This window comes from Mercenaria mercenaria, chromosome 8 (genome assembly GCF_021730395.1).
Source record: "Mercenaria mercenaria strain notata chromosome 8, MADL_Memer_1, whole genome shotgun sequence".
Classification (NCBI taxonomy): Eukaryota; Metazoa; Mollusca; class Bivalvia; order Venerida; family Veneridae; genus Mercenaria; species Mercenaria mercenaria.
In genome coordinates, this window is record NC_069368.1 from 78,767,679 (window position 1) to 78,839,767 (window position 72,089).

The following is a 72,089-nucleotide window of genomic DNA, read 5'->3' on the forward strand; positions in this document are numbered from 1 at the left end:
AAGGATAAATGTCAATCTGGTGGTTGGTAGAATATCAAGTTCGCTATTTTTAAGAGATAAGCAACCGAATCCCTTACTTGGCCATGGAGTTATTCTTTTAAATAGTCAGGTACAGGTTGTAATGTATCTTATAGAAAGAATAAAGTGTACGCCTTTCTGGTCTAAAAGAAAGGGACTTTAAGCCCGATTTAAATGTAGTGTAGTACAAAATATTGGCAAATCACAAGAAATTTCAGCCAGTTCTAACTGAACTGACTCAAGCAAGTTACTACTTTCGAGATAGAAACCATCTCATACCAAGTGTTTTCCTGTTCAACATGCAATTTTAGCTTTCATAAAACACCCATTTTCTCATACAAGATGTACAGTATAGATATTTTCAACGTGACAAGTCCACAGACGAGATGAGTGCATCAGATGAGATTGTGACACCATTTTTGTGATTTCATCATTGCAAAAGATGAGGGAAATATTTTGTCTTTGCATTGAATCAGTTATAAACAACATGTCTGTTTTATTAAGAATACAATTTGTCAACCAGCTATCTGTTCATATTTTTTTTATGTTTCTGCAAATCTGCATTAATTTTGTTTTGAATATCAAGTGATGATACGAAAGAGTAAGACAAGGAATTACCGTCAGCAAGCAGCCTAGGTAGACTTTGGATATCATCAGCAATATCATTCACGAAACAGGTCCGAGCTCTGACCCTTGAGGGACTCCAGCATTTATTTTACCTACGAATAATGTCATGTTATTTAGTAAAACCCACTGTTCCTTATTAGAAATATAATCACGTAACCAGTTAAAAAAATTCCACTCAGTCCAACTCAGTCCAAATGCTTTCAGTTTGGTTAGTAAGCGAGCATTGAATATGTAGGAATATGTAACAAAATATTTAACATGTATGTTCTCTCTTTTCAAGAGACTTACATATATTATCAAAAATCTCGATTGACTGAAAAAAAGTGCTGTGAGAGGACATAACTCCGGACTGGTATAAATCGTCACTTACAGAATAATTATGTAAATGTTTGAGTATTATTCTTTCAGAAATCCCTCCCACCCCACCCCCATCACACACACACACACGCACGCACGCACACACTAACCCACACATACACAAAATACAAGATAATCTGACCAATAATTCGAAACATTGGGCACTGCTCAGGAAGGGCCTGTGGCAACACACTCGAACACACTCGAACGATATATCTATTCATATCTTTCTTCTTTCTAAATCATTTACCCAAGATCTGACGGCCTCAACAAATACTGAAAAAACGGATATTCTAAGTTATCATTTCTGTAGCCAGTCAAATATAGATGATACTAACAAAAATTTGCCGAATATTGAACAACCTTTAAACTCTCTTTTACCTATTTTGCAGATATCAAGGCAACATGTTATAGACGCCATTAATCAAATGGTCTCATCGGAAGCTTCTGGTCCTGATCAGATAAGCCCAAAACTGTTAAAAGAGGCGTCCACGGAACTTTCAAAACCTCTGTCGCAATATTTTAACATTCTTTTAGCGAAATCTTTCTTCCCAGATGAATTGAAAAAGGCAATTGTTACGCCAATTTTTAAAAAATCGAATCCCACTTATCCTGGAAATCATCAAGCTGTGTTGGTAAATTAATGGAACGTTGTGTACACAAGCATGTTTAAAATCATTAGACAAATCAGAATTTACTTAGTCCATTTCCGACCGGATTTATTCGTGGAAACTCTACAACAAATCAGTTAGTTTATATCAATTATAATAATATTTATACGTAAATTATCGTCCTTTGGAATAATGAATACCCTCTTACAGTGGTTTATATCATATTTAGAAACAAGAAAAAAACGCGTAATCTTACATAAGTCAAATTCAAAATGGAGGAACGTAATGGCCGGGGTGCCGCAGGGCTCGATCCTCGGGCCTCTTTTTTTCTTTTTCTTATTTACATAAACGACATTGTGAAAGATATTAAATCAAACAATCGATTATTCGCCGATGAAACATGTTTATATCTGGTAGTAGACCATCCAAAAGACGCCGCATCTCAACTGACCTCAGCAAAGTACATCATTGGGCTAAATCATTGCTGGTTGATTTTAATCCTAATAAAACTGAAACTTTTCTTATTTTTAGAAAGTATAAAAACCGCACCATCCTAACTTATTAATGAACAATATTCTTATAATAGCAGTAGAAGAACATAAACGTTTAGGAGTTATATTTCCAAGTGATGGTAAAAGGCGCCCGCGCATATCATCCGTAATTTCTGGTGCGTGGCAGATAATAGGAATATTAAGGTCAATGAAATTTGTCATCAACAGACAATCGCTCGAACGCTTTATATATCTTTTACAAGACCACTTCTTGAGTACAGTAATGTACTGTGGGATAACTACTGAGGAACTTTTAAACGCGAACTAGAAGCGATACAAACTGAATCAGCGAGAATTATTACCGGCGCAACAAAGCTTTGTAACATAAACAACCTTTATACCGACTTAAAATGGGAAACACTATCTAGCAGAAGAAAGAAACATAACCTTGTACTATTCTATAAAATGAAAAATGACATTTCCACATAATACTTATGTAACCTTATCCCTCCTTCTACATAAAATAGATACCAATTAAGAAATAACACGAATACTCTTATCATGTTGTCATACACAGTTATACAAAGATTCATTTATTCCATCCGTGATTCGTGAATGGAACGCGTTGTCCGAAGATATCAAAGCAAGTCCTTCCTTAGCAATATTTAAGATTGAAACGCTTACATAGCAACGCATCCAAAGCCCCGCCGCATTACCTATCAGGAAGTAGGATTGGTCAAATACTACATATTCGTCTCCGTCTTGGCTGTAGTTCCCTAAATTATGATCTTTTTTTGTAAATCAGTTTCAAATAGTCCTTACTGTACATGCGGTGAAGTAGAAACAGCAAATCACTACCTTTTATCATGTCCGATTTATATACCAGAAAGACAATTGCTCATAAATGAATTACCTTGTGTACCCATCATTGATAACTTACTGTTTGGTAATGAACATCTTACTACAACTCACAACTCGGAATATATCTTTCTTCGACACATAAGTGCAGCAATACATCGTTGCCTCGAAGCGATTCTCAACGTGACCGGTGCACCAACGCGCGCTGGTGACCACTGACGCGAACTGGCCACATGCAGGACATTAGTGGTACTCAATAACATTTCTCAACTAATTCCAAAATTTTCATTTTTATCTAGCTAAAAAATATAAAACGGATTTAAACTAACACTTAACTAGACACTTACCATACTTTTGTTTCACCCAATCCTTATGTTAACATGTTTACTGTCAAGGAAATGAATTAGTATAAGTTGTCGATGAAAGCTTGTTTTCAGCTCATTTACATTATTTTGATTGTAATGTTTTTCTTTTTTCTATGTATGTGATTTACGTGCATGTTATGTTAATAAATAATACCGTTTAAACTAAACATATACCGCTTACAAACAAGCAATTTTACAGATGAAAGCTGGTCTTACTGACATTTTTTCTGCATATCGTATTTGCAGTTTGCAGTTCTCATTATCATCAATGTAACCAATGGCGCAAAAATGAACAAATCGAATAGTGAGTACGGACATAACAACTGGTGTCGATAATATTATTTAATTATATTTTTAATTGAACTTGTAATGGTTTTCACAACCATGTCATATGATTACACATGTTTTTATTTAGCATCACTTTGTTAAAGTTTTCTACAGAAGGAATGTCGCGTAGATATGTCTTACAAGAACCACAATGCCCAAGTGGTAAACTTAAGTAGAAACATTCGAACAACGTAAGAAAAGCAAGTGTATTAATGCCATGGAAAATATACAGGTAAACCCTGAAACGTTAAGTATAAGAGGATCAATTAAAGTAAGCTTTCAATATTTTACAAGTCCGTATTTGTGTCTCAAAAGAACTATTCAGCTTTTAACACTGTTTAATGTTGGGAGGAAGATCCCGGCTGCCTCCTTTGGACGTAACTTTAGTCATGAACTGGTACCTGGATAAAGCCATGAATCGTTCACAAAGCCAGCATGATGGCTTACTCTTATTAAAAATAGACACCTTGTGCGGGGTTTCGAACATACAAAGATACGAGCGGATTCAACCTACAGACCATATCTCAAAGGTTTACTAGAACTTAATTTTACATTTGAAAATATGAACATGTTTATGTAAACATACAATTAAAGAACTATGCAATAGGTTTAAAACAAGACAATATTGCTGAAAAATAGTTTATTCCTGTTGATTATGAATCCCTAAATTATCAGTTATAATGAGCATTAGTTAAAGTATCTCATTTTATTTTGAGCAATGCAGTTGTGAATGTGCAAAGATTTACATTTTTTTCTCCTGCAGTGGCAATTTATTATAATACAGACTCGAATTGATCGGATAAATTGAAATCTGATAAAACTTTTAATTGATTTATAGTGTGCGGTCATGTCTTTTGGCCCTACATAGAGAGCGCATGCACGACATTTCACTGTCGTTGCTAAGGATTGCGCAAAGTGTAAATCCATCTAGAGTTTATGTAAACATACAATTAACAGTACCCTGCAATAGGTTTAAACTAAGACAAAATCCATGTATAGCTAAACACATTTTAAAGATTTATTACTATTATAAAAAGTCTAGCCAATGATTTATATATTTAATATACATGAATACTAATTGGATGTTTTAGATTTAAGATACCACTTCAGGGGAGTCCTTTTAGCACAAACTCCAAACAACAGATCTATTGTGCATGCAAGTATCTACGGCAACGACCAAGCGTCGTTTTTTACAAACATACTAACATAACACTATTTTTTGTTGGGTTTAACGTCACACCGAAACAATTATGGCTCGATGGCTTCATCACATGAAAAATTCAACGTACCGAGTGGAGCTCGAACCTGCATCGAGGGGCAAGTGATTTGAAGTCAGCGATTTTAACCACTCGGCCACGGAGGCCCCCATAACACTATATACGTCCATTAAACCTCGATGTACTCAATTTTGGCATGTCGGAAAATTTGTTAAGAAAAAGGTTACGCTAAACAGAACACTCTTGGCGTGATATTGAAGATTTTTTAATGGTTGCAATTAAATCTATCAATCTATAACCAAATCTGGATACCAAAATACCATTAAACAATTTACGCAGTTTGAATTTGCGTTTGCCAATATTAGATGTTGTTAACGTTAACTAGAAAAAAGTTGATGTTTCGCGTGAGAAAACTTGAAATATTTACAATGTGTTGATAGATACATTTATCAAAAAGCCTTTTAAAATGCGGATGCCAGAAGTCATTGACGAAGATTTAAAAAATGATACCAACAAAAAATAGTATTTCCTTAATGTGTAAGTATTGCTTATGCAATCTTTACATTGTAGAGGTTTTTAAATAAACAAATAAATAAATAATTATAATAACGGCTTTGCACACGGTTCGAATATGTGATTTGTTCACATGTGTATCAGTTGGGATTATGTAAGAGTTTAGATGCAGTTATCCTAACAGACTCATTGTTTGGTCCCTTTGGCGATACACAATATGCCTGCGCGGGTCTTGGCAATTGCACACTAAAATATATGATAGAAAGACACAATGATTCGGTGAGGCAAATATTTTGAAACGTAACTATATTATCTAATGTCTAAAATCTAACTTGATTTAAAGTTGTTGTGACCTGGAGTGTATTGTATGGAGCAATTCACAAAACTCTGGATTTTCGTTGTATCGAAGTAATTCAAGGAAACATTTGCGAAACAGATATTAAACATTTTAAAATCTTAGATATAATTATTGATTAATGAATACTAGTACGGGCCAAATATATTGCCAGAGTGATCAAGCTATTTAAACACCAGGGTAATGTTACATAGGATTCTATACGAAAAATGGTTATATTCCTCAAAATATCCTGTGCTGCTCCAGTTGCAATCGATCTCTGCCAGTAAGCATAAACGGTGTGATAAAGGGATTTTGAAATAACTTGGCATAAATGTTCCCCTTAATGAGTCGGTGTGTCATGCTCAAGACTCAGACCCCTAGTTTCAAGGTCAAGGTCACACTTAGAGGTCAAAAGTTAACAAACTGAAACTGAATAATTTAAATGATTAAACGCCTATTTTTATACAATGATATATTCAATGGCGTTGTACATAACAATAATAATAATTATTATAACAATATTAATAATGACAATAATAATAATATCAGCCTTATTGTAACAAACAGTCATGATCGCACCCCTCCCATTGAGGTCATTTTACCTCTATTGCAAATACCAGTGCTCAAAGCATCACATGGTACGCCCAGACGAGCTGAATATAGAGGTTCACCTCCCCCCCCCCCCCCCTCGCGGTTAATGGTGCCATCATATACTATTTAAGAAAGAAATACTACACACTACCCTACCCATAGAGCCTTACCAACAAGTACGCTTAATTATACAAACCTTGGAAATATAAATGTTGAAATGTAAAACCTTTTTACAAAAATTTAAGAACTATCGCCTGCTATTTTCGCATAATAAACAGTTATCAAAAAAATTAAAACAATGTCGAGAAATCTCTGAAATACAGTGTCTTAAGATTGTTTTTGAATGTGTCAAGTGATTTACTATTGCGCAGGTCTAACGGCAGTTCACTCCAAAGTTTTGGACCAATAGTACAGACACTTCTATCATTGAATGTTTTGCACTTGTATGGAACAACATAACGACATTCAGAATTTTCAGACGATCTCAAACTTTGTCTACTAGGAATATATTCTGTAAGCAATTCTGTTAAATACAGAGGTGCTCGGCCAGTGTGACAGTTATACATGAAAGAAAGTATTTTGAACTCAATTCTTGCTTTCACCGGCAACCAATGTAAGTGATACAATGCTTATTTAGAACTGTCAAATCTGTCAAATTTCCTCAAATTTTGCGCACATGTTTTGAATACATTGCATCTTACGCACCTCACAGTTAGCTTCACCATACAGTATGATATTGCAATAATCCAGATGTGAAATAACTAGTGACAAAACTAAAATTTCAGTGGCTGCTTTTGTCAAGTATTTTCGGATGTTCTTAATTCGTAGGTAATTCAACATGGCTGTACGACATTTGCGACTTACATGATCTTTAAAGTTCAAGGTTTCGTCAAAAATGCACTGAGATATCTTATTGTGCTTTCACGTTTGACATCATCACCAGCAATGTTAATGGAATTTGTACAGCATTTGTTCAGTTGAGGTCTGCTATCAAACATAATAAATTTAGTTTTGGAAGTGTTCATTTTCAGTTTGTTTCTATTTATCCAGTCATTGATTATAACTGCGCACCTTTCAAGGGCTCCGATCGCTTGTGATTCTACGGAAACAGATGTAGGACGAAAGCTTTTATTTGCTATATGATCATCAGCAAAACCATAGACTGATATGGACTTTTGGAATGGCATCAAAAAGAGTTCAAGTATAGGTGAGATAAAGCAACTGCCCTGGGGCACACTGCATTCAAGATGGCGGTCTGATGAATATATATTGTTGATATTAATCTTACAAGTACGAGACCATAAATAGGAGTCTAACCATTGAAGAGCTGTATCACAGACGCCATATTGTGCTTTCAGGACATCTAGAAGAATGTCGTGGTCGACAGTGTCAAGTGCCGCACTTAAGTCAATCGCAATAAGGGCCGTGACTTCCTTTTTCTCCATACCACTTAGAAGATCATTGACCAACCGAGGTAGCGCAGATTCACAGGAGTGGTATTTCCTATATGCAGACTGTTTCTGAGGCCAAAGACTGTTTTGATTTACATGTTTGTTTAATCTATAAAGAACAGCTTTCTCAATAAGTTTTGATAGAAATGATAAATTACTCACAGGAGGATAACTGGAAAGCTCTAGTTCAAGTCATGTTTTTAGAAGAGGTCTAACAACTGCTTGTTTGTATTTCACAGGGAAAACACCTAGTTATACTAGAGAGAAGTTCATCTACATGTGATTTCAGAATACATGTTGGCAAAATATCTAACTCCGAAGACGTAGTATTCAATTCATTGATGAGATTTTTCACTTCATCTTGAGTCAATTCAGTAAATTTGTTTAAATTTTGTATATCCTTTACTTGAGGTTCAAAGTTTTGGTATTTATTTAGGGATTGACGTATTTTTGAGATTTTTGCCATGAAAAAGTCAGCAAAGTTTTCGGCCAAAGAATTATTAGACTCTCCTTGAGGCAGTGGGTTTTCAGATTTGGTGCCAGTTAGTTCAGATACCAGTCCATACAGAGTCTTGGAATCACCTTAGGCAGACTATTTACCGTTCTCTATCTTTTCACTGAGTGTGTTTCTCTTTTGACGTTTGATTTCAAAATTGTATTCATTTCTTACTTGTTTATATGACTCAAACTGATCTGTTTTACCATAACGCCTCCATGTACGCTCGGACTTTCTAACTTGTTGCTTTAGATGTTGCAATTTTTTTATTGAACCACGGGGAGCGTGCTTATTCAGGACATCCTCTATTTCCGATTCAAACTATTTCACAAACTTGTCTATATTCTGTGAATCAACGTTTATTGCACCTAGGTCGCTTGAAAATTTTGATTCGTTAAAATTTTTAAAGATTCTAAATGACACGCTCCTACTAGTAATAGTCTCTTTTTTAACATCTAAGAGAACCTTAACAACATAGCGATCAGATAAAAATGGTCCAGGCTCCTGTATGAGTACTGAAATCAACGTGTTGTTCCAGGCCCATAGCTACTAGAGAGTCCTTGAAGTTTGTAATAGAACTGTTGTCATCGTTTATATGCAAGTTGAAATCTCCCAATATAAGTAAATTGTCATAATGTGGTAAAATATTTTCGATGAAATCAAAACATTCAGCAACGAACTGGTTACCAGTCGATAGAGCCTGGAGTCTATACACACCCACTACGTGTATGGTTAAATTTTTGAAAACGAGTTTCCAAATACCATATTCAAAGCTTCGAAAAGTGCTTGAGTTACCCTTCGCATATTGATCGTGTTTCTACAAATGATCGCAACACCACCGCCTTTTTATTTTTTCTATTGGTTACGCTTAATTTATATCCATTCTGGTTCAAGTCAGAAGTTTCAAAATGATGCTGTTTCTCATCCTAGTACCAAGATTCAGTCAAAAGAGTGAAATATATTCTCTCATCCCTGACGTATATGCCCACACGGTCTTCCGCACGGTCTTGCGCATGGCACGTCAGAGTATATTTCGTGTCCGGTCTATAACTCTGCCATTCATAAATGAATTTTCAAATTACTTAGCACAGATGTTTCCCATACTGAGACGACGTGACATGCGCAAGATCCAGAGCCCTAGCTCCAAGGTCAATGTCACACTTAGAGGTCTGCTTCGTGGCCGGTCCATAACTCATTCATCAAGAGATTTTGAAATTACTCGGCACAAATGTTCCCCATAATAAGAGGACGTGTCATGCGCGAGACCAAGTTCCCTAGCTTTAAGGTCAAGGTCACACATGGAGGTTAAAGTTTAACATAGTCTGTTTCTTGTACGGTCAATAACTCTACCATTCATCAAGGGATTTTAAAATTACTTGGCACAACTGTTCCTTATATTGAGTTAATTCGAACAAGGCCCCTAGGTTTAAGGTAAATGTCACACTTAGATGTCAAAGGTCTAATTTAAGAATGACTTTGTCCGGAGCATTTCTTCTTCATGCATGGAGGGATTATATATTCTCCCCCACTTAGACTACTGCTGTACTGTTTGGGGTAATTGTAATCAAGAGCAAACCAATAAACTTATGTCCTTTAAAAAAAGAGCAGCAAGACTTATTTTAGATGAAACAATAGAAAGACCTTCAGCAAAGCTTTCAAAGATACTAAACTTGATGACTTTTGATGAAAGAGTAGAATGCAAAAAAATCAATATTGATGTACAAGGTTTTTCACAATATTGCACCCTCTTATCTACAAAACAATTTCACCTATGTATCCAAAATTCATAGTTAGTCCTTACGATCTAGCGATCAAAACAGTTCATATGTACCCAAACCTAACCTTGAAATTTTACGAAAATCCTTTGCATATACAGGATCAAAACTTTGGAACAAATAAAACACTCAGGTAGTGTAAACAGTTTTAAAAAGAATTATCTAGAGTATAAACAGAGGCTTAATAACAGATCTAATTCAGATAACACATAAAAGCAAAATCTATAACTTAATTATGAATGAAAATCTATTATCTATGTCTCTCAGAATACAAATGTTCTGAAGTTGCTCAAATTCTTTATCTAAGTATTACCCTTCTAGTAAATTTTGTCCTTGTACATACTGTTTGATTGTTGAAACTATGATGTTCATTTTATTGCTATCTTCTACTTTTAGATCTATTATAGAATTTAATTTGTCTTTGTATATTCTGTGTCATGTATACCTTTTGTGTATATTGTTTGTAAATTATGTTTGAAAGAGGACCACAGGGAAGATTGGGCAAGCCCGAACTGTGCCTTCTTCTATAAATAAAGTTATTATTATTATTATTATTATTATGTAACTTGGCACAAATATTTACCACCATGAGGCACCCTTGTTTAAAGAATGACGTACCTTTGTTATTACTACAAATAGCTTATACTGTAACTTTTTTATTTCTGGCCGTAGGGAATAATCGAGACCACTTTTCTGTGGTACAACTTGCATGCTACATCCAATTTTTAGGTGTATTTTGACCTATTTCTACCTGGTAAGGAGTTTTGTGTGAACTAATATTATATAGATTTTTTTCAGGATTAACTTTCCTTTGTTGCTACTATAAATAACTTATAAGTGCTTTTATAATTGGCCAAAATAATTCATATGCAAATACTGGTGCTAGTGTAAAGAAATTTGATATGATGGGCGTATATTGTGAAATTCTGGCACTCTTGTTTATTTTTCCTTACCAATTTAAGAATAAAATCACATTAAATCTTTAAAATATAGATATTAGCATTTGAAAGCATTCACCAATTATAGATTTCTAGACATTTTCAAACTTCATAATGTCTTCATGAATTGTATGATATATAGCTATGACTTACGTACATTGTTAGTATGTTGCCCTATTACTTAGAATATGTTGTACTGGCATGCAATATGTTTTGAAATTGAAATCTGAACTGCATGGAAGACATTTTTATAATGTTGTTACTGGTATTGCCAAGACCTTTTTGAGGAGCAAAGAGAAAATATTCCCAGATGACATGATAGAACTATTCATGTTTGGAATAAGACTGATTATATTGAAAAATAGAAACAAAGTATTAAGCATAATTTTTAATGTTTTGTCCTTGTACATTTACGTTTAAGGAAAACCGATCAAATGTATATGATAAATTAAAAAAACCAAAACACATATCTTTTATGTTTCCTGAATTTCAAGCCAATTTAAGGTGTACATTTTTGTTGTGTTGTTAACCCTTTAAAATCTAGAACAAACATTCAAGTGCACATTTTAAACAACGGAAAATCTCACAACGTTTATTATGTAATTAGTAGTCATGGCAACTTTCTGACAGGAAACAAAATCAAAATGCATTATGTGTGTTTGACATTATGCTTCCGTGATATTTTTTCCTCTTACAAGTCTGCCCTTTTTGTTTCAAACGTCAAGAGAGTTTATGAACTTTATTATGTCATTTGTGCAGCGTGTATTACTCTATGTTTTAAATCTTTTAATTTTGTACTAGTAAAAAACCGTTTTTGTTACGTGAATGATCGCTCTGGAGAAAAGTTATTGTAAAATTTAATTCGTGAAGAGCTTTTGTGAAGGGGATAAAGAACTGGCTTTTTGTCAGACAGTTGATTAAATTATATAGCTGTGATGCTAGATTGCTCATCATTTTTAATTGTCTAAAAGTCCTAAGGCCGGTTAGTTTCACACACAGTTTTAGATGTTTTATCATTCCCACCTTATTTTGTGTTATAATGTTTAGGATGTAGATGTAGTTGTGGTAGGCGAATGTTGACCATATACGTGTGGTAATCTAGAATTAATGAATATACGTTTCTTCTAACAATTTCATGCAACAGTTTCAATCCACTGCTGAGGAAAATTGCACCATTGTCGTTTTATTGCCCTTCCACGGACGTTATAGTAACATGTAAACGCTGAAGAGGGATATGTCCATACATGTTTAGTTCCTATAGAATTCCAGCTCAAATATATCTAACTTACGCATTGGCCTATATTGACAAGTTGAAGCTGGGTATTTCAGCAGATAACTCACGTCATATGTTCGTGTAATAGAAATTATTAGCACAAATAAATCAAAGAAGTCGTATATGAATAATTCTTAGATATTGATGCCAACATAAGGAACGACACATGAAGTGGGCAATGACTTGGAAACATAAATCAAACTGATCATAATCTTATTATTTTTAAGAATGATAAAATGACTATCAAATTAAGGGCAGAATATTGTCTGCATATTCTCTGAAACAAGATTCATCGCTGGAGTTTAATGTAAATGTTTGGTTGTTGCATAGTTTGAACTCGAGAAAGGAAATTGCAACGTCACGATGATATTGCCCGTGTCTCCGCTAGCAAAATAACTGCTAATATTATCCGTACAAACTTTTAATTCATTAAATCTGAATAAGGTAAAACTCTGAATTTTTCAAACATAACATTTTATGAAAGAACCTACTTTCTTTTTTATTAATGAATAAGGTCTCATTAATTTTAGATAATTAGATCTATAATAGTTTTGGGCATTGACTTAAATGCACTGGACGACTCCGGATTGTGCGCCAACAAAAAAAAAACAAAAAAAACGACAATTTTAAAATGTCAGGAAATATTTGCTATATTTCTTAATAAATTTAAAACTTAATTACAGACAGATGAACTTAATTATTGATGTTTTTACCAGTTTAGGTGAGTTTATTTTTTGTTAGTTTTGGTTTAATAAGAAGTACACAGTTCCGCTCATATAAACACCTCCCAGTGTTTTTTTTTAATACCATGATCATCCGCAAGTTAGCTTTATTTAAAATATCTCAGTGTTGTCCTAATGGGAACTTTGATTCCATTCAAGGTCAATTTTATGATAAAATCCCGCCTATGCATTTGTGGTGAGAGAGGTGCACATTTCATTACCTCTCATAAAACATTAAATCAAGCCGGGTGTTCCCTTGACTGGTTGTCTCCGAAAAAACTACATTCATTTATTCTCAAATGACGAGCTGTACGAATCGCAGAGGAAAACGCTAATAGATGTGAAGTCAGCAACCTCAAGTGTTCGGTCACAGTTCCTAGTAGGCCAATTTTCTGTTGCTTTTTACCATGCCTGACTGGTTTTACTTTTCAGTTTTAATTCTAATACTAATGCATAGCTCTACAAGTATGATTGTAGATATAACACTTCATATATGGTAGGGTTATTTATTTTGCATTTGGTAAATTAGCATTCAAGTTTTTGGATTCATTGTTGTTATATTTTCTGGTCCTTTGGACCATGGAGTCCATTCAGCGTATGTTTAATAGAGTTCTGTTTAAGCCGGTGCTTGGGAGCGTGAGAGGTGCTGCACATTTCATTTCCTCTCATGAACAGAGTCTGCTATTATTCTTCTTGGTTGTATTTTATGCTTCCAAAGGATATTTTTACAGATTTTATTTACGCTAGGCAAAATATTAGACAAAGGAAAATGGTAAATAAAGCATCAGTTTAAGATTTTATTTTCACATATCACGGGTCTTCTTGTTCTTTCCTGGTTTCCAGTTTTTAATTTTTGAGCTTGGTACCTACTCGGGTGGAATAGTAGCGACAATGATAAAGATTTTCAGGTATGATACGATACAATTATTGTACTAAACCACGGATTTATTAAGTACTCTTTTGTTCCTAGGTTACCAACAGTATATAACATACAAAGGAAAAAAACAATTTTACATAAGTAAAGTAAAAGCCGAAGTCAGGTTTTGTCTCTATGTTAGATAAATTGATACAAAATATGAATCAATTAATTTCCAATTATGCTTGTTTCGGATAGAAGCAAACACGTGGCGGTATTAACCACTAAATATTTATTTTATGTCTGAATAAAATCTTAGTTCAACTAAATTATAACTTGCGATCATCACAGAGATTCATATATTCTTTCTATAAATTACAAGTACGATATAATGTGATAGAATTCCCATCGGTTGTTACATTATAGGGCTTTAATAAGTACCATAACGTGACAAGTGTACTGTAATGCCAGAGACAGCATTGATATGATCATTATCTAGCATACTTTCTTCTATTCTCAGTAACAAATGAGACAATACATTTCGTGACACTCATTTATAAGAAAATAACGCCAGGTCTGATATTTGTATAAAAGAAGGGACTTTGAATCAGAGATGTGAATTACTGTTAGTAACGACATGATTCAGCACTAAAACTCGTAAGACAACAAGTCCAATACAAGTGTAACATAATTTTGTAATATTTACTTCCACATGACTGATCTTATTATTGAATGATTTTAGTATCTGGTAGCATGCACGTGCGCCTCGTGTTCCCTTCAAAACATCACCAGTTATCAAATTGAGGCAGTCAATTGAAAGCTTGCCAGAAAAAAAAAAACATAAAATAATTTTGATATCACTTGGTTGTCTGGAAGGTGTCATGAAACAGCAACCGATTAGCATTTTTACATCTTGTCTTTTAATACTGTAAAGACGTAAATTGTCCTTATTATTTCGATATTTTTCTGTGCAATATTTGTTATTTACTTGATATATATGATTAGCTCAAGTACTTTACTATATTTATTTTGCTAGGAACACAAACATTTGATTTTGATTTAACACACTGTCCGTTCATTTGTCCATTTGCCCGTGTACATTGAATTCTTATGTTTCATTAGAAAAAAATGGAATGGGACAGTTTTAATCTGGTCGACAAGTAGACGTATTTCATGATTGGTTACTAGTTTCAGATAACTGCATTTGTAATGATTCCGATAAATGAACATGTTTGTGCATAAATATGAATGTATAAATCAAATTGCCTGCTACCTTAGAGGCGGCCTGGGCCAAGATACTAACATGAAGTTTAGAAAGTCAGCCAAAATGAAAACTCGTGTAGTTTCAGTTTCACTTCGCAGAAAAAGTCATGAGACACGTCTTTTAATACTGGGGATATTTTGCTGTAGGCGTATTTTAGCTCCGTTTAAGATGCCGTGCCATCACGTATGCAAGAGATTAACACGGGGATGAATTTAATTTACAGTGTTATGCAGCAGGGCATGGAGAGAGAGGTTAACCATTTTAAGATATCAAGTAACTGTGGTGGTTTTGTAACTGGCTGTTGTTATCCGGTGCTCCACTGTGTTCCTTTATTTGTTCGCTCCTTCTTCGCTGTCCTTCAATGTTATTTTATGTACTTTTATGTAATGTTTGTTATGTTTGCAACCATACATGCGTTATATTGGATTGCATTTTGAGAGATGCGTACTTGGATCATGTATTTTCGTATTGGATGTTTACCATTTTTATGTGCAGTTTTATGATATAAAATATATATCCGTTCAACAGCTTGCAGTTGGACAATTTTTGTCTCAAATTTCGGCGTCATGAAATCGACATTTTTCTCGTTTTTAGCGTATAAATTTAAAAAGATTTTTTTTATAGATTTTCGCAAGTCTTCGTTTAGTATTATCCATATGAAAAGAAGTCAACAGAGCAAACCAATCACGTCTAACGTCTCATTATATATCACACAAAAGTGAACTTTAAATGTACTGAAAATTCACGCCTGGACCCACCCTGTTGCTACTTTAATGTAAACACTTAACTGTGCGTTATGAAACATAGATACAAACGAATAAGAAGTTTATACTTTGTCAAAACAATTACGAAGCCTCTATATACTATTTCTTGCATTTGAATTGTTGAAATGAACATTGGATTATTACTTTTTACCCACACGGCAATCAAATGTCTATATACATAGCCCACTCATAAAGGTAGCACACCATTTTCGCATGACGTTCACAGTTAATGACGTTGAATAATTGATGAATGGGAGAGAATAAAATAATGAAGACTGCCAGTAATTGATATTAGTTATAAGCTTCAGAAACTGAATTCATAACCATATATATGTTATATCAAAGAGATTGTAGAAGGAAATATAATCTTTTCTTCGATGATTATGAAATAATTGTATACTGGTTTGAAATTCATGAATCTTCAACGGACACTTCGTGACCTCTCATATTTCTCAGTACAATTGTAGATCGCTCTGTACTAGTAGAAAATGAATTTGGCACCCTGAGTGGCTGCCTATGTGCCTGAATAGAGCGCTACATAAATCTGGTATAATATATAATAAGACTACAGATAACGAAATTATTATAACTCCATTCCGTATGGCATCTTTGAAATAGTATGTTTTTATGTTATTTTGTGTAGAAAGAGGAAAGGTTTATTTACCTATAAAAAGACATTGGTGCGCTGTTTATATTGCTATGAAAGCAATTTTACGTAAATTGCATCGCCAAATAGGCAAGTATTTGCCATCACCAACGTTAACAGCACCTCACACTGTCTCCTAATCTATTAAACATGGAAACTCCTATGGTTGCTAGTATATACTAGAGAACTTCAGTTATAGAAGGCTTAAGATGCGAAAATCATTGCTCCTTTTTGAGATTAACATGTCTCCATATTATTCGTATGAAAATATATGTCAAGATAGTTAACTTTACCATTTATCTTGCAAATTTTCATCAACTTGATAGAGTATTACCTTATTGGGTTTATATTGCATATCTTATAAGATCATCCAGAGCTTTTAGTCTTGTTGAAAGCTCTCACACGCGTAATATAACTATTACCAAAACGTTACCGTTATCCTTAACCTCGAAAACTGTTTGCTTAGGTTTATCACCGCAATTGACATTTAGAGATATTTAAAACTTTTCTGTGGCTAGGTATTCCAGAGACTGATTGTTATGGATATGTGATTTAGATTTTTCCAACCATTATTTATGTAAGTCCAGTAACGTTTTATTGCAAGAGGCCGTGACCGTATTGGTCTGAGACACCTTCCATGTAAAGTGTAAGGCAACCCTTTAACATTTGGGCGCGACGCATTTCTTTGACTGCATGATGGAAAACATGAGGAACTAAATGGCAACTCGCTCTTAATTCCCCGCTATGGATGGACTGGTTTAGTCATTGTCCGCTGTTCTGCTCCAACATGGTCGTAATGATGTTTTCGTTTGTGTCTTTGATTCTTAGGAACGTTTACAGCTCCACATGTTTTGATTTATATCTTTGTATATGAGCATATTTGTGTTTCACACCGTGTTTCTGTGGTTACTGTTACTGCGGGTAAGTAATGTATTAACACTGTTTGTAATTTAGAAACATAGTAGGGGTTAAAGAGCTTGGTAGGGCGCCAATTAACTATTTAAAACTCCCAAGTATTAATTTTGCCACTGGCATTGCCCTGCTGTGTTTCTTCTTCATGTATATATAGTCTTTATACACGAGTCATCGGTTTGGAAATTTCTGAAATGAGGGGTCTAGACGATGGGTTGGCTGTATTTTGAAATTGACTTGATAAAAAAAAAATCTCAAATTGTGAAAATGCCTGAAATACGTGTAATTTTATACGATTTTAGTACAGCTTGTTAAAATTGCCAACGTTGGCCCAACGCCATTTTGCTAATTGGCGCAACGTTGGTACACCGTTGGCCTAACGATTGGTATCCTACACTTATCGTTGGCCCTCCATTGGGCCAACAATTGGTATCCTACACTTATCGTTGGCCATCCATTGGGCCAACAGCGTTTTTTCGTCTATGATGGTTGGTCCAACATTGGGTCAACTCTATTCCTTTGTAGGCCAAAGAAGGATGCCAACGCTATCCCAACGATTATGAATTTGAAAAAAAAGTAAACTAAAACTAATATTATTTAGTACACGTTTTATTTTCAAATAATTGTGATTTTGTTTAACATTTAACAAGAAATATCTAAAAATTTATTTAAAGTTTGTTTGCAAGTTTCCTGAAGAAATATAACCGAATATTTGAACATCACTACAACATGTCTAACATTGATTCCAGCCTTTTAAAATTCTAACTAAAAATAAATCTGTCATTTATCTTTCTTCAGTCACTGATTATATCCTATTAAAATGAATTACTGTCTGTATTTTAACTTAATATATATCCAAGTTCTGTCACAGTCGACTGATTGTTTTCTTTTCTCACTGAAGTTGCAGCTTTCTGTCTTTTCTTTTTCCTGTGCACTACATTATTACTTTCTTGAACAGCACCCTGTAAAAAATCGAAATTCATAATGTTGATTAAACCATCTATGTCAAATTTATAACTATACAGATGCAAATAAACCTCTTGACATAAACGTGCGTAAAGAGTATGAAATTTATTTTTGCCTGTATTTAACCGAGAAAAATATGTTAAAATTAACGAGAATATGAGTTATTTTATTTACAGAATTAAATACTCAACACAAGTGCCATCCACGAGTTTTAGATAAAAGTATTCAACATATGTTCAAGGCACATGGATACTACATGTATACAGGTTCTCTATAAGATTCCACAATTTTATCAAAAATACTAAAAAACTTCTACCTACAGTTTATAGCTAGTAGATCGAATTTTGTTCAATCTAGATCTATCGCATGTATAATAGTTTCCTTTACTTCATATGTCTGTGCAGCGAGAAATCTCGCCCAGAGATTAAAATTAACCACATTTTCTGGGATTTCTTACATAACTCGGGTTAACGAGAGTTCATGTTCTGGAATATTCAACAGGTTTATTGTAAACATTTTATGATTGTACAAGATTAAACATTTGTTGTAGCAGTTTTTAGCTCGACTATTCATAGAATAGTAGAGCTATTGGACTCGCCCATGCGCCGGCGTCCGCGTCCGCGTCGGCGTCCGCGTCCCGATTTGGTTAAGTTTTTGTATGTAAGCTGGTATCTCAGCAACCACTTGTGGGAATGGATTGAAACTTCACACACTTATTCACTGTGATAAACTGACTTACATTGCACAGGGTCCATGACTCTGTTTTGCTTTTTTACAAAATTATGCCCCCTTTTTTACTTAGAAATTTTTGGTTAAGGTTTTGTATGTAAGCTGGTATCTCAGTAACAACTTGTTGGAATGGATTGAAACTTCACACACTTATTTACTGTAATAAACTGACTTACATTGCACAGGTTCCATAACTCTATTTTGTTTTTTACAAAATTATGCCCCTTTTTCGACTTAGAATTTTTTGGTTAAGGTTTTGTATGTAAGCTGGTATCTCAGTACTCACTAATGGGAATGGATTGAAACTTCACACTCTTGTTCACTGTCATGATCTGACATGCACAAAGTAGGTCCCATAACTTTATTTTGCTTTTTTACAAAATAATGCCCCTTTTTCAACATAGAAATTTTTGGTTAAGTTTTTGTATGTAAGCTGGTATCTAGGTATCCACTAATGGGAAAGGATTGAAACTTCACACACTAGTTCACTGTCATGATATGACATGGAGTGCAAAGGGTCAATAACTCAACTTCGCATTTTACAAAATTATGCCCTTTTTCAACTTAGGAGTTTTGGGTTAAATTCTTATATGTAAACTGGTATCTCAGTACCCACTAATGGGAATGGATTGAAACTTCATACACTTGTCCACTGTCATGAGCTGATAAGCACTATGCAGATTCCATAACCCTATTTTACTTTTTTACTAAATTATGCCCCTTTTTTGACTTTCGTATTAATTCAAGCAACAAGGCTGTTGAATAGTCGAGCGTTGCTGTCCTCCGACAGCTCTTGTTTTCAATATAAATTTTTCACAAATTAGATTATTCAGGTAGTAGATTTAAAATAGTTAAAAATATCATTACGTTTGCAGATAAGTATTACGTTTAATTTGTCCAAACTATGATTACGAATTGGTGCAGAAAAGTATTTAATTAAATACTGTATGTTTCACATATACAACGTGTTTACCTGTAGGGGCTTGTAATAAAACAGTGAATTGTAAATATATAATTATTATATTATTACTTCTGATGGGCCAACATTGGGCCAATGATGTTTTCTGTGTGTAAGTCTTTCCCTGAAAATCAGTATTGGGCCAATGCACAGATATCTCTGACTGAATTTTAAAGTTGGTTCAACGTTGGCCCAACAGCTGTATTTACAATGCTTATTAATCATTGTTGGGCCAACAGTGGCCCAACAACGATTATCCTTTGACGGTTTTCCGTCGTTGGCCCAATGACTTCATTTTTACAGGGTTGTAAAGAAACTAAATCTTAGCAATTGTTTACATAAGCGGATCTTGCATCTGGCTTGCATTACTTCAGTTTCAAATATGTGCCAGATCTGTCGTTAGCAAAGGCAACAAATGGCCTCTGCGTAGACATTTGTATCAAAATTTTCCTAAAAAGTAAAAGTAAGTCAATTCCTTGGTAACTGTAAGCACAGTAAACACATTCGGAACCACACATCGTCAAGCAAGTCGCATCCAGAAACACACATCGTCAAGCAAGTCACAGCCGGAGACACATATCGTCAAGCAAGTCGCAGCCGGAACCATACATCATCACGCAAGTCACAGCCGGAATCACACGTCATCAAGCAAGTCTCAGCCGGAACCACACGTCATCAAGCAAGTCTCAGCCGGAACCACACGTCATCACGCAAGTCACAGCCGGAACCACATGTCATCAAGCAAGTCTCAGCCGGAACCATACATCGTCCAGCAAGTCTCAGCCGGAACCACACATCGTCAAGCAAGTCTCAGCCCGAACCACACAACGTCAAGCAAGTCACAGCCGGAACCACACGTCATCAAGCAAGTCACAGCCGGAACCACACGTCATCAAGCAAGTCACAGCCGGAACCACACGTCATCAAGCAAGTCTCAGCTGGAACCACACGTCATCAAGAACAGAACAGAACATATTCTTTATTTACTTGTACAACATGTACATCGTTAGATAACATACATTACAAAACACAGATTCAATAGGTCACTATATTCAAAAGTAACAAAACAAATATACTAAAACACATACTAGTATACACTAATTATTAGAGGATGAGCTAGTTACGACAATAATTACCGTTGCAAAAGTGAAATTCTTCGATTTAAAGACAATTTGATAAATTTACATAATTTGAGGAGTTTATTTTTATCAGTGCACTTTAGCAATTCAATAAGTTTATACAAATTTGGTCTGTTATAAAAATAAGATTCAATATATTTATTTCTAAGATCAGCTAAACATAGACATTTACAGAAAAAGTGAAATTCATCGTCTATATCATTTAAATTACAAAAAACAAAATACAAAAACGTTCATTTTTTGGTATTCTATTAACTACATATCGTCCAGTTTGAACTCAAAATGAATGTGATGAAACCCGAAATCTAGTTAAATAAAATCTAAGATCAGAAGGTAAAACATCAAGATAGCTTTCATACCCAAATGTCACCTTAACATTATCATACAATTCCACTAGAAACCCAATTTTTCTTTCCATTTATACAATCTTTATGAGACATATTGTATATAGTTTTCAGAATAATATTATCTGTTTTTATAATTTTGAACCAATATTTCACTATACGAATATACCTTTGTATATACAGTGGATATCGGCCTAATTCTCCATATACTGTAGCATTTGCTATTTTTAATTTTACATTTAGTATTTTTTTCAAAAAATTAAGGTGAATTCTCTCAATTTCCTTAGATTTACCAAATTCCCATATTTCGGACGAATAACTTAGTATAGATCCTACGAATGAGTCAAATAACTGGCATAGTACCTTTGGTTTCATTTTACATTTTTTACAATTTATTAATAGAACATTTAATGCTTTTAATGCTTTACCCGTTAGTTGTTGCTGATTTAATACAAAACTGCCAGTATAGTTGAAAACCGTACCGAGATAATTAAAGTCATTAACAACCTGTAGTGTATTACCATCATATGTAAATTTTTCGAAAAACAACTACTTTAGTCTTTCGCGTGGTAACTTCTAAACTCCATTTTTTGCAGTAACCGTTCAACAACGCAAGAGATGTATTTAATTCCTCTGGAGACTTACCAAGAATAACCATATCGTCAGCAAATAAAAGTAAAATGATTATAATATCGTCAACAGTTAGCCCAGAGTTTATATCATTTTGTAGAAACAATTCCAAGTCTTCAAAGAAAATAGTATTGGCGAAATTACCTCCCCTTGACGCAATCGTACTGAATATTAAAAAAATCAGAATAACAATTACACGATCGCACACAAGATTTAACCTTTTCGTACATATCTTTTATAACTCTTAATATTTTACCGTCTATTCCAAGTTTGAATAATTTTAACCACAATGCGTTTCTGTCAGTACCGTCGTATGCCATTTTCAGATCATCGAAACAGCAATAGAGTCTTTTATTATCATTTAGGTATTTCTGTACAAGATTTAACAAAATAAAGCTAGCATCAACAGTTGATCTTCCTTTCATGAAGCCAAATTGGGTGTCCGATATAGTATTATATTGCTCACAAAAATTAGTAATTCTTTTATTTAAAATAGTTGTGAATAATTTCGACATGCAACTTTCAAGAGTTATCCCCCTATTATTTTTACATTACCCTTATCATCTTTTTTATGTAAAGGTACAATTATATCCTCGGAAAAAACCGCTACTAAGTATACCACTAAAAATATCGCATAAATGTCCAACCAAAATGTCAATGGATTCTATAAAATATTCATTTATTAAACAATCATTCCCACAGGATTTGTCTCTTTTCAACGACGTTACTGCATCCAGAACTTCTTCTATTGAGATAGGACAATTTAGCAAGCAATCTTCATAAAAAGTATTTTCATTGAAATCATAGCTCTCTGCGAAATGTTCCGCTTCCGGATTTTCACTTTTAAAAACATCGTTACTTAATTCTGAAAAATGCTTAAAAAAAGACTCAAGTGTAATTCCATTAGCTGACTGTTTTGATTTCGTTTTAATAGATTTCCAAAGTTCTGTATGTTTTAATGTATTTAGTTTTTCCATATTCGATAGCTGTTTCATATCAAATAGTTTTCGTTTTTTCTTTACAAGTTTTTTATAATCAAATTTTAATGTAGTAAAACTGGTTTCTACTTTCCACAGTTTTACATCTTTTAAATATACGCTGTGCCTCCTTATATCTCCTTTCTGTATGCATACATTCACTATCAAACCATTCTTTGTCATTTACCGGATTATCAGTAAATTACGGTGACGCACTATTACGTTTTTGCCGCTTGGCGAATTATGCTGGTAAAACCACCGACAACATTATTCACTGAATTTTTGTCACTGAGATCTATGGTTTCTGTCAAACGGTTAAAATTTGGTAACATACTAAGTCACAGCCGGAACCACACGTCATCAAGCAAGTCACAGCCGGAACCGATTTCTAATGTTGGCAAGACTTGTAGTCAAATCCTTTTGTATTATCGCACATTTGCAAAGTTACTGAATATTTCTTAATGTACAGTAGTATTATATATGTCTTGGTGTAATGATAGTTTGCTGTTGTATATATATTTACATATGTATCTGTATATTATTGTTTTGATGTACATTTACCATGTCTTGTGTGATAATTACAATAAAATATGATTAAACTAAAACTAAACTAAACTAAAATAAGCCGGAACCACACGTCATCAAGCAAGTCAGAGCCGGAACCACACGTCGTCAAGCAAGTCACAGCCGGAACCACACATCGTCAAGCAAGTCACAGCCGAAACCACACGTCATCAAGCAAGTCACAGCCGGAACCACACGTCCTCAAGCAAGTCACAGCCGGAACCACACGTCATCAAGCAAGTCACAGCCGGAACCATACGTCATCAAGCAAGTCACAACCGGAACCACACATCGTCAAACAAGTCACAGCCGGAACCATACGTCATCAAGCAAGTCACAGCCGGAACCACACGTTATCAAACAAGTCGCAGTCGAACCATACATCGCCAAGCAAGTCACCGAAAAATAAAACTCTAGTAGAAAAACAAAAAGCTTAAATTACCTAATTAAAAACCGAATAATTAAAATGTTTTAGAAAAAATCAACTGGCCTTAAATGTTAATCGTTACGTCTATTTCATCAATATTTATAAAAATTAAACTAAGCTTAGATCTATATCATCAGCCCTAATTCTGATATTCAATGATTAATATCGTTTATAATGTAACAACTCAATCAGTCCATCTAGTAATTTGGAATGTGAAAATTGATTTTTAGCAATTCGTTAGAAACATAGCTACTTAGCCGATGCAATCTGATATCATAAGGCGTTTTAATGTTATAGTAATTGTGCCACTGGAAGCTTCTTATATCCTCTATAGTTTTCAAGTCTTTTATAAAGATTTACGAAATACAGAAGTGGTTGTCATGGAAAAAGTATCAGTTTAATAGCGCTTAATGCCTCCAATGTAAATGATGAATAAACGAAATATGAGCTAGCCTTTCATTTTTGTTAATTTTACGTTTTCATCAAAGATGTAGTATAAAGACGCTCTATTTGGGGATCAATTACATTCCGCTGTAAAGAAATAAAGTAATTAATAACGGAACTGGTTTTGTTTTTTGCTATAGATTGCCATCTTGCATGTTTGTAGATTTTTAAACTTCCGGAAAATTTAGCTGAACACAGAAGGTTTAGAAAAGAGTTCGAGATATTCCGAGAGCTATTGTTTCTACGACGTCTATCATGAAAAGGTATAAGTAGTGTCCATTGTATTAATCGGGTTAAGGAAATGCATTTCTGTGCCTTTTCCTTTCTTAATAAGTAAGCAGTAGACTACTCGTATAAAACCTTAATTCACTATCAAGTTTCTTTCAACACATGATAATACAATGGTGACGGCTTTCAATGAAAAAGGCGACAAATTTAATGGACTATTTATGACTCTATTCATGTCTTAAGTGGTTAGAAAAGCAAAATAGCATTAAAAAGCACCACTTACAAAGCTCTTGTTCATACAACTATGCTTTTGTATTCAAATATAGCTTACCGAAGGTTTACTTCAAATATTTGTAACAACGAAATGTATAACATATACATTTAAAAAAAAGCTTACTGTTTAGATTTCCCTTTTTATTAATAATAACGCATTCAGGAATATAAGGGTAATTTAGCCGAACAACTTAGCTCTATTTGATAAAATGACAATGTGTAGTTCAACCTTAATCTCTGATTCATGTGGAGAATTTGTCATTTACTTGTTTACTGCATTGGCTCACAATCCCGGAACATCCACCCTTACATACGGTCTAAAATGGCAATAAACCTAAGCAGGTAGAAGCAATAGAACTGCTGCTAAGTCCGATGTAACTAGGCCATAAATCGAAATATATCATTACATGCATAACGTAAGTAACGTAAAGTTCAATTGGACGAAAATGTAAACAAAGCGGTAGGCAGCTCTAAAGCTATAATTTTGAATGCATCTTTAATCTGGCATATTACTTCTTACTTTAGTATCAAATTCTCTTTTTACACTCTAGAGGCTACAACTGTACCTAAGTCGTTATGAAACTTAGTCAGAATGTTTGTGTAAAGAAAATCTTGACAGATTTTAAACTGGGAGCATGCTGGCTCATACACTAGGTGTCTAGGTCAATTCAAAGAAAATAAAACTTGGTAACATTCTAGACTGGATCTATATTAGCATACTGACATGTATGATGCCTGACATGTATCATGCAACTTTCCATTTGTGGCTGTGTTTTGACAACGGCGCTAAGCGCATTTTAGTACAAAGACTGTATTGTTCATATAATATTAGACAATTAACTTTGTGTTCATAAGACAATATTTCCTTTCAGATCATTTAGTATTCAGTTATAGAAAGGATTCCAAATTGTTTAAGCTTCTAGTAGATATAATCAATTTAGTCAGGTTCGGGCCATTTTTTCGTCCGAACAGGTGTATTCAAGCGGTCCTAACATACAATTTAGCCTGGTGACTCGCACATTTTGGCCGTTTTTATGTTCACAATACAATTACAAATCGAATTAAATATGGCGGATAGTGTACGTTCTTTTCAATATAGAGCCAGAAATTTGAAAATAAAATAAGTTTAAAACATTTAATCTGGATATAAGTACTTGAACATTGTTGGAAATATATATATGGAATGACAGCTGTGAATTTGAGCAAAAAAATCAGTGATTTAGGTGAAAAATGAACTTTGGAGTACCGACAAAGAATCGGTTTGAAATTTTTCAAGAGCGGGAAAGTGAAAAAGTTGTTAAAATGAGTGGAATAGGTATTTCTAGAGACGATTTTGTCAGTAGTTCTATTGATGATAAACTGATATATATGTTTGATGAACTGAAAGGGATTAGAAGTGAACAAAATATTTGTAATCAAGGATTAATCAGGTTCGAGAAATCGCTCACAGGTGTTGGTGAGAAACTAGGACAGGTAGTGCAAGTAACGAACACGCATACAGACTTTATGAAAACTCTTGCATATAGGTCTATAGATATGGAAGCAAGATCAAGGAGAAACAATCTAATCATTAGAGGTATTTCTGAAAATAGAGGCGAAAATTGTTTTCAATTGGTGAGAGACTTTCTGTCGAACCATTTAGACATTGATCCCAGGCGCATATATCTAGCAAGAGCGCATAGACTAGGTAGATTTGACCGTAGTAGAAATGTCCAGCGTCGCCCAATAATAGTGAACTTTAGAGACTTCTGTGATATAGAGTTGATCATGGACAGAGCCAATATGCTAAAGAACACAGGTTTTTATGTTGACCATGATTACCCTAAGGAAATTCAAGAGGCACGTTCTCGCCTTTGGCCACTGTACAAGGACTTAAAACGGAATTCGCCCCAAGACACCAAGTTACAAATAGTGTATCCGGCAAAGCTTATTAAAAATGGCCGCGTTGTTAAAGACGAGCTCCCGGAATGGAACAATACACGAACGCTAGTAGACTTTCACAGTTAGATAAAGTCAACTTTGATCAAAGTATGTATACACATGATGTGCAGATCAGTGATCGGCTTGAATTTTAGAACTCAGTCGAGAAATCAGTAACAGAAACATTGTGAGGGAAAATCAAAATAACTTACCAGTGCCACAAAGTGTAGAACCACCAGTCCCAACCGAACTATATGCCCCTGTAAATCCAATACATAATCCAGTCCCGAATCACAATGCAGTACCAGCTATGACCACCCCGCTAAGTCCCCAGCAGGCTGATATTAACAGACATTTACTTTCTCATCCAATGATCAGCCCGATGCAATTGCAGCAGCAATTAAATCAATTCCATACCATGGCTGGCTTCTCCCCCTATGTCCATGGACCAGTGCCATCTATGCCAGTTCTAATGCCAAATCTATTTCCCCACCCACATAACTTGTCTCAAATGAACCTGCAAGTTCCTGTGAACACTAACGTAAATCCTCCGATGGAAACACAGTCGCAGTCACTCGGTTTATCCGAAGAAATTAGTCCAGCACAATCTGTACAGTCCCCAAATACACATCCACCATGTAATGCCACTGTTCAACTTGTGAACACGGGTGACTCAACGTTAAATTCAGACAGTGAAAACACAGTGCCAAAAACAATCGAGTCTCCATTACGTGCACGCGGTCGTCCTCGTGTTACACGTACTCCTTCTGTGAAAAGGTCCAGGTCTGAAAAAAGGTCCGATTCCCACAGGCCTTCCAAGAGAAATGCCAGCGCTTCAAGGATTAATTCTCGGGCACGTTTGACAGGTGCAAATAGTAAACAGTCGTGTATTGACAAATCTAGTAATCCGGTAAAACCCGGTTCTATAAATAGCCATACTACCACACAGGACAGTCAATCATTACATGGTTCAGCGACTACAGGTGATTCCAGTGCAGGTGTAGATGTAGGGCATTAGGCCAACGCCGAAAACATTCAGCTACGATGCGCATTATTGAATGTCCAGGGATTATGCACAAAACGGACGAATAAATTATTTTCACTGGAGTTAAAAACTGTTTTCAATAATCATGACATTGTATTGTTGACTGAAACTTGGACTGATCAATTTTCTGATTTAATGGTTAATGATTTTGAATACTTTGTGTTACATAGGTCAGAAAATAAAGTTTCAAGTAAAAGGGCTTCAGGCGGTATAATTATTTATATTCGCAATGAATTTGTCACTGATGATACTTTTGTGTTTCAGAGCCAAGATGATATTATTTGCATAAAAATAAATGGTAGCTTACTAGGATTGCAAAATGATTTATTTATGTGTCTGTGTTACGTTTTGCCTGAAAATAGTAGTAGACAAGCTATACAAGACACGCATACATATGACAGATTGTTAGAATTTATTGTAAGTCTAGATTCAAAATATGAAAATGGTTTTAATTTTGCACTTTGCGGAGATCTCAACTCAAGGACTAATTCTTTGAATGATTTTGTTGTTTCTGATAATATATCTAATCATGATGTTTTACCAGAAGATTATTCTGTTGATACAGAAATGAAACGTTATTCACAAGATACAGGGCGTGTTAATAACAATGGGTTACTTTTGTTAGATCTTTGTAAGCAGACTGGGCTTAGAATAGTTAATGGAAGAACAAGTGCTGACAAATTTCTTGGCCGTCAGACATGTGTAAATTCTCAAGGGTCTTCATTAGTAGATTATGTAATAACTACTCAGAATCTGTTTGCAGATATTGATTACTTTGAAGTACATGACCCCAATATTTTGTCGGATCATTGTATAGTTGATTTTATGTTTACGTTTAAAAATCCTTGTTCAAATAGTTCAGAACACGAAAAAATATATGAAAATATATCGTACAAATATGTTTGGAACAGCGATAATGTAAAGGATTATCAGGACCGATTATCGGCAAATGATACTTTAGATAAATTGACATCTTTTGTTAATAATGTAAATACGTCTACATGTAAAACTGATATAGATAACTGCATTAGTGAATTGTCAGATATTTTTGACGGAGTAGTCTCCCCAATTTGTAAAAGAAACTTAAGAAGTAATGAGCCTGTATACGTTAATGACTATCACTCAAATAAATGGTACACTCCCGAGTGTGAAAATATACGTAGATTATTTTATATTGCTTTAAACGCATACAGGCGTGACAAAAGTGAACAAAATAGAGTAAATATGGTAAATATACGTTCACAATACAAAACTGTGTTACGAAAGGCTAGATTTGATTATGATAAAAATGAGACACATAAATTATTAGTCGCTAGGGAAAAAAATGCAAAATTGTATTGGAAATTGTTAAAGAATTCATGTAATGTGAAAGAGACAAGTATTTCACTTGATTCCTTTGAGACATATTTTAAAGCTGTTAATTGTCCTGAAGATCATTTTTTTACACCAGATGAAGATGTTTTACATTTTATTGAGAGATACGAAAATGATGAATTTGGTATTATGTTTGAAGAGTTAAATGTGCCATTTACACTAGAAGAGTTATTGAAATCTATTACGGAATTGAATACAAATAAATCTGGTGGTCCAGATATGCTTTTGAATGAATTTTTTATACATGGTAAGAATGTTATTTCGTCGCATTTGTTGGCACTGTTTAATAAAATATTTGAAACTGGATATTTCCCAGAATCATGGTCTGAAGGCTTTGTTGTCCCCTTGCACAAAAAGGGAAGTATTAATGATGTAAATAACTATCGTGGTATTACTTTATTGAGTACTTTAGGTAAACTTTTTACCAGGATATTGAATAACCGACTTTGTGAATGGGCCGAATTGTATGGTGTATATATAGAGGCGCAGTCAGGTTTTAGATCGAAAATGGGTACCTCGGATAATATATTTGTATTGCATGGATTGATTACACATTATATTACTAATAATAAGCAGCTCTATTGTGCATTTATCGATTTTAGTAAAGCTTTTGATTATATAACCCGAGAAAATTTATGGATGAAATTAATCAGATTAGGTATAAGAGGTAATATTCTTAACATAATAAAGTCTATGTATAATAATGTCAAGTCAAGAGTGAAATATATGAACCAAATAAGCGATAGTTTTCAGTGTCACCTTGGGGTTAGACAAGGCGAATCTTTGTCTCCCTTTCTTTTTTCCATGTTTATTAATGATCTAGAAAGCATGTATATAGAAAATGGTGTTGAAGAAATTGATACATATATGTTTAAAATGTTTATTATATTGTATGCTGATGATATTGTCATTTTTGCAAATAGTAGTGAAGAGTTACAAGTAAATTTAGATTTGTTATATCAATATTGTAATAGATGGAAATTGTCTGTAAACTCAGTAAAAACGAAAGTTATGATCTTTCGTAAAGGTGGAAGATTACCAAATAACATTAATTTTACGTATGGTAATCAAATACTTGAAATTGTCAACAGATTTGTTTATCTTGGGATAGTGTTTTCCACTGGGGGTCCATTTTTTGAAGCCCAGAAGACTCTCGCTGGTCAATCGCTAAAGGCAATATTTAAAATGAATAAGTACATACACAAGTTTACAAATATTTCTGTTAAACACAAATTAGTTCTTTTTGATAAATTAATTGTACCTATATTAAATTACGGGTGTGAAGTGTGGGGCTTCCATAATGGAAACGCAGTAGAAAGAGCACATCTTCAGTATTGTAAGCGTCTGTTAGGTGTCAAAAAAACAACCCAAAACGATTTTGTGTATGGTGAATTAGGTAGGGTACCGTTGCAAAATTATAGATATTATGCAATAGTTAAATTTTGGTTAAAAATTTTACAATCAGATTCTAAAAAATATATCAAAATCATATATAATATGTTGTATCAAGATATTACAGATAAGCCAAGGACGAAAAACTGGTGCTCGTTGTTAAGAGATTTGTTATTTTCACTTGGATTCCCTGATGTTTGGTATTATCAAACAGTTGGTGATATGAATATGTTTCTTTTTTTGATTAAACAACGAATAAATGATCAATTTATGCAAAATTGGAGAAGTAGACTAAATGACTCTAGTAGAGCACTTTTTTATAAAAACATTGCTGATTTTAAATTTCAACCATATCTCGATTTAATAAATATATCAAAATTAAGAATAAGTGTAGCTAGGCTACGATTATCATCTCATAGACTTTGCATTGAAACCGGCAGATGGAATAAACCAGTCAGTACACCTTTAAATGAACGTAAATGTATAATATGTGATAAATTAGAAGACGAATATCATTTTGTGCTAGAATGTGTTATATATTCTGAACTTAGAAAACAATTGTTACCTCTATATTACTGGAAACGTCCAAATATGTTTAAATTCATAGAACTGTTGAATTCGGAAAATAGCCGAACATTAAAAAGTCTTGGAAGTTTTGTTAACAAAGCATTTACTATGAGATCAGACTTTTATTATAAAAACACATAATTTAGAAATATATATGAAACTAGTTATATGTAACTTTAATGTTATGTAAACTAGTTATTACTACCTGCACATTTATTTCTGCAACAAACAAGCGTTATTTTCCACCGTTTTTTCTTGTCTTTTTCGTTTCGGACAAGATAGACATCAGAGTGGAATATGCTTTTTAATGACTTTATATAAAAATGATCGTTTGATTAGTACGTGTATTGATAATAGCGTAACATATGTTATAGTAATCAAATACTATTAAATATGTTTATCAAAAACCACTTGCGAATCTTACTTATAAGGTTTATTATGCAGTGGTATAGTATAGATCACATTTATAGATTTTTATAAAGTGCCTCAATAGTTCTGTTGTTGCAACATAATATGTATAAATTGTAAAATTCAGTGCAAATATGAAATTACATTATATGTACATGTCCGTCATATTCGTATTATTTGTATGTACAATGTACTAAAATTGCCACATGGGTCTATGACCTAATGGATATATGAAATAAACTTTGAAACTTTGAAACTTTGAAACAATTATCTATACAAAAGGAAAACAGGAAAAAAATTATTGAAACTGTTTATTTCAAAATTTAAAAAAAAATTCTTTACTATGAGTATTTTTCATTGAAAAAATTTCACAAAAGTGAATATGAAACAAGATTCTTTTCCATTTGTACCTATCATTGTAATGATATAGTATTACAAATATGACTATGATATGAAATAAGTATATAATAAGATCTGTAAAAAGAATAAACCCTATAGTGCTGTCTTGATTCATTTTTTGTTGGTATTTATAAAAAAGCAGAAACCTATGAAAATGTTAAAAAAACGCTAGGAATTTCAGCAATAATGGGTATCTTCAAACAAATTTTTCGCAAAAACAAGCCTGGCCACCCATTGTTTTTATTTGTTCATTGTTTTCTCAACAAATTTTCATATCATATATGTTAATTTGAAAAAAAAATCTATGAAAGGAAAGAAACTATAGGAATTCTCTTTAAAATAAAACTCCTGAAACTAGGTTGAGATTATTAAGAGTAACTTCAGTTCATGCGTGATGCAGCTCACACAATTAGGCCAGTCAATGTGCCATTAATCTACGAATGACATAATCCATCCTGAAATAATAAAAATTAAATGCATTATATTTTCTTTTAATTATATGTTTGAAGCATTTACTACCTTTGTACACGCTCTTTCGGTTTCAAACTTCAGAGATGTTTATTAACAGAACAGGTCAGTTTCTCAGCGTTTATTGTTTCTTTTCATTTTTTTTTTTGCAGTGGTAGAACAGCGTTATTGTTGCGTGATTGATTACTCTGGAGAACAAATTTGCAACACATTGTAATTCATTAAAACCTTGTCATGAGACATTTGTTACAGGAAACTTTTGTTTTTTTGTCAAACTGTCTATTTTATTCTTTAAGTTCGATTCTGGAATGCTCATTATCTTAAAATTACCTACAAATCCCTGAGTTTTACGCACAACTTTTGATATTTAAGGAGCTAGGAATACATGCATTTTAAATTTTGATATTGTTTTAGTGCTTGTTGGACTTTCCTTGTTTCTGATATTTTGCTGGTCTTAAAGTCACATCGACATACTTCGGTTCAAACTTGCAAGTGTCAAGCTTTTAACAGTAGAGGAACACCACGCATCATTTCTAGCATGGGTAGATCTATCAATATAGAGCATGCATGGTCAGGTATGCTAGATATTTTTAATTATATTTAAAATATATTATATTTTGTAACTGGAAAACACAGAGTCCACTGACAATAAGATTCTATGATGGAGTTCTACTTAACGTGTAATGCTTAACGAAATCTTATTCACTATAATTTTCAAACGTTTGTATCATTTGAATTAGACACTTGAGACATTACCAACAAAACTAGCATCTCTCTGCGTTGTTGCGTCAAAACGACACTGGTTTTGACGTTTTCGTAACGTAATATTTACCAAAACAGATTGCGGTCCATTTTTTAGCTCAGTTGGTTGCAGGTATTCCATATTAATATGGAATATTAATTAACTATTATTAATATGTCCCCGTATATCTTTATTGTCTATATTTTAGTTATTCGGAGATTTCATTATAAACTGGGACCATGTTCATTTTCAGATATTACCAAAAATGTCTAGACCTTTAAAGAAATCAGCTAGCGTTTTAAATAATCGAAACGATAAAAGTGTAAAAAAGAAACTTAAACACAGAAAATCGTTCGCATTTCTTTTTCAAAATAAGGTGATACTTAGATATGCCAAAACAATTTTTTTTTAAATTTTAGTTGCCTCGCCCGCTTAGCTCAAAAGGTTTTTTACTGTTGGTGACTTAGATATGTGTGTATATATGACTCTGGATCATATCCCCGCTGGTAATGTTTTTCTAAAGTTATAATTCATCCTCATTTTAGATGAACTGTGTAGATATATATTGAAATTCGACCTGAGTCCAATAGCATAAAGCGTAAGTTTCACTAAACCTTCATAGAGATTATGTATATTATTCGCGGTAAATTGTTTATTTTATTCAATAAGATATATCATCATTATTAGGGTATTTAAATTGTGTTTAAGTTGTTGACTGTTGTATAATACATTTCTTTAAGGGCGTCAAAAGACATCTGTGGACATCATTAACATTTGTTACTTGTGTAATATACAACCCAGTCTGACTAAAGCTCTTGATCTTCTAAATGAAGATCTGAGAACGACCCATTCACATTCGTCTTCTGTATATTTTGGATTTCCAATATTGCTATTTTTATTTTCGCAAATCTATTTTTATTTGAACTAATCAGACGACTTGTTCGAATGTCAAAGAGTAAGAAAAATGTGCAGTCAATCAAGGACCCGAACCCGGGTCCCCTCGCTTACAGAGCAAGTGGCCTACCGACTGTGCTAACCGGCTATCTGACACATTCCGACATAATAATTGTAAATATCAAAAATCAAGACTAACTATAGATTTGCAAAATGTGTAAGTTAAGCTCTGATTGGCTAGCGAAAGGGTCGGCAGAACGAGGCTATCAATAACTCGTTCTCAGATCCTAAGCGTAGGGTAATAGGAGATGTACTTTCAGACTGTATACAACCGATGTTTAAATCTGAAACAGATTTATAAAAAGAAAAAAAAGAAAATGATGCAGTTTTAATTTTATTTACATGGATCAAATTATATTAAACAAACATTAGCATAGACAAAGCAAAACATACAAACAATGAGGAGAGAACTGACAATTAAAGAAACATATTGGAGCACCAGCTAAGGAAGGCCAATGGCAACAGAGAGGAATGATATAAGGAAGAGTGACTTTATTATAAATTAGGTATGTTATTTTCAACCTTAGAAAAAAATGTAATCGCTTCTCATTAGTGCATTTTTCTATAATTATTTGTTAACGAGTACTACTTGAAACGTCGCATTACAATAAGTACTTCCGCGCTTTTATGTACTGAGAAGATAGATTAACTTCAAGCTCTATCCATATAATTTGCAATCTCTCTCTCTCTCTCTCTCTCTCTCTCTCTTTCTCTCTCTATATATATATATATATATATATATATGCTTTTGGCATAAGGTAATATATATATATATATATATATGTTAACATTTTGATAACACTGACAGCATTTTACAGATCCTTCGTTAAAAGTAAATATCGAAAACTATGAAATTATTCAATTGTATCTGCTATAGAAATTCTGACAACTTTAAAGTCCGGAACATAACCTTACCTTTCTTTTGTTTTCAGAAACATGTGACGTGAATAATGCATGTACTTTCATTGAACAATATATCTAGCACACAATTTCATCTTTTATAACAACAAAAACTATACTCTGTCCCATTTGACATTCTATTTAAAAGGTATATGTGAAAATACTACAGAGTTAGTAAAGTTATAATATTTCCATTGTATGCTTTATATTCAGAATATCGAATGCAAATCATTGCTCTTAATAAATAATCTTTGATGCTACAAGAGTTTTTCAAACTTAATACATTGATTTAACACGACTCTTTGGCATCCATTCCTCTTGTGTGATGTATTTGATTTTGAGTTGATCGAGAAAGTCATTGCAGACTCAAAGCGAAAACCTGATGGAACACAATATGACCTTTACGCCCAGGAAATAAATGTGGAACCCCTTTTGCCAGGAATGGCCTCAATACCTATAACTACCACCCATATAAAATATCGCCATCATTCATTCAAACAATATAGACGCCGTGCACTTCACCAGTGAGATAATATGACGTATTTTACGCCGGGGCGTTTATAATATTTCACAATTTGTCCAGTTTTTCTCAAATTATTTCTAATAACTCCTTTCACATGTTGAAAAAAGCAATAAGCAGTAGAAATCGACAAATATATCCCAATTCTTTCCATTTTTTGCAACGCTTTTGTCGGACAGTTAAGTACACGAAATTTGATCTGACCATATTTATGTTTTTTAGCGTTTCATAAAAGTGTTAATGTGTGCATATGTGATACTGCTCATTCTAGATTTTTTTGTAGAATAATCATACATGATCTTCTGGTCTATGCTTGACCTGTCAGATAATTATAAATAAACGTTGACATCTAATTAATATGAATGATTCCACAGAGGTAGAAATAATTTCGGTAAGTCATTAGCTGAAGCTACAAATGAGGTTCTGTAATCTATATATTACACATAATTATCCAGCATACACTCAGTTCCAAAAGAAAGTGTGCACTTAGTTTTCTGTTATTTTTCTCAGTTATTTTCATGAAAACTTGTAATGTTTGGTACCAAAATTTAAATCAGTTCATAAACAAATTGGTGTGCATTTTAGATTTTGAGTTACACCTGAGAGTTAGTGTATGAAAAAATGAAACAAAAACGTCGGAGAATTTTTTGAAATATTTAAACTTAAAAAGTGCACACTTTCTTTTGGAACTGAGTATATATCTGCTTTAAAACTTATCCATATCGTTTTACTTTTCATGATAACTCAATAATACATTGTTTAACTTTACATTAAGTGAATAAAGTTTAGAGATATGTTAATCTGTAAAATAATAAAGGACATACATCCAGTATATATTTGCTTTAAATTCAAAAATACCTGTTTTACTTTTAATGATTGCCGTTAACAAATGAATCAATTTACATACTGTTATCAATTAAAATATCTCCTTAACTTGATGGTAATCTAACGTTTTATTTAAAATAGCTGTTATGTTGTACCGCACTTAATAATATTCTATATAAAATTTTCTGTTCACTTTGTTATATCGCATAGGCCCAATTTAGATTTAAAAAAAGTCTCCTTACCTCACTTTGAATAACTATCTTAATACTGAAATAAAATGAAGAGAAAACTGGGTCCATGTAACGTCAATGAGAGGTTTCCTGGCACATTTGCATACAACTAAATCACATCAAACTTGCACTGTAATACTACGTAATTAATTTATACCAAAACAAATACAATCTTCTCTCCCATTTTGTCTACCAACATCTCAGATATATATCCAAAACGACATTTAAGCAACACATAGCCTTAAATATACTCCTAATGGTACTCGAGTGAAATATTAGTGTTCCGTAACCTCATTTAAAGTGATAAAATGTTACAATACAAAAAGTATCATAAAGACAATAAGAAGCAAACTTAGAAAATTTTTATCTTGGAACCAAACTAATGGATAAGTTTGCCTAAAATACAAAAGAGAAATGAACTATATAAGGCACCTGCCCTGCAATCCGGAAGTCGAAGGTTCGAGCCCTGTCAGAGGCGGATCTTGTTACTGGAGAGAGACCGGTTGCTGAGCCGCCAGCTAGTTAAATAATGATAACCTATTGCCTACCTGCCTGGTTAAAAAATAGGAATCGGGAAGTAATGCTGTTCAATGTATGTAGGTGTCTCATAAGCCAAATTGGCTGGCCCTTTCGGTAGGGGTGACACTATAATAAACAAACACTTTACTTTTATAAAAATGAAACTTTCATGATTCATAGGGAATCTGGAAATGGATCGAAAATACACAGTTTCTAAGGTAATACTAAATTTGGAATGGTGCTGCAACTTGTTGTTGTACTAACATGATGGACTTAACAAAGTGCTGGTGTGATGAGTGTTGGTTAGCATCGTTCCTGAGTGGGAAGTAAATGTCTTTTTTATAATTTGGTAAAAATCTTCTTTTATATTTAAGTTTTGATAATAGTATGCACTGGAAAGTAATTTTATAAATATTGGTTTGAATTTTAGCAGGAAATATATTTAATTAATAGTATTAGAAAATATATGAAATATAAGAATTCATTAGACTTGATGTTTCTATGGTATTGACAAATTTGGTGTGACAGTTCATACTGTTTCAGTATAATCACGTGATTTTATTTTAGGTTATGAATTAATTTGTTTTTTTTTATTTAAAAGAATTTGTGTTTGATGCTTTTAATATTCATTACTCACTGTTTTGATTATTATAATTAGATGCAATTTATTTTTTTGTATAATTAGTTGAAAAAAACTTTCTAAAACAAATGGAACTTAGTTCTTTTATTTTGATTCGTTACAGATGAAAATGGATCTGGCGTTGTTTCGTATTTTCTCCAAGTTCGTACCAAGTTCGCTATTACGCATGTAGCTTTATGTGAAAAGAATGTAAAGAAATAAGAACTAAACGTTCAAACAATTTTGGAAAGACATGCTTCATCTCATAATTTCATATGTTTCACCTAGTTGATAATTAATGAAATTGCTCTCTTTTAGATACGATTCATTTGCCTTAAATGGCAATCGTGTCTTGCTTATAACTTACTATTATTCAAATTGTAACCTTTGTATCAGTGCTGCATTTGAAAGTCAATTTCCTGTAATTTGATAGAAACGTACCAACTTAGCCGATGGGACCTGTCTGCAGACAATTAATTTCATAGCATTAATAGTCCGATAGTTTTCAGATTTGTGTATTATCATTCGGAACTGCTTTGACTTGGAACAATATGAAGTCGAATGCAAGAAGTGTCCACTATGTCAATAGTATCTGCCCAAAATGCAGGTTAATTTGATTTCGTGCGTTTTTGTAGATACAATGGCACCACTCAATATTCATACCAATCACACCCCGCGATATAACATGTATGTAAAGGTTGTATGTAAAGGGTTTTTGCTACAACTTAAATTTATACCCACAGATCTGTCGTCGGTGTGGAGTATCGCATATCTGTAACTTTATTTTGTCATAAAGTGTCCTATAACACAGCTTAATGACTTGATAGGACCCTCTTTCAATAGTAGGCGAGAAAAGTTAAACATCATTAAACACTCATTAGATCTTATATTGTTATATGAAAGCTGGAAGGAATCTTGTTAATATTACAGTCCGTACTCCCATCCGAGTATAAGTAATGAAAAATGTTTAGTGTCAATTGACTCAGTCGTTTGAAAGTCAACCATGTGCTCAGTATTTATTGTTGCCTTTAATCAAGAACTCTAGAATAAATCTATGTGCATTTCTTACATATTTCTGTTTTGTTTTTCAGTAAACTATTATGTGTTATGGTCAATGTATAAATGTAACTACTTTTCTGATATTGCAGGGAACAACTCCCTTTGCATTACAGCGCTGAATGGTTTATCTAGTCTCACCGGTATTATCATGAAGGTAATAGAATACTTGAGTGGAATGTAATTGAATAGCTCTAAATAAGATGTCAAGTTTTCCTCGCTTTAATATGCAATAAACATTTCGTTCTATATATAGATTTAATCAGCGCTAGGTGAAGCAAACCATAGGGACTTATCGTAGCTCGTAACAGGGTAACTTTTCCGTACTTATATTTCTGTAGTGAGTTGATAATTTCATGTTTTTCTGTAAACATTCAAAACAAGAACATAAGAAACATTCACGATTTATACATAATATTATCATATTGTAGGTTTTCTTAAAACGTGATTTTATAAGCAGACAAACCAATTTATTTAATCATGAAAGTCGGGGAGGGACACATTTTTGTTTGCAGTATCTAGAATCTACAACGTCTGACACACTTTCCACCCACTCCAATAAACTAACTAAACAAATGAATGAAAATAGTAAACAAAAGAAGAAAGGGTGAAAAGCAAATGACTCGATCGAGAGTTAGGATTAGGTAGTCAGCTCACCGTTTACTGACTTTCTGCAATATTAAAGCTAGTTTAAATTATCCATTTTGGATTCTTACTTTAACTCCGAAGTTTTCATCTGTACATACTATTTCGTTCATAATATGTAATAAACGTTGTGGTTTATTATGTGTAAGTCTACATTAGGTTTCTTTAAGATCCGGTTAAATGAATGCCCAAGTTTTGCCAAACTCATCAGAAATTTATGCCCATGCCGGGTCCATGCCTGGCCCATGCCGGGTGGACACGATTGCTCCTGTTAAGTTGAGCTGGTTGCTAAAGTTCGGCGCAGAGGATGGCACGGAGATGTTTGCCCCTAGTTGGGCGGAAATATATGCCCTAGTTGAGCATTTATAGTTAGCCTAGGTTGGCGGATGGTTATGCCCTAATTTGGTGTGTCGGATGTTCTCCCAGTTAGGTCTTTTGCACACAACGATTCTTTATCCTTACTTTTTCTCTTCTGCATTAAAAAAATATCATTTTAATAATGGATAAATGAAGCAATTCTAACCTGAAATAATTAAAATTTTATTTTGATGCTTTACTCCTTTTTTTACCATCTTTGTTTTCTCGAAATGTAGTCTAAATCCTATTTCTGACTTTTGTGGTTTCTACTATAATAGATAAGAGAGCGACTGTAGCTTTACTTTCGATAACATACCACACAATGAAAGCTTAAAAGAAGTGTGTTCCTAATTAACACTTTTAAGGTTATCAGAATTGTAGCATTAAGGTGTTATTGCATTGAAATTTAATAGGGAGCTTATTCCAACAGATATCTTATTTAATTAGTTCTTAATGCTCGGATCAAAGCTTTTTCTACGATGGAGAATTTCATTAAAGCCTAGGTTTTTAAAACTTAGATATATATGTACGTAGACAACTCGGCAAATATAAAGTGTAGGGTCATGTACTTGATTGGATTGTTTGTCAGACTGATTTGAAAAATTCGGACCTTACACATGTTTTTTTACTAAGAGCCAATAGGAAAATCACATTTTGGATGACATTCTCGCGAATACAAGTTTTTCTTCTCACAATTATAAATCAATATTTATTCTATGATATGTTGAAATAAAATGTGCATGTCCGTGTGCTTGCCAGTGATTAAAAAAATCTGCACATTTCAAACAGATTTAGGACATAAAAATAGGGAATTACTCCGAATGTGTCGAACCTTTTAGTATTAGAAAGAAAGCAACGTTGCCGTTTAGTAAATTTACTCGAGGGTTGCCATTAATTTATAAAATAATATTCGTTTCCGTATGTCAAAACCAGGCTTTATTCCTATATTATCCAGATAAATTATATTACATCATCACTTCCAGTTTTTCAAAGGTGCAGAAATATCTTAAAGTACCTTTTGAATCCAAAGAGATTTTCATGTCTCAATAATAACAAGGCGTTATTAATAGGTGCACTAGGATAAGCATCACAATAGGAATAAAGCATTTTCTTAGTACGCACGTTTTCAAACTGCAATCCACAGCTGTACGGATGCACACACGACCAACATACATATACACGCACGCATGCAAAGAAAGACATAGGCAAAACAAAACACAGATACAACGAGGACAAAACGTACAATTAAAAGAACACTCTGGGGCGTAGTCAAAAACACAGCTAAAAGTCCTGGGAGCTTAAGCTGATTATTGTGCGTATTCAAATTCAACCGTAACTCCACTTCTTTCCGAAGTCACAGAATTTACAATCGATGCTACATAGCAATGTTCACAGGTTTCATGCCATAGGATATATGATTGGAAGCTGCCTATAGGCATGTAATATTTTCTCAATAGTCTTAAAAATTACTTTTATTCGGTTGTATATTCAGCTGCGTTAACTTATTAATATATGGCTGTAATATTTCGAAATAAATAGCTCACTACAGCTATTTTCGAGGAGCGATAATTACGCAGCGAGAAATAGTAAATGTTAAAAAATTATTATTTCTACGAAAGTGATTCAAAATAAAAGTCTCCATCAAGATTGTTTTGATAAGAAATTGAGGCCAATCAAAAACGTTTGGTTCTATTCCCATAAATGAAACAAATCTATGACTTTACACTCCTGGCTGGATGAGCCAAATTGTAAATATATGCGAGAAGAAGAATTTCTGTATTCTATAATGTCTGAATTATTGAAACACTAACGATGTTTGATTGTTTTGTTAATTATCAAACAAGTATCTAGATTGCAAAATCTGTCTGCCTTCATGGTTCTATTTCAAATAGTGTTAGTATGGACTGATATAATTTAATTTCGTGTATTAGTTGTTACTTCTCGATATGGTAAAAGAAAGAAGACAACTAAAGTTTGCAACGCGTTTCGTATTAAAATACTTCTTCAGGCAAACATACAATGTAACAATGTATACAAACATAATTTATGTATGAAATCATAACGTCAAAGTATGACGTTACTTTTTGCGCACTATTTGAATTATATATATATAGTCCAGAAAAACATAATAATAATAAATAAATAAATAAATAGATATAAAGGTAAGGTAAGATTCAATAATACTACTGACAAGGACTGCCATTAAAAGCAAACAATATAAAAGTACCTGTAATAACTGAAATGCTTGTAGCATATGCAGCTCAAACAATTTTTTGGAGTAAATAATATATTCTTGCATAAAACCTTTGTTTTTTGCCGATTTCGGGCATGCACAAACAGGGAAAAAACGTGTACAAACAAGGAGATTCTCGTGAGCACGCGCTGTTGGTGAACGTTTTGAATATGCTGTTGCGGGTCCAACGTAATTAAATTATGGATCCCAAATCAATTCTGGCCGAAGTCGAAAGGTCCGAGATTTATGAAATCTTTTCATCTGCATTTTTATTAAAAATATCATTTTTCAACCTAACTTTACTTTAACTTGTAATAAGCGCTACCTCTCTTGATACGCGACTGCATTGACGTTCCTTATTATTGTATTATTACGCGTATTTGACTCGAAGTAAGTTAACACGCCGCGGCGATTTAATCCCTGAAAATGATAGGCAAACAACATTTACAAAAATTCAATTTCGTTTTCCAAATTAATTTGAGTCGAGAAAGTTGACATGCTAACTTTAAATCTTACACTAAAACTTTTGAAAAATGTTTGTGTCTACTTTACACATCTATGCAGTCTACTGATGTAGTAATGGTGTGTAATGTAAAGCATAAACATGACGAAGCGTAAAGTTTGAAGGATTTTTCCATAGTTAATGAACATTTGATGAACAGAAGGTATTTATTATATATTTTTCAATTTATCTGTAGATCTCACCAACCATGTTTGAGTTTATAAATCCAATCTAAGTTGATTATATCTATGTTGGAAAAATTCAAATTTTTGTGTTTATCAAACTTTGATCGCGATGGGGTGGGGTGCAAAGCAAAATTTTCTAGTTATAGGCCTAGAGATTTCATTTAACGACATGAAGAATATAGGTATCGATACCAGTTTCTATTAAACGACAATATATACATTTAAACAGCGTAAGGGACAGACTATTAATTTAAACCAAGCAGAACTGTGTTCTGTCGGCACCTCACCTGCAAATTGTGTAAAGACAGGATGCCCTTTTCTCATAATTCCGAGCCTCTAAAGCTAAACTTCCTACCGATATATCGGAAAAAGGGGGAGTCATTTTACATATATTTAATATTAAAGAAATTACCACAACAAGAATGTCCGTTCGACATGTATAAAATATGCAGTTTCTGTATGCCCTGGAAATGCATAAACATATGTCCATAACAACCTGAAACGGCCACCTTCGATCGGCTAATGTCAGCTGAATAGTCTTGTTTTTTCGATATTTCCAGCACTTTAGTTATGTTTTATGCAAGAATAGCGATAACACACGTTTGTTTCGTGAAACAACATCTGCAGAATCCCTCGGGCTATGTTGGTGCACTCGCCCTACGGGCTCGTGCACCAACCAATCCCTTGGGATTCTGCAGATGTTGTTACACAAAAAAACGTGCGTTAACCCTACAATGAGTTACTGTATATTAAACATAATATTCGAAGTGAGGCCATGTGGATATACAGTACCTAATTTGTGCATCCAAAAAGTTTCCTTCAGCAACCTGTCCATTTTATCATTAACACAGTCAATAGGCATATAACTAAAATCAGAAATACTATGGCCAGCACTATTGAAATGAATAGCTACATTAGTTGAAAAAGCTGGATCAACAAAATTGTTGATGTCAAATCTATGGCTATTGTTACTTCTCGGGCATAGTTACACATATGGGGACGTCCTAAACATTAAAATAATTGTGACTTAAGACCCATTTACCGGCTCCTATGGGCCATTTTAGGACGAAATAGTAGAATAAAAGACCTGCCTCTCAGAGATTGTCTCTAGGCAGATTTCTCATGCCGCTGAAATGATTTATTTTAACGCCACACCTTAAAATGTTACACGCTATCTATAAAACCTCTTATAGGGAAGCGTAATCAATTTATACAACGGCAAGAGAATGTTTTGAGAGAACAACATGCCAGTTTTAATGCAAAATTAGTAAGGTAAATGTGTTTAAAAATCAGTCTTAATAATTTAGAAATAGAAAACAGAAATACCGTTGATGTTTCACTCGTTTAGTTAATTGAGACTATGGATACTTATCTTTTGTAATATTGTAATATTTGCAGCTTGTCTCATCCAAACAAGGGCGTAATTTGAGGGTTAGTGAGTTCCTTAGGTAATGAAAAACAACGTTTTTACTGGCCTTATTGCCACATTAACATTCATTACTTTTTTTTATAAAATGAATACATAAAACTTTTGATTGTACAGTAAGAAGCTTACTTTTTGTCACTTGTTAATGCCTTTAGAATATGGTCGCCGTGTACAGTTTATTTCGAAATATTACTGGGGTATATTTATTAGTTAACGTAGCAGTAAGTCACAGGCAATCGTGTTTTTGGAACTTGCAAGTTGACCGCGCTTGGTATCCGCAATGCGAATGCTATCTATTAAAAACAACTGGTTGCATTTGAACATATTTAAAGTTGTACGAGCTCTCTAAATAGGAAACAGTCAAATCATCGTGTATGGCCTCGTCTGGGTCTGCTGACTTTTTTATACAGAAAAAATAAAAGTATGAGATTTTCCTACGGACATTGCGGTAATAATAGTCGGTCAGCTGCTAAAGTATATATACTAAGTGAAGTCTTTTATCTGTTCATATCAGAAATACGAGCAAAGTCTCTGTTAAGCGTTACAGCCTGACTAAACCATTTAGGCTTGAATTAACTGCACTTATTCATCTCACAGCGGTCATCTACCATGCTAAATGTATTTGTCATAAACGTTCAGATTGACTCACAGCATGCACGAATAAATTCTCGGAGTATAGCTTGTTATGACCAATAAAAACCTACAAAAATGTATTTATAAACAGAATCAGCAAGCTTTAATTGAGACAAGCTGATTCCAAAGGAGCCATATTTCAATTTAGTTTTAAGAAAAGAGACTAAATATGCTCTCTGTCTGGTTCACTCAGCTACAGCAAATACTCGTGAAACAATTACATGTAGGAGAAAAATGTCTTAATGTAGAGAATTATCCCTTCTCTATTACTTTGCGCATAAGGTTAACGTTCTTCTAGGAAAGCAATAACTATTTTCGTAACAATATTAAAATGTTCTGCCAAGAGAATCAATGTCGCTAAACTAATAAATATCAAAGATATTAAAATCATATGATGCTCACAGAAATCTATTAAAATTTAATACTTCACTATAGATTTAAGAAATAAAAAGTTACCAAACGTGGTTTATCGTAGAATAACCCGAGTTTTGAGTTCTTATGCGTAAAATATATCACGAAGGCCGTAAATCACACTTGGGAACTTATTATTTCGATTCTAACACGACATAGTAGTATCAACAGTGTTAGAAAAAATGGTAACTACTTTTTACGACCGTGCTACGCACCTGGATCGGATGACGTCATTGCACGCGAGTGGTTTATTGCAGAATAACCAGAGATAGATTTTACTCTACATGTATATAGGTTATTCGCTGGTCGTGTTAGATTTGAAAATAACGAAGCTTGTATATAGCAATCATGCTATTATATCCGAGGGATCTTTACTAACAGTAGCGGTACTTTCATGCATATTCTGATAACATTAAACAACGCTGACAGATGTTTATACTTATAAATATCATTTATACTACGCCCATTGCTATATAAAAAGAAATATGTTGACTTCAGTCTAAATTAAATTGACGAAAAAAAACGTCTAACCTCGTTATATATACATTACCTCGTTATATATGTGAAATCATTGTTGATACGACTTTAAACTTAAAGGCAAACTGAAATGTATTACAGCATTGTTCGGATCATCTTCAAAGAATTTGATACATACCTGCATGTATACTTTTGTCTCAAATAAAATCATACACCTTATCAAACATTCCGTTATACATTCTGAACTTTTAACAACAGGGAACAAAAACTATTACTACCTGTAAACATATACGAACCTTCTTGCTTAATATATAAATATGTACTAGAGGCAGCCAGAACTAAAAAAGAAAAACATTCAAGCGGCATCCGCTAAACCGCAAGTCCGATTTTGAAATAATTCCACACAAAAGGTCATTATTCAACCCTCCACAAATTATTTTGATTTGTAAAAAGAAACATGGCCACCAGAGAGCTATGTAAATATAGGAAAATTAAACATGTTTATTGTATGAAACTGCTTGTCCGATTTTAAAATAGTTTCACACGAATGTTCCTTGTGTGACCCTTTACCAACTTTATGCAAATGATTCCGATTCGTCAAGAAACATGGCCGCCACTGGGAAAGCTCACCTTTCTCTGTATGTATATATTGGAAACTCAAAACTTTTCCTGCATGAAACCGCTTGCCCAATCACACAAATGGTCCGTGAGTGATCTTTACCAAGATTGTTCCAATTATTTTTGATTTGTCAAAAGACATAGCCGCCAGGGTGTGTGATCATTTTTCCCTATACTTATACAGTGGGAAAGTTTAAAAGTCTTCCTTTTAGAAACAGCAGGCCCAACTTTAAAAATAATTTCACAGACAGTTTACTTTTACAACCATCTACCAAAACTGTTCAAGCAAGCAGCGTAACTCAGGTAAGCGATTGAGGGCTATTATGGCCCTTTTGTTCTTTTTGCTTTTGATGTTGATATTTATAAGTTCTTATGTACAAGATCTGCTCTTGAAATGCACATCGACCTATCTTATAAATAACGTTTCTTACACAAATATTAGGATGCGAACACACATATTTACACCTACGATTTAGTTCAACAACAAACTAAAATTAACAGCGACAGAAAACAAATACACCTTCAAAAGTTCAGAGTTCCAAAAGCAATGTACGACAGACATTTACCCTTTCAAAAGCAAAAAAAAATACTGCTGTTAAGTATAATCAAATACACTTTCAGCTTGAGCATATTTATTTATATATATATATATACATAAAGATCGAAAGAAAAGACGACACGAAACGCCATATTTTTGCGGGAGTTGACAGCGAAATGAAAAGATGACGTAACAAAAAGCAGATACCAAAAATAGTTAAAGTGGTTATAAAATGATGTTCTATGACAATGTAGTTTTAATGGAGTTACATGTATATGTTTTAACATAGACAGACAGATAGATAGACAGAGAAAATGTTAAGGATACATGTGCTATTACAGCAAGGCAAATAAAGGCAAGTGTCAAGACCCGTAGTTACCACGAGTCAAAGGCAACCATCGCCTTCAATTCTAAAATGTCAGTTTTGACATTCATTGATGCTGACATTTAAGTACATGTTTAATGAGTTGCTACCGTATGTGAGGTATAATTGCCCTCTTTATAACTTTGAATGACAACTTTCTGACAAGAAACAAGAACAAAATACTCACATTTTGTAAGGAAGGCGTCATTTTGACATTAGGATTCCTAGGATTTCTTACCCTCTTACTCGTTTTGTCCTTTGTCTTCAAACGTCAAGGGAGTTATTGAACTTAATATGTAATCTGTGCAGCCTTTATTACTTTACTGCACTGGTAGAACATCATTATTGTGCATGATTACTCAAGAGAGAGAATCTGCAACAAAAATGTAATTCGTGAAGAGACTTTTGTGGAGGAGAATTCTGCAATGGCTGGCTTTTTGTCAGGCAATTGATAGAGAATATTAGGTTACTGTCTTATAAATTTAAATTTATTAAGTGAGTCGGAGAAAATATAAAAGTCGAGGCTCTGCCGAGACTTTTATTTTTTCGTAGACGAACTTAATAAATTTAAATTTATAAGACAGTAACCTAATGTTCTATTTATCCTACCTTCTGATCTAAAATCATTCTTTAATTAAAATTCAAAATTTACCACCAACTAGATCCGAGTCTGTCTTGCACAGAAATTAATACGCCTCACCATTACACAAACAGGTCTTTAAAATAAAACTATTATAAAATTAGAGCCGAAAAACAAAGGCTAACCTTGTTCTGCTTTGTGTCTGACTTCTCTGTTCTGCTGAACATTAAAGAATAATTTTAATTTGCTGCCAAGTGAAGTTTTGTCCGAAGTTCTGTTGAATGTCGGATTGCCCATCCTCACCAAGCAAACGATTGACGAGACCTATATACACGCCATATCGCCGCTTGACAAAACGAATAGGCAAACCGTTTCCTCGATGATTTTATTCAATAACACTCCATTACAGATGCAATATATTCCTAGATTGACGAGTAGAAAGCTAAAATTCTGAACAAACGCTATACATGAGTCACTTTCCGTTTCTCCGAGCGTTTCCGTTATAAAAACTTTTTGTAGTAATTGCAAGTACGGTATGCATACACTATACATTTGTGATGGTCTCACATACCTAATAAAAGCGCGTTTATGAAAATAATTGCATAAATAGAGAATCTATGTCTTTTAGCAGTTATGCTCAAAAACAAGATGGCGTCGTTTTAAAAAAAAATCCAAAAAGTAGTCCGCCAAGCTTTATTTAGTCACTGACCAAATAAAGCAAAATTTATCTGACCCCTTGATTTTTGCCTTTATTTTGCATGAAGGTAGGATAAATTAGTTTATGTAACTGCGAACTTGAAATCATTTTATAATTGCCTATAAGTCCTCCAAGCGCCTAGTTTCACGCTATACTTTTGATATTTCGTCCTTTTTGTTTAATCTTTAGTTACAATGTTAAAGATGAGTGGTATTTAGTAGCCAATATTTGTCTTCGTGGTCAAATGTTTGCCGTATCTTTATGAATGGAAGAGAATTTTCCGGTCAAGTAATGATGATTGTTGTAAAGAAATGTTTTTGAAAATAAGCACAGTTTTCTTGAAGTCTATATGGAGAACTGTTCAATTATCTGGTTCAGTCAATACATTTGGTCATGAATATTTTTCGCTAAACCTTAACATTTGACTTATGCAATCGTGTATGTGTTGGATAGAGTTATAAGCTTAAAACAAGGGCCACAAGAAGTGAAATGAAAACAACAAGGATTAATATCCAACAGGGAATGCCACGTTCCAAAAACGCAGCCTCCCTAACTCACAGCATGCGGACGTGCACTCGACCAACACACACATGCTACGAACCTTGATAATCATTCATTGTTTTTTTATGTAGAAGTATTTTTTCCGTATTTGGACGGTTCAACGCGCGAACATGTTCCGAATGTAAATCGGGTGAAGTATGCGCTCTATGTAGAGAGTTTGATTATGCGTCTTGAAATCAGGATTATTTATCGTTAGTTTGAATAAAATAGATATAGAATAAAACGGTTATTAAACATTGTACTGTACATTAGTGGCTCGTCCAAAATGGTTTTCTCAGTTGGGTACTGGTCCAAATATATCTAGTGGCTCGTCCAAAATGGTTTTCTCAGCTGGGTACTCGTCCAAATATATCTCCGTATTGTACAGAACAATGTTAAATAACCTAATAATATCATATTATAAGTTTGCTGTTTTAGAAGTGCTCTATTATTTCAAAAATGTAACGTAGTGTTTGCATTAATTAGCTGTCGTTTGTTATGGTAAATGGCCGTTTCGTGAATAATTGATAAAATTAACTGTCTCACGACATCAAAACGTTTTAATAAGCCTACTTTATTACTGAGCAAGCTATTTGCAAATTGAATTATTATCTAAGTCTACATCTCTTGAGAACTTGAGGCACTTTTACTATAATGCAAGCGCAACATCTAATACATCAGATGTTGCAAGACTGAAAATATCAACTTTGAAGTTCAATGTCGGAATGAAATAAAGAATAAGTCGTTTGACGGTTCAGTGTCGATAGGATTTTACGATCTCAGTCACTTTCTTCAAGCCTATTTTCCTGACACTCGTAATTATTGATAAACACACAAACGCATATATCTTTTTTGTACGTCGATGATATAATTTTAAACGCATAATTCATTTGCCAAAGCATGCAGCATGTGTCCCGGTACCTATTTGTACCAAATCATATTTTCGCCTAAAAAGCCCGATCAGCAGCAAATAATTGTTCTGTCTCTATACAATCTGAATTTTAGTGAATTACGCTGACAACTGAATGAATTTGCTTAATGGTAATTTATAAACATGTTCTTATTATATAAGTTAAACTATTTCTAACTTGTTAAAGGAACTTTGTACACTTGTAGATTATTTGCTGCAAATGTTACTTTTAATCTGATCTATAATTAGTCGTCAGATTAAAAATTTTGACTTCTGTATGCTGTTTCATTGCAAAATGTTACCTTACACCTTTCATCAATGCGAAACACCGTTGACTTTCTCTTTTTACACAACTACGTCGGTCTGTGAAAGATTTAGAATTTCAGAAACTAGTTTCTAGGTCAATCGTCTGGATGTATATACTTGGACAAAACCTCTGACCAATTTTTCTACAGAATTTGGAAAGGCGTTTCCATTTTTTTAGCGAACCATATTGTGTTACCTATCTGAAAAACTAATAGTTTTATTACTTTTATTGATCATAATAGCAAATGATCTAAATGGCTTATTTGCCTATATGGTAATCGTGCCGTATTTTTAATTAATATTATTCAATTTGTAAACTTCTATCAATTTGTTCTTTAATATCCCTATGGTTCTGATTTAAGATTAGCTTACATCAATAGTCCGAGCACTAATATAGTTTTGTAATGCTACCTTATCAGAATAGCTTGGTTTTTCTCATTAGTAGATTAATTTACTAGCAATCTGATACAATCTCAGCTGCTTTGGCTATGTAACATGGTTTTTAATTTCATAATAACTTTACCACTGGGGAATTTTACTTACCAGCCTGTAGAGTTTAAAAAAAAATGAAAGGTAAGAGAAGATTCTTTGGAAGCACTGAGCGCAACAAACAAACCAAGAGCCACACATGGCAAGTTGGCCAACCACAAATAGAAACTGTAGCGGAAAGATATGGTAGATTGGTACCTTCAAATATCAATCATCAAGTGTAGTTTTGTTATTAATATTTTGACAGATACAAACAGATTTACTAACAAATAAAAATACCAAAACTGTTCGTGTCCCAATCTCAAGAATATTTTTTGGTAACGGCACTGAATATTAACCCTTTAATCCAGTTTTGAATGAACGCCACGGACATTCAAGCTAAATAAAGGTGCTTGTTCAATATGATTTTTATTATGAAAGTATACACAGAACTTCGTGTTTGATGGATTGTTCGTCTATCTTTTTTGAAGATATTTTTTCTTTAACTGAAGCTATCTGAAGTGGAAAAGATGTTTGTCGACAACAGAAGCAAAAATCATGCATTGTCATATATTCTATGACAGATGAAATTCCGTCTGTATAAGAATGATGTATCATGATTTCAAAACTGGAATACCTGCGAGATATTGTTGTACACTTAAGTTTCTACAGAATTTCTCTTTTTATCTTACATGTGCTAGAATTTATTTCAGAAGGAAGAAGCGTCAGTTTGAATGCTTGAATTATTTGAAAAGAAACCGTAAAATAAAGGCCATTTAGTTTCATTTTTATTTTTCACTGGTATGGAACTACACTTGAATGCGAATGGATATTAATTCACATGGGGTAGATCTAGTGAATAGTTTTTGTTCAAGCACAGTAACCTTTTTCAGGCATTTTGATATCTATTTAGAATATCTGCCTTACATGTGGAAAGGCATTATCATGTAAAATGTTGAAGTATTTCATTCCACTTGTTGGTCTGCAGTTTAGAAAATAGTTTTGATGTTTTTCCAAGACAACATGTCGCTAGAACTTCCCAGTTTCTGATTTGGAACAGGCATTTGCACCGCAGCACCTTGATTTGTGAAAATAATCACATATAACATATTTATGTTATTGATCGGGTGCGTTTTGCAATAACAAAACGCCTGGAATTTCTAGAGACCCAAGTTTTGTTCAAGTGCATACAGGCCTCACTACCCGTAATGAAATGGGAAAAGCGAAGAATACTCTGGATATATTTTCAACCACTTTTTAGGTTTCAAAACGCAGTTGCGCTTTGCTCTTCGGTCAGTGTTAGTGATTTCTTCAAAATAAGGTAAACTCAGAATAAACTCAAGCTAGAACAATGAGCTATATCTGCCGAACAGCCAATCTAATAGCCTTGATGAGCAGTTCTTAAATTTCAACTATATTTCGTTGTCTTTTGACTACCGTCGCCCCTCTTGTCTCCCAAGCGCTCTTCTGTGTTCTTTTTTTCTTTTTTTTTCTTCAGGATTAAGTGCTCTCATCTTCATTACTTTTTTCTCTTATTAACACTTGTACATCCGCCATCTGTAGTATATTATTGCTCGAGTGTATATGTTGTTATTTTTTGTGTTCGTTTTTTTCTAACTAAAGCTTAAGGGAAGGACAGTCTCTAATGTTGTCAGAACTTGTTGTCCGACCCTTTTGCCCTTTGATTATGTATGTTTGAATTGTAATTGTAATAATATATCAAAGAGCAATAAAATATGATTAAATCAGCGCTCTTAACTTTACTTGAAAAAATGTTGTTTCCTTTAACAAGTAACGGTGCTATATCACAATTTATTTCCATAAATATCACTAACGTCTTTACAGGTAGATATTTTGCTTACTCCAAAATTATTTCTACTTTCTATGTAAGCACTGACTTCAATCACATGTAGTTTTCCGTCATGAATTAATGAAGTGTTGCAGCAATGACTACAGATATTTTGAACAGCTCTCTAAACCAAAGGGATCGAAAGTGATAATTAGCGTGTTCGTTTATATGCCAAATGCGAGGAATTTCATTAGTTTAGGAACAACCCTCGTTATCAATTACTCAGCACTGCAATATTTAATAACATCTTTGACGCTGTGAAATCTTGCAAGGCAAAGCATATATTGATTTGGTTGTTGTGTCCGCTTTATTATATTCGTTCAGTATAGACGTTACACGAACAGCACACTTGCGTCTTATTACTGCAAACATGTTCATTTAATAATTCTTATTTCGTTTCAATCTAAATCGAAGAGTTTTACAATGGTTACACTACTTCAATACTTTAGACGATGTCACTTTCATAAATAAAGCAATATTGTAATAGGATACTCAAACCCTTGAAGCAAATAATGTGAGGCCAAACAAAATATTTGTACCCTCAAAGTGAATCAGCAGGACGACCCCTCGAGGTAAAACATTGAAATGATTTTACATTAATGTAGTAGAAAGAAATTAAATTCAAACACTATATTTACCCATCTACGTGTTCCTCCAAAATATAGAGAATGAACTTGTAAACTTGTAACAAAATTTCGAACACATCAAGTTTAACAAGGTCATATACATGTATTTTTATAACCTTTTACACTCTATTATAGTACCGTTTTATATTAAATACCACTCAAAGAAATTAACAGAAGACTACGGGTTCAGGCGAACAGATATCATTAACTTACATTTACCATTACCGTTCCAAAGCATCTCCAATTTGCGTTACCGATAACTTCGCGTTCCTCATTCTCTTCAAATGTGTTACAGCATAGAAGGGTTCGTCAAGTCCAATCATCAACACCAAAACTAAACTATCGAATATGGATCACGCATGTTTATCCTGTTAAAACACCTGAGAGCGAGGGTATAATACGAAACGAACATGTATTTACTCTATTCTATCATTAAACGTGTGAGAAACGAAACAAATAAACAATATCACTTTACTAGCATCATCATTTTTTCATTAAATTTGCGCAGAATCAGCGACGTTATCCCATTTCCTTTCATATATTTTTGGATTATGCATTTTAGGCCGTGCATTCGTAACATTTAAAAGCAAATGAGCATGAGGAAATCTCCGTCACCGCCTGTTTTAACACCATCAAATGTGGTAAGAACTGTATTTTTCATAGCTGTTTTCATAGTTTTTAGATATATATTAAACTTTTCGCTCTAAAATTGGAAACATCTATGACTCTATAAATGACCTCTAGCAGTTCAGTGTGACATCTGCCTAAGATAAATCACTCAGGGAAATTTAGCCAAAAGTAATACATTTATTACCAGTTTATTGACTGTCTGCTCCTTGTGGATCATAGAGTACATTATTTTTCGGCGACGCCGTCTAAATTCGTTTTCGTTTTCCTATGCCACGTGACTTCAGTTTGCCAATCAAACTACTTGATAACGCATTATAGATAATTCATCAAAACGGAAGATTTATGCAACACTCTGCCTGATTGGACGAGAGTGTCAATTTCTCTCACTCTGTTGACTGTGCTACGCTGAGTGAAATGTAGACAAAGCGTTTATCCTAAACGACGCTGCTCACAGTTTTAAAGCCAACTTTGGCTCTGTATATTTAGCAAGAATATTGATATATCTCAAAATAATAAGTAAGTTTAATAAATATGATAAAAATCTGTTCAAATACCAACATATATCAAATTAAAGAAAGAGCTGAATACGGTCTGCGTATCACATGAATAAGGGTGTGATAAGAGTCTTTTATGTAGAGAAGTGCTTTTTAAAAGATTTTCCTTGTTACAATTGTCGTCTGTATATGAAAAGGTTTCTTGCTTTTGTGACTTATTCAGTTTGCATATTAAAATGAGTACTTGTTTGCTTTGATATATTTGTTACAAATTATTTAACTGATTTGTTATATATGAATATATTTTTTTTAGTATTGTATGCAAGTATTGAACTCAGTTGAAATCTGTTTCATTATATATATGCTATATAATGACTGAATCTCATTTTACACTGAAATGAAGGTACGTTGCATATAGTTTATCTATGTGATATAACTACGGTCAAACTTTGCTTATGCGGTCAAAATTTGCTTATGAAACAGAAATATTGAAATAATAACAATTGTATGTTTTGCTTGACCTTCACTTTTTATAGGTGTGACGTCATTGTCCAAAGATTCACGAATAGCGAATATGCATTTGTTAAAGCGGGATCAGTTGGCCTATTTTAGAAATAAATAAAAATAATAAATAAAAAAATCCTTTAATTGATTTTTTCTCATGTATTCTAATCAAACTTGATTTGCAGCATCTTTATTAGGCCCGCAGCCAACTTTGTTCAGCTGGGACATTTGACCCCTTTTAGGGGCTGCTAGAGCTAAAACTAGAAATGCCTTTATACAGCGTCTCATGAACAGCTTGGTGGATCTTTGTCATACTTGGTCTGGAGCATCATTATAAGGTCCTCTTCCAAATTTATTTATATAGGAACTTGGGCCCTATTAGGGACCACTATAGCTAAAAGTAGATATGCCTTTCTTCGCATTAACCACTAAAATGTAATGGATTTTTATCAAACTCGATGTGTAACAATATCGTAAGGTCTCCTGCTATTTTGTTACAAATGGGGATAGGGACCAATTTAGCTAAAAATATAAACACGTTTAATGACCTCTTCTCATGAACCGCTTTATGAATCTTCATCGAACTACTGCTGTAATTATTCGTCTAAGGATAAACTAAACAAAATTGCAACCCTACGAAACCTTTGCGAAAAATTAAAAGAGAACCATTTAAATTGTTAAAGTGCGGTGTTTAGTTTTGCAATTTGAAAAATGTTAGATGAAAGATGAATGTTAGATGAAAAATTTATAAACTTCTTTCCTTATTACAATTCGCCGACCATCATTTTTAAAGATATTTCTTGTTTTCCTATATTAACTATCAAAGAGTTCACACATTGGATAACCGGCTATCGTGACGCCCGCTGGACAAAAAAGCACGCTGGAAAAATAATCCCGCTATAAATGGGTTGGTAAGGCTCATATTTATTTTTATTGATACGAAGCCAATCCTTGCAATTCAACTTGGCAGTTTTGCTAAAGAATGAACATGGCTAACATTTACAACTTTTGGACTGAAAACGATTGTTATATTTTTAAACCCTGATTTTTCAAAACTTCAGAAAATTCAGTAGACAAAAAGATAGTGCCATGAGCTAGATTTTTGCTATAATAATAAAAAATGGACCTCACACAAGTTTTCTTAGTAAAAACACAATTTTTGATAACATTTTCGCTAATAGAATTTCTTCCACAATGTACATTTAAATGAAATTTTTCATAGTCGAAAATAAACATATGGTTGATAAAATGGTGAATAAATCATATGTGTCTATATTTTTATTTTTAAGATATTTCCCCATGATTATATATTTTTGGGGAGAGGGTGTTTAACTTCACATTGACACAATTATAGGTCATAAGGCGCCTTTCCAGCCTTTCGTGGTGAAGGAAGACCCCAGGTGCCCCTTACGTCAGTATTTCATCACGGATGTGTATCTCGGTGGATGGCGTCCTTACATAAAGAATTAATTATACGCCGTCAGTGAGGCTCGAAGTCATATCGGTGACGGGCAAGCGATTTGAAGTCTGCGACCTTGACCACTCGGCCAACCGCACATTACAAGCTTATTTTGAGACATTATTTTGCAATCAGTTGAAATATCAACGTTTTAATATCATATTTTATCTTAAGAAAGACAGTAACGTTGCCGTTCTATTAAATTTCTTACGGGTTTCCATTTATTCATGAAACGACTTTGATTTCCATATACCCAGTCCAGACTTTATTCTCCGTAATCCGGATAAATGATGTTCCGCCATTACTTCCGGTTTCTGCACGTTTGAATAAAGTGTATATTTTCCAATCTGCAAAATTTCCTATCTTAATAATCATACAGTATTTAAGATACCCTAAATGCAACACAATAAAGCTGATTTAAAAGTGAAACGAGTATTCCAGATTTTTTGTTGACACATGAATGATGAATCAAGTGTTTGCAGGAGTTATCTTTCCTACATGCTTATTTCTACCTTAAGAACATCAAAAATCTTTGAGTTTTCGACTTGGAAAAAAGTAAGTTTGGCAAAAATGTTGTCATTTTTTACATTTTAAAAGTTTATCAAATGGATAAATCTGGACCTGTAGTTAGAATCTACTTGTCATTTCAAATACAAACATAAAAGCGCGTTACTGAGATGCTCTTTTAAAGAAGTATGTACTATAGTTTTTTCATGTCAGCAGTGAAAACAAACAGTAATCGGTCAGTAATCGATTCGCCTCTGAATTGCTAATGCTATCTCTTTACAACACACTTCCATGTTACCTAATTCGCTGAAAACACCCCAAATTTCAGAGCCCTGTCTTACACTTTTCACACCGGAAGTAAACAATATTGTGCGCATGTGCACTGACAGATATTACAGGGCTGACGAATCTCACACTACACCGGAAAGAGATTGCATAACATCATTTATCCGGAAAATGTAGAATAAAGACTGGATTCGGCGTACGGAAAATGAAAATTATTTTATGAATTAATGGCAACTAGTGAGTAAATTTATTACAACGACTGTGTTAGAATCTTTTTCAGTCGAAATATGATAAAAAAAAACATCTGAAACGTTAAATAATTCAAAATAATGTCTGAAAAGTAGCATGAAATATGCGGTTCACTTTACTCATGGTCAAATATCTCATAAATAAACACACGATCCTATACATTTGATTTCGCCACATTATAGGTCATATGTTATTTACAACCGTGAGAAGTTTCATTAAAGTCTACATTGTAGAAAAATTTCTATTCGCGAAAATGTTATGAAAGTTGTGATTTTCCCATACACTCCCATTATGAAAAAAAATGCGTGAGGTCCAATTTTTACAACTCAGTCTAGCAAACAATCAAGCACACTACCCTATCATTAGAAAAATCAGGATTTAATCAAATTCTACATTGTAGAAAAAATTGATCCAAAAACCAAACTCGGGCCTGGTTTTTCAATGGTTTTAATAGAAATAAATGTTTACACATTAAGTCCACGTCAACAACACGCATGGACTCATGTTGTCAGAGCAACTTTATTTTATTTCATCGGATCATTTAGTATGAAGTAACTGTTCCGGAAGAACTGAATAATGGGTAGAAAAAACAATGACAAAAGAAGAAATTATGCAAATACGAACGCTATATAGGGTTACTATGACATATACAAGTACACATCGAATAAACTTACTTCAAAGCGAGCTCGAGGAAATCAGATTTTACATTTTTTAAACTTTGTTTCATTGAAACTTTTCACAACTTAGACGAAAGTAAATATTTGCGTGAAGGAACTATTCCCATAAAAAAGTTTAAATTTAGTGTTATCATACCTTCTAAAGCGAATGTCATACTTTGCAGATTAACTGCGGAACCGATGTCAAGGTGACGTAATTTGCTATTTGCTCTGTTTACATTTTTTAAATGTATTATTCTTTTGCAACTGACTATAAACATCTCTTGTGGGATTTTGAGTGATAAATAATTTTGAGCTGACGAATTACGATCATTCTTTACTGCGATAAAAAAAAAATCCTCGCCGCCAGGTGCGCCTTGTTATCTTCCGGTGAAAGTTTAAAAATCTATGTATACCGTTACCGTCAAGATCGGTTCTCGGCCTCCTCTTCGAGTTCGCTGAAATATTATTTACTAACCCAACCATCCGATCCATACCTAACCATTTTAAGTCGTACTCACATAACAATACTCGTTAAAATTGGTGTTTCATATTTTTTCTGCCACAGGCCGGTATTTATTTCACTTTTTCCTCCTGTAAATATCTGAAGTGAAGGTCATTTAACAGCTGATTAAAACTGTACATTTTGGTGGATGAAAAGTTCCACAGAATTTCGAATGTAATAAATAATATTTTCTTAAGGGGTGTGCAGGTTCTCTGTGCTGTATTGTAAGACAGTATAATCCGTTACTGGAAATAGCTTATGTCATAGACCTGAATCCCCTCGGTAGTGAAACTGCGGCAGAGTTCGATTACAAACTGTCCAACTCTGCCACTCCGATATGGTCTCCCATAAAATATTTACAGTCAACTCGCCCCCTAGTCAACTCATCCCCCAGTCAACTCCACCCCATTTTTGTCTTTTCCTATCCATTGACGATTTCAAAAATTATGCTCTTCAAGTATGGAGGAAATAAAATAATCTGTCTATTTATAAATACCCGATCGTATGTAAAAGTGCAGAATGCATGCACGTTTCGTAGCTTAAAATGTGCATTGACTAATGCGGCAGTGTATGTTTTTCAAAGATACTTCTTGTTTTACTTCAAGCAGATATTGGGCTTATGCCGGGCCTATCTGCCATATTCCGATCACTAACCGTTATGTATCTAATATGGATATGCTCACTGAGTAACGTGAATAGCTATACAATAAGTTTGGGGCTCTGAGAAGTCGAGGCAGATTGATTGAAACGTCATTAGCTGCGTTGAAATGTGTGTTATATCATTCCACTACAGTTATTTTCAATTTGTGGCGGACTTAACTAGCGATGACCGGCTCTGGTAGTGTATACTATACTCTATACTTCTAATGGGCTTTGAGGACTCGAGACAGACAACTTGTGTAAACACGTTTGGTGGATTCTACTACTAGGATCTTGTAAATGAATGGGAATGAGTGACTGTAACACTGTAACTAAATTGTCCGTTGATTAAAGCAATCTGAAACAGCTTATTGACATATAATTGAGCCACGCCATGAGAAAACCAACATAGTGCGTTTGCGACCAGCATGGATCCAGACCAGCCTGAGCATCCGCGCAGTCTGGTCAGGATTCATGATGTTCGCTAATGGTTTCCCTATTTGCAATAGGCTTTGAAAGCAAACATCATGGATCCTGACCAGACTGCGCGGCTGCGGAGGCTGGTCTGGATCCATGCTGGTCGCAAATGCACTATGTTGGTTTTCTCATGGCGCGACTCATATTTCAAATACTACTTTGGAATATAGATTCTAATCGTAATCTTCTGCAATTTGTTGGACAATGTCCTCTGGGTAAAGATTTAACTGTGACACAACTTGCTAATCTAACTCATTAATCACAATTTCTTTCAGCGATGAGTAACTCCTGGTTGGAGGGTAGTACACATTGTAAAACATCTAGGATTCTGGCAATATCTGTATTCTCAACATGAAGTAAGTTTTTTACGACATGAATTATTTGTGTTTTTCTTTTGAGAATCGAAATAACATGTAGTTATATGTCCTTCATGAGATAGAACTTCTGAATATTTACGGATTTTATTATGTATTAGCACCTGTAGCTTCAGCCTAGTTTATATCTTGGCAGATTGAGACGGAGTTTCTTCGTGGGAAAATATTTGACTTTTGTTTGTACTTTAATTCGATCTAGCACAAACTTCTATAATAAATTATTTTTATATGTAACACACATTAACTTTGATATAAACAAGTCAGTTTTCTAGTTCTTTGTTCTCAAAGAGTACTTATATCTATATAAAAGAAGCTTCTAGTTGAGTTTGAGTGGTGTTATAATTTTCATTATCTTCTATGAAAATTCAACCAAACTGAACAAAGTCATGCTACCTGTACTGTGTTTTTATGCTTTTATAGGATTTTCTTACTGGTTTTAATTTCGTCAAAGATGTATGCAATAGATTCAATTTCATGGCAGATAATGGATATTCAGAGAAGATATCATTGTCAGAAAGTCTTGCAGTATCATGTGCAAAATAACTATCAACATTAGACTGACATTGTGTTTTTGTTGTTTTTTTAGTTTCAAATTGGACAAAGTTTTACATCTTCATAGAAAAATTAATGCCATCTATAAGGGGAAGATGTCTTTAGTACAAATCTAATGATGTAATTCAACAAAACAGTCGTGCAAAATTGAGGAAATATAAATAGTTAAAATAAAATTTTTAAAAAAAAAACGAATTGCAAAAGAAGCATGACCTATATAATTTTTCAATTACTTATCATACACACTGCTGCGTTAGCGTGTTAATATACCTATGTAATATTTTAAAATAAATTGCACTCTAGTGCAGCGAGAAAACGTACATGCTAAAAGCTGGTTAATTCTACAAAAGTGGTACAAATTGAAGCATTTACCACCTTTTTGTAATAAGGAATTTTGTTATTGTACTGAGTCCAGTCGAAAAAGTTTAGTTTTGGTAACCTAACATTAAACGAATAATCAACATTATCCTCTTGGTTTAATGAGCCAAGTTGTAAATGTATGGAGAAATATCTATTTTATAGTGTCTAAACTATTGAAACATGGACAGTGTCAATGATAGAAGCGCCTGCAATATCGTCAATGATCATACAGTCATTATAGATTTTCCATTTTGTCTACATTCAGGATTTTATTTGAACTTTTAGTGTTTCATACCTTCGTTGCATTATGGCTTATTAGCTTGATCTGATTATGCAATTCATCTATCGGCTTCGTAAAGCAGGTCTCAGGTACGCAATTAGAAAATAATCAAACCGCTCCTCAGAGACTGTCTGTAGGCGAATTCTATACGCCATTTAATTGATTAAGCGCAAAAATATCTCACTGTCTCTATGAAGCCTATATGAGGACAAAATAATTAATGTTTACAAATGAAGAATGCACTGGCAGTACAAAATACCATTTTCAGCTGCAAAAGTATTTGCGACTATGGGTTGCCAAGTCATTATTATTTATAAATAGAGTCTAGAGTCATTATTGCAGTGTTTTTGATATTGGAGAATGCGGACATATTCGTTTTTGATATATATTTATAGCTTATTTACAGATTGGTTAGTACCAAGCACGTAACGTTTGAAGTTTTCATTTTAAGGTCATCAGAAACAGATATTTTATATTGGTCTCGGTACCATATTAACATTAGTTATATTTTTAGAATGTGATGATAAACACATCTGTTTTGTTTTAATACCTTTCCATTACAATGTCGATTAGCGGGTTGGTTAAATAAGCTATATGTGGCTTGGTTGGGTTTGATGTGCTCAGTACTATCTATTTTATTTTCAAACCATAACAACACAACCGCATCTGAGTTTTATAACAATTGTGATTCACATGAGAGGGTACATGTATAACTTATTAGCATATTCTCTGTAACTGTCTGTAACGGACAGGTAGGGCAGAAGTTGGATTGCCTAAACTCCTAGAAGGAATACAATATAATCAGCCAAAATACACTGTCAATAATATATGGTATCACTTACTTTAATGCAGTAGTTGCACATTCAACTTTAATAATTTCGTACCTCTCATCTAAAGTGTTGAAATGACGTTAGGTAAAGATGCAGTTACTCTTGCTTATCAGAATTACTTTAATAAAATAAGTCTATAAAAAGATCCTTTGGACAGATTTTCTTTGGTAGCATATTGCATAACCTTCTCCAATGGCTGAACCTAACTGCCCACATGTACTACAAAACTACTGTTCACGATAACAACAGACACGTGGCATGGTTTGCATCTTATGACTTGTAATGTAATGCAAAATAGGTTTTAACTAGTGCTGTCTTTGTAGTCACTTTCATTAGCATGCGCCATTCAAAAATGTTGACATGTGCTGCCTCTGTAATCACCTTCATTGGCATGCTTCATTCAAAATGTTAACTTGTGCTGTCTCTGTAGTCACCTACATTGACATGCGCCATTCAAAAATGTTAACTTATGCTGTCCCTGTAGTCACCTTCATTGGCATGCGCCATTCGAAAATATTAAATTATGCTGTCTCTGTAGTCACCTATACATTGACGTGCGCCATTCAAAAGTGTTAACTTATGCTGTCTCTGTAGTCGCCTTCATTGACATGCGCCACTCAAAAAAAAAATGAGTACTGTACTTGTAGTCAGCTTCTTTGAGATACAACATTCCCACAATAACAAAAAAGAGCTTCGTAAATAAATGTCTCGTCTAACAGGTCTTTTATTGCTATTCAATGTGACAATAACTATAATTATTGAAGACTCTTCTAACGACGATAACATGTTCATTCACATCTTTAAAAAGTACTGTTGGAAAACAAAATATATTGCTACATGAAGTTTAAATAGTTATCTGTACATTGCTTGTTAAATATTTCACATTAATGAACAAGGAAAACGAAAATAACATATTGAAACCGCAATGCAAAATAACAGAATGCTTGAATTATAAATAGGTATGTGCTACACTTCTTGTAGAGTGAATGATATCAACAAAAGGAGGAAAGGAATATATTGTTGCATTGAAACTGCAACACAGTATAACAAAATGCTTGAATTACTCATAGTTATATGACATATATTTTGTAGAATAAAAAGTATTAAGTGATTTTAAATTAGTAAAATTGCAGATATGATAACAAATAAAATAACACAAATGCACAGTTTTTCTATTATTACTTTTGCGGGGAACTTAAGAGAGGGTATTACTAGTAACTTTATGACCTAAAAATATTGTAGACAGGCTACTTCTCGCACTTAATATAATCTGTAAATCAGGAAATCCCTGTAAGACTCACAGTTGGAGTACCGATAACGCTGTTTTGTAGAAATTGCTCACACCGGTTGTCAGTAGTAAACTTTTCCTTGGTGCTAAATTCAGTCAAATATTTGCATTCCGATGTGAAGAATCTAAGATATTTGGTTGTTTCAATATTACGTGCATACAAACTTTATTTGCGTGTCCATACCATTAGAATATACCTAGAATTTACCTCGGCTGAAGAGTAGTAATCAGCTGATAACCTAGCCAAAGTCGTACACACCAACAGTTACGTCGGCTGAAGTACCGTTATAATCACACTTAGAATAAATCATTCCTTTGTGAATAAAATAGCCACGTCAGACTTGATCTTCTCATGGATTTTGGGGCCTCTCTAGCCGAGTCGTTACGGTCGCTGATTTAGAAACACTTGCCCTTCACCATTGTGGGTTCGAGCCAGACTCGGGGCGTTGAATTCTTCATGTGAGGAAGCCATCCAACTGGCTAACGGGATGTCGTTGGTTCTACCTAGGTGCCCGCCCGTGACGAAATAATGCACGGAGGGGCACCCAGGGTCTTCCTCCACCATCAAAGCTGGAAAGACGCCATATGATCTTTAATTGTGTCGGTGCGGCGTTAAACCCAAAAACCAAAATCAAGCCTTACGGATTTTATTTAAGAGCTCAAATCTGATGTGGGTTTTTTAACTCTTGTTAATACAATACATACCGACGGACTTAATGTCAACAAGTTTGTATGCTTAGTGGATAAAAAATTTATTGATTACAATCTTAAAGATTGTGTCAAAATCAGGCAATGAAATGCTTTAGTTGTGAACTTTGAAATATTTTACAAGCGCTTGGCTGAATGTATAACTTTTGAATAGTAGATGTCATGGTCTGTTTGCCACCATATGTCATTCAACCAAGGGTAGGTGTGTTTAAAGAGAAATTTAAAAAATGGCTTGTTATGCCTATATAAAATTACTATTTTGTGGTGCTTGCCCTGTTATCTGGTTGAAAGAATCACATCTCAATATTTGGGTATGTTACATGGTCATACATTATAATGGAAGCCTATGGAAACATGAATAGTACTGCATGTCCAAAATAAAGTTTGGTTGTGAATTTGTTTCGTTTCAATTTTCCAACGGAGTCAACGCTTCCCAGAAAGTTTGGTAAAAGCAAGAGTAGGAATTTAGATATGCAAGTATATACATTATGGAGAGCCTAATGTCAATATAAGAAAGATCCATGTCCGATCATGATCTGCACTGTTCATTATTCAGTCAGTAAATTTTCAGTGAACGCCCCTTCAAATAATAAATGCTATTGCCAAAACTGAATGACGGTCCAGTCCATTTTTGAAATTTAGCATGGTAAAATTTAGGTATTGCTATCGCTGCATGCGTAATTTACCCAACAGAATATTAGAGCCGTCACGTCCCACAAGTGCCTCATTATTGCGAAAATGTTCGACATCTGTTTCTTGACATTGAGATGGATTGGAATTATTTCAATTAAATAAAACTAATTTGTGTAGACTGTCGTATGCAGAAGAAATCTTCAAAGAAAACAAAGTAAACAAAACATGTTATCACATGAGGTTTATTACGCATGGTTTTGTTATACAATGTATGTAACTAAAAAACTATGAATATGTTAACATGTTAAATAGTAACAAATTTGTGGCTACTGTATTCGGAACATCAGATATAATATAATTTACTCGTGACTTGTAGCCTGAATGCCTGGAATCATCTATCAGTGTTCTGGTGAGTTGTTAGTAAACGACATATCTGTTGTTTTATAATAACTTGACATGTACATTAGATCTAAGGAACCGCTTCTTTCGTGCCCATTTTGTCTTCGTCGAGAATATCTCTTAACGCAACACTTTAACGAGCTATACAGTTTACTTATTTCGTTTCTGAACTGTTTTGTAGATGCACAAAATATAAATACACTTAGCGCATGGTGTGATGCGCCAATCGTTTCTATGAAAATTCTGCCTTCCCAGTAGGAAAGAAATGTTCTCCATTGGGAGTCATTTCGCATCTCTTCCAACGGCATTAGTTGCCCGAAATTGAACTTGTCGAGGTTTTGTATTGTATAAGTTACAGATACCGGAAGCTGCGTGAGAATCCTAAAAAATGAAATACATAGAAGTGTTTTTGTTGCAGGCCTATAGGTATTAGATTTGTGTATTCTCGATGGCCCGTTGGTATCCGTGTTAAGACGTCTATGCCTGCTTACAACCTTGTACGTTTCCCGAAGCACAAATATGTTAAGTATTAGTGTGACAGCTGGCACAAGAAAAAATATAATGCTTTCAGACACAAAGGACCATATGGTATATATCTCTAGAAGTTCATTCCCGCTTCCTATTTCACAAAATCCGCTTTCATTAACTTTCCAGAAGTATGCCTGTGGTAGTGCCACTAAAATGACAACCACAATAATACAAGCAATGGTTTTGGGTGCTCGCTGGCGTTTGCTAAATCGTTCACCCTGGAATGGTTTAAATATTGAGATAGATCGTTCCATTGTGAAACCAAGCACAAGTAACTGACTAGCATACTGTGGAATAATGTTGAGGACATTCCAAATCTGACATAATCCTGTATATCCAATAGAAGGATATCCCCAGAAGTACTTTAGGTAGAAGAACGCATGTAATACTTGATACATGATATCACAAATAGTGATTCCAGCAAGATAGAGTGCTGACGAATTCAAACGCTTCATTCTTGCTAATGTCCATATTTTCAAAGATATAAAATTTCCAATGTATCCAATAACGTACCATACAATATGGCAAATTCTTCCAAAAAGTATCACAGAATATAAATGATAAATTGTAATAGGGTAAATGACTGGGTAACCACCGAACTCTTCTTCTATCCAGGAGTAGTCTGTCATGTCAGACTCGTTTGTCTCGAAAGAGTAGTTACAGTTGGTTCTGCATGTTACCACCGACATATTCAATTTATATGGCATAGGGTGTCACAAAGATTGCTTTACAATATACTTCAACCTAGCAATTTTATACAATTAAGTGCCATGTGGAACTAATTTCTTATGTAACGAATGCTTCATTGCAACTGCATGTTATCTAAGACATATGTTGGGTTGCAAATAAATTCCAATTATCCAAAAGATGTGCTGAACTTTCAAATTAGATAAAAATTTGCACATTCCAGATGAAAACACGACCTTTGTAACAGCAATGATGTACTTTCGCATCAAGTTGTTTTATCAATGAAACTCGTTTCTGGCTGTTGAAGATCTTCTGCAAGCATAATAAATTCAGCATAATAAAGTACATTAAATGGCAGTGCTTTCCATAAACATATTCTAACTGAATTAAATATCATTCACAAAATACATTAACCTAAAAGTCTCAGTTACATTTACTATAATGAGAATAATCTAAAATGGAATCAACACAATCACTGTTGCGAAGTACATGAATAAAACATGATGGAATATACGAGTAGCATGTGTGTCTTATTGCTGTAAATGTTGTTTCGTCAAAACAAAATATTACAAAAACAAAACTTTCATTTTGTAAAATTTATTTCCCTTTAGAACTTAAATCTTGCTGTTTACGAGTGATGTTCAAAAGAGAAATGCAGTCAATCTTCTCATTCGTTTATTTTTTAATTTAGGTCAAGTGTCGGAGCACAATTGTCAATATTTACCTTTATGTGATATTCAGCACAAATTTCTCCGGACTAAAATATACAAAATCTGAAATTAAGCTTGAAAGGTACCCACTATCAATAAAAGATGGCTTGATTTACCAGCTGATTTGTGGAGCAGGCGTTTTGTTTGGAAGGCTGTCCATTATTTAACAACAAAAAATGGCATTATGTTATTGTGTTTCTGAAATCTCATGAAGTGTTAATACTTGGCATACTTTCATTTAGTGAAATCAAGAGGATTATTTTAAAAATGAACACAGTTTACAAAATACAAACCAAGTTGCATTACATTTTGAACACCCCTCGTAACGAATACAAATCTTTAATTGAATATAAGGTAAAATAAAAACAAAGGGATACTCAATGAATTGTTACACACTATATGATTCACCTTCCGACCAATAAAAAGTAAGTACCCTCTACCATATTTACCATGAAGAAACTATAACAGAGTTAACACTATTGCCCGCCTAGCGAGTTTTTCGCACACTAAAAGAATTTAGTTGAACTCTTGGATGTTAGAACCTGGATCATTTGCACAACACTTCAAGGCTAAATTATCTACCCTCATGGCTAAATATGTTCTCTCTCGTGCACATGTCTTAGCATAGATTTCAAATTGGGATGCCTTGCTCCGTCGATATATTTTATTGTCAACAAGGAAGAAGTTTCCTCATACACAGTTGCTATGTACAAGATGATTTAATCTACTTTGAAATGTATCTGGAGACTTCGATAGCGGCATTAAAGATCACTGTAATGCTTCTCTGAGACATTAAATATTCGACAATGTTCATTTTTGTGACGGCAATCTAAGCTAAATCACTAATTGAATTATGCCGCCGTTAGAATACATAACCGTTCTTGCAACCAAAACGACATGGCAATTACAACAGCATGAAAAAGACCAAAGACTAGTGGAGAGAAGTTAAATTGCTAAATTGATTTTTCATAATATATAAAACAAGGCAAACTTGTGATTCAACAGAACATTTTAGATCCATTGTGAAACACGTTGTATAACTTGTATTAATCACTACCGGCATCTCATTCCTTACGAAGTCAGTTTTCCATTAAATGCACAAATATTGGAGTTACTGGAACCATTTTTACGTCTTTGTTATGACGCAGCTAGAAAGCGAACTACATGGGTGGCGTAGTAGCTAGGCTACCGAGATGATCCGTGTAAACAATGCACACGTAAGAAATATTTGGACTCTCAAAGTTAAAAGGCAGAACGATAAGAATCAGAAACTAATTCGTTACACCGTTTAATTTGTTACACTTTTAAACCATAAATAAATTAACAAGTGTTTCCAACAATAAAAAAAGTTGATTTTACGTTGCGAAACGCTGGTAACTCTACTAAATTTAAATTATTCACATCGGGTGGTGTCAACCATCATTTCAAGATCGCAGCCCGTCCTGTATAATGTCGGGCACCCTCAGATACCGAAATTACTGTATGGTGTTTTATCGTGTCGCGTTATAGCTTTAAGATAAAACAATGACACCTATTGTGGCAAGAATAAAAGTCGATAATGACTTCAATAAAAAGTGTTTTATTTAATAAAAGGTCGGGCCACCGGCACCAGACCAGAAAGAAAATGTTATTATACATGTTATACCCTACCTTTGGTATATTATGAGAACCACGGTACCGAACGGGAAAATATACCAGTCCATTTCCGTCGCGCAATTTTCACCTAAAACGGGCAGTTTCACCTAACCGTGTACGCTGAAATATGTATATGCAACATGAATGTCTTTAGATTGTTCAATATGTATAGTACTGGGCGTTATAGGTTAGACATGCGCGACTGAAATGGGTAAGTATATACAGTGTTGCATTTTCTTTCTGGTCTGATGCCAGTTGTCGGAACATTATGAAAAGAAACTGGCTGTTCATCAAGTTGCATTAAATTTTGACCTCAACATGTAATAATATTTAATTTTTGTAAATGCACGTTAAAGTACAATGACAGTTTTAAATTGACTTGCTACTATGATATATTCTTATCGCTCTGAATGAACTGAAAGAATTTTGTTACTACTGCTTTATCCGCTCCTTAAAACAAATTCAGCGACATTACTTAGGATTCAGATGAATAGATGTCACTACTTTAAAATGTACTAGAAGAGATTGCAGAGGTTTCAATACCCATAATGATATGCTTTTAAGTTACTAAATTGATAATGTAACAGCTTGCTTGTTACTATTGCTACAAACACAGTTGCAATATGACGGTTATATTCTAATAGCAACAGAATACTGTAACATGTTAATTATAAACTTGGTATAGAATTATATCAGTATTAAAACTCCCGCTTATCTCAAAAGGGAGAGCGCAGATCTACAGATCGCGGGGTCATGAGTTCGATCTCCGGGCGTAGCGTATGTTCTCCGTGACGATTTGATAGAAGACATTGTGTCTGAAATCATTCGTCCTCCACCTCTGATTCATGTGGGGAAGTTTGCAGTTATTTACGGAGAACAGGTTTGTACCGGTACAGAATCCAGGAACACTAGTTGGGTTAACTGCCCGCCGTTACATAACTGACAAACTGTTGAAAACAAATCAAACAAACAAACTAAAATCAATTCTCATAATGTCTGTCAGAAATAAGGTTTACCTATGAAACTGCAGTATCAACAGAACATTATTATTACAAATGCTCTGTTTATTCACTTGAACGACCTCTTCGGTAATGGTCGTTCAAAGGCGTTTTGCCTTTGTTCGACCGGTATGCATAATATTGCAGAATGTATTGTAAAATGTTCTTTATCATTTGTCTGTGCGTCCACTGTTATGAAAACAGTTGTCTTTGCCATTGTAAATGGACATGAGAAGAAAAATGTATTGCTAATTGCAAGTAACCTTAAAGAGAAGCTGTTGTTTACCTTGCCAAGTGAATGCAGGTGGTAATCGGTCCAATAGGGCTTGTCTGATATGTGATATTGAACATTTTCATCGTTTGTTGCTTTTCATGTAAAGTTGAACTTTATTTGACCAACAAATCTGTGCAACAGTATTGTTTCGCTTGCAAAAGAGCCTACCAGTGCCAGAGAACAAACTGTAAGCTCTTTGATGTGCATCATAGTTCTTCTTAGATGTTTGTTTTCGTAGGTACTCAATTAAGGTATTTTTTGAAAAGTTAGTATTCAGGTTAGGCTTAATCTTGAAGCAAGGTAGTGGTATATTTATCACAACAAGGAAACATCATAGACATTTGGATATTATATGAATCCGAATATTTTTTGTTCTGAAGTTTGATCTTATAACAGGCTGAAGAAATTTTATACTATTAAAGCCGCTCTGAAATGAATTAAGTAATAACATGACGATATTGTGCGTGTCTTGGGAGAACATAAATCTGATGCCGAACATTTATAGGTTATTTCAATTACATAAGTGCGACATTTATAGACATTCTTTACTGGAAGGTTGTGTTTGTTCAGGATTCATTAGCAGTAAAATATACCGCTGAGAAGAAGCCTTGAAGTTCCAAGTAGTATTTTCACTAATGTAACAACATACGAATGTTTATGTTAAAGTGTTCAGTCTTATATAGTTAATCGTTTCTGCAAGCCGTTTCCATGTTATGATTTCTTTTTACCTGTAAGTAAGGAGTTCCTATCAACACAACTTAGAGGTGCATGGTGATTCGTTATGTGTTTAAACATAAAAACTAAATTACATCCTGTAATAACACGTGGTCATCTATTATTCCATATCAAATAAATATATGTACAACCTTGGATAAAATGTAAACAAAATTGTTAAATTTACTGGCCAACAAAATTTGGAAGTGAAAACGTGGTTTCTTCAGTAAACATATTCTGGCAATAGTTCGAATGTAAATAATTAGGGAACTTTTGGTTTAAATTGTTACCTTTTTTTAAATAAAATTACCACCTAATTTTCTTAAAAATATCTTTATATACTGCAGTTTGGACTTTAATACAGTTAGTTTTACCATTCCTTTGACACAAAGTTTCTTAAAGTCCAGAGAAGGCACCATTTGAAGAATGCCTTGCAGTATTGAACAACATCAATTAACAAGCTCTGAACACTTCAGATAATTTCGAGACAATCCCAGGCCTAATTGAAGTAAAATATGACTACAGATATATCTGGACACAAATATCGTACTTGCCGAGGGTGTAGACAGTTATCGAAGCCTAGTGTCGTTATTTAGTATATACCAGAATCGTTGCAAAATGATTTCTTTGTATTAACCTGATAAGCATGAATTTGAAGTTTAATTAAAATGTGCATTGAACTGTTCGAAGAACATGGCCCATGTCCTGAATAAGAACGGTAGTGAGATAGATTAAGTACAGTATGACGTAAAGCGTGTCACAATTCGCGTAAACTTAATTATACTCATCATCATAAACTAGTATAAAATACAGAAGCAACAGTTTAATTCTGATCCGTGTTACTATTCTCTTTAAGTCCACACACAACGATAGTTGTTCGCTCTTTTGCGGCTTTGTCTAAGATTCATGCGCTTAATACATCCAGATACTCTAAGTGCTAAAACATCAAAATATGGCTAATAATGTACCATTTGACCAAACAGATTTTACTTGTTGTAAAAAAAAATCACACAAACTTTCGGCTGGCGTCTGATTTAAAATTCACAATGGAGTAGGGGTCTGTAATTTCAAATATGTATTTTTAAAGTATCTAATATTCTGAAAATATCAAAACGCGCCAGTTTTTAAATGTGTTTTTCTAAATATGTCTCTTAGATGCACGGTGACCATAATTCTATTCTTTCCATTTTGAAGCATTTTTGTGTGTCATTTAAAGCAGCAAAATATTTTCAAAATCTGAAGTACAGGATTTCTTTATATATTTAAACACGTCTTTTCCATTGAACAAAAGTGGATGGGGTAATTATGACATCATGTAAAACC

General features: G+C 33.8%; 2 protein-coding genes across 2 annotated transcripts; one reads left to right on the top strand and one right to left on the bottom strand.

The window, feature by feature from the left end:
- The first annotated feature begins 5,948 nt into the window (after nt 1-5,948).
- Nucleotides 5,949-24,125, top strand: LOC128558911 (uncharacterized). Its single transcript, XM_053549201.1, has 3 exons — nt 5,949-6,004; nt 20,553-21,060; nt 23,778-24,125. Exons 1-3 carry the CDS (start codon nt 5,949-5,951, stop codon nt 24,123-24,125), a joined length of 912 nt encoding a protein of 303 aa, XP_053405176.1.
- Nucleotides 24,126-65,219: 41,094 nt separating this feature from the next.
- On the bottom strand, nt 65,220-66,437 carry LOC128558912 (uncharacterized). Its single transcript, XM_053549202.1, has one exon. It carries the CDS (start codon nt 66,435-66,437, stop codon nt 65,220-65,222), a length of 1,218 nt encoding a protein of 405 aa, XP_053405177.1.
- Between the last annotated feature and the right edge of the window lie 5,652 nt (nt 66,438-72,089).

Excerpts from the sequence above, each read along its gene's own strand:
- LOC128558911 (XM_053549201.1), top strand. The coding sequence starts at position 5,949 with ATGGTTATATTCCTCAAAATATCCTGTGCTGCTCCAGTTGCAATCGAT. Across the intron at positions 6,005-20,552 it reads GTTGCAATCGATCTCTGCCA|CACAGTAAACACATTCGGAA; the intron begins GTAAGCATAAAC and ends GGTAACTGTAAG. Across the intron at positions 21,061-23,777 it reads TTTATTTACTTGTACAACAT|CCGGAACCACACGTCATCAA; the intron begins GTACATCGTTAG and ends AACTAAAATAAG.
- LOC128558912 (XM_053549202.1), bottom strand. The coding sequence starts at position 66,437 with ATGTCGGTGGTAACATGCAGAACCAACTGTAACTACTCTTTCGAGACA.